Source organism: Leucoraja erinacea, chromosome 24, assembly GCF_028641065.1.
Source record: "Leucoraja erinacea ecotype New England chromosome 24, Leri_hhj_1, whole genome shotgun sequence".
NCBI classification, from domain to species: Eukaryota; Metazoa; Chordata; class Chondrichthyes; order Rajiformes; family Rajidae; genus Leucoraja; species Leucoraja erinaceus.
Window position 1 is genome coordinate 16,015,267 of NC_073400.1, and position 53,232 is coordinate 16,068,498.

The window sequence follows — 53,232 nt, forward strand, 5'->3', positions numbered from 1 at the left end:
GATGACAGGACGGAGGGCAGAACCTACGGACTGGTGCACACGCAACAACTTGTCACTAAACACCTCCAAGACCAAGGAGCTCTTCGTTGACTTCAGGAGGTCCCATAATCTGCCCCAATTCGGGGAAAGTGTGGAGAGAGTGTCCAGCTTTAAGTTTCTGGGCACCACATTTCTGAAGACCTCACACCACCAAACTCCACCAGCTAGGCCTCAGGCTCTTCCTGAGGACATTATGCGATGCTGGATCCTGCACCACAGAGAGCATATTGACGGAGCATCTCTGTGTGGTATCTCAGCTGCACGGAGGCAGAGCAGTGAGACTTCAGCGCGTCGTCCACACCCCCCAGAGGATCATTGGGATAGAGCTACCAGCCTTGGAGGGTCACCACACACGGTGCCTCAGCCGTCAGCATTTATTTTCATCACACCCCTGTTCGAACTTTCCGGCATCAAGGTCTACGCCCCGAACCTCCAGACTCAGAAACAGCTTTATTCCAAGAGCTATAGCGGCTCTGAACCGGCCCTGCTGAGTGCCCACCACCCCCCATGGACTGTCTCCCTCGGATGGTCACGACACACAGCTTATTTATTTTACTTTTCTTTTTCATCGGTTGGAGCTGCATACTAAATCTCGTTGCACTGACGTGCAATGACAATAAAATATATTATTATTATTATTCTTATTATTCTTATTATTCTTATTATTATCATATTGAATGATGGTGCTGGCTTGAAGGGCCAAATGGCCTACTCCTGCATCTATTTTCTATGTTTCCTCAGACTGGGTTTAGAGGGAAGATAGATACAAAAGCTGGAGTAACTCAGCGGGTCAGTTGGTTACTCTAGCTTGTGGTAGGAGGGAACTACAGATGCTGGATTAACTCAGCAGGTCAGACAGTTGGAGAGAAGAAATATGTGAAGTTTCGGGTCGAGACCCCTCTTCAGATTACTCCAGCTTTTTGTGTCTATTTTTGGTGTAAACCAGCATCTGCAATTCCTTCCTACACATTGGATTTAGAGGGATATGGGCCAATGGGATTAGTTTAGGAGGGAGGGAATGGGCAAGTTGGGCTGAAGGGTCTATTCAGTGACCACGTGACCCGGCACGGTCACATTGTCCCGACTCTTACACGTTCTGCACATGCGCGCTTGCGGAGAGGGAGGGGGTGGACGTCGGTCCGGCGCATGCGCCCTGGTCCGGGCCGGGTCGGCAGCGGGGAGGTGACGGGAGCAAGATGGAGGAGTACGCGCGGGAGCCGTGGTGAGCTGGAGCTGGGGCCGGGCCGGGCGATGTGACGGAGGCTCCGGCCGCCGGGAGTATCCGTGAGGTGGCGGCGGGGCCCGACCGGCGGGCGGGGGTGAAGGAGAGGGAGAGGGCGGGGGGTGAAGGTCAAGCGGAGGAGACCGGGCCCGGGGCTCATAATGGAGGTGTCTCCTCCACCTGCCCTCACTCCCTGGGGGCGTCCCTGTGGGAGGGAGACACGCCCAGAGACGCGTGGAGTCATGCAGCACGGGCACAGGCCCTTTGGCCCAACCTGCCCCTGCTGACCCATCTACACTAGTCCCACCTGCCCACCTTTGACCCATTTCCCTCTAAACCTTTCCTATCGGTGTACCAAGATACGCAATGAAGGATAATGTGTATGTCATAGAGTCATACAGCATGGAAACAGGCCCTTCGGCCTAACCTTCCCATTCTGCCAAACGCATCCCATCAACACTAGAAGGTACACAAAAATGTTGGAGAAACTCAGCGGGTGCAGCAGCATCTAGGGAGCGAAGGAGATAGGCAACGTTTCGGGCCGAAACCTTTCTTCAGACTGATCAACAGTAGATTAATCTGCCTGCGTTTGACCCATATCCCTCTAGCAAAAAACAGGACATTATGGATGTGTGTAGCAAAGGTACAACGCTATCGTGGGTGACTTCAATCTACTTATAGATTGGGCTAACCAAATTGGTAACTACACTGAGGAGGAGGATTTCCTGGATGGTTTTCAAGGCCAATATGTAAAAGAACCAACCAGAGGGCAGGCCATCCTAGACTGGGTATTGTGTAATGAGGAAGGGTTAGTTAGCAATCTTGTTGTGCAGGGTCATGATATGGTGCAGCAGTAACCATAATATGGTGGATTTTGCATTAAATTGGAGATTGTCACGGTTGATTCAGATACGAGATCCTGAACTTCAAAGGTAACTTTGATGGTATGATTTGGGAATTGGTGAGGATAGACTGGCAAATGATACTTAAAAGGTTGACGGTGGAGATGCAATGGCAAAGATTTATAGATGGCATGGATGAATTACAACAATTCGTCATCCCTGTCTGGCGTAAAAATAAAACGGGGAAGGCGGCTCAACCGTGGCTAACGAGGGAAATCAGGGATAGTGTTCAATTCAAGGAAGAGGCATATAAATTGTCCAGAGGAAGCAGCAAACCGGAGGACTGGAACAAATTTAGAACTCAATAGAAGAGGACAAAGGGGTTAGTTAAGAGGGTGAAAATAGAGCATGAAAGAAAGCTTGTGGAGAATATAAAAACTGACTGTAAAAGCTTCTTTAGATATGTGAAGAGGAAAAGATTAGTGAAGACAAATGCAGGTCCCTTACAGTCAGAAACAGGTGAATTTGTAATGGGAAACAAGGAAATGGCAGACCAGTTATACAAGTACTTTGGTTCTGTCTTCACTAAGGAATGAACTAAGGAAGACACAAACAATCTCCCAGAAATACTAAGGGACCGATGATCTAGTGGGAGGGAGGAACTGAAGGGAATTCACATTAGTCAGGAAATTATGTTAGTATAATGTGGATAAACGTGAGGTTATCCACTTTGGTGGCAATCACAAGAAGGCAGATTATTATCTGAATGGTGTCAGATTAGGAAAAGGGGAGGCACAATGAGACTTGGGTGTCCTTGTACATCAGTCACTTAAAGTAAGTATGCAGGTACAGCAGGCATTGAAGAAGGTAAATGGCATGTTGGCCTTCACAGCAAGAGGATTTGAGTATAGGAGCAAGGAGGTCCTACTGCAGTTGTACAGGGCCCTGGTGAGACCATACCTGGAGTATTGTGTGCATTTAAGGAAGGACATTCTTGCTATTGAGGGAGTACTGCGTAGGTTCACCATGTTAATTCCCGGGTTGGCGGGACTGACATATGATGAAAGAATGGATCGACTGGGCTTATATTAACTGGAATTTAGAAGGATGAGAGGGAATCATAGAAATATATATAACATTCTTAAGGGATTTTAAGACTTAAGAATTAAAGACTGGCTAGATGCAGGAAAAATGGTCCCGATGTTGGGGGAGTCCAGAACCAGGGGTTACAGTTTAAGAATAAGGGGTAGGCTATTTAGGACTCAGATGAGAAAGAACTTCTTCACCCAGAGAGTTGTCAACCTGTGGAATTCTCTGACACAGAAGGCAGTGGAGGCCAATTCACTGGATGTTTTCAACAGTTAGATATAGCTCTTTGGGTTAACGGAATCAAGGGATATGGGGAAAAAGTAGGAATGGGGTGCTGATTTTGGATGATCATATTGAATGGTGGTGCTAGCTCGAAGGGTCGAATGTCATACTCCTGCACCTGTTTTCTTTGTTTCCATGTAAACCCTTTCCTATCCATTAACCAAGATATGAATTTGTATGTTATAAAATCACACAACATGGAACCAGGCCTTTTGGCCGACCTGACAATGCCCCATCTACATTGAGTCTGAAAAAGGGTTCCGGCTCGAAATGTCACCTATTCCTTTTCTCTAGAGATGCAGCCAGACCCACTGATACTCCAATATTTTGTGTCTATCTTTAGTATAAACCAGCATCTGCAGTTACTTCCTACACACTACTCCCCATCTACACTAGTCCCACCTGCCTGTGTTTGACCCATAACCTTCAAAACCGTTCTTTTACAGGCTGTTATAGTACCTGTCTCAGCTACCCATGGCAGCTCGTTCTACATACCCAACATCCTCTTGAGTGAAAAAATTTCCCCTCAGGGTTCCTATTAAATCTTGCCCCTCTCACCTTAAACCTATATCCTGTAGTTTTTGATTCCCCTACTGCGTTAAAACTGCATTAATCTTATCTATTCCCCTCATGATTTTATACACCTCTATAAGATCACCCCTCAGCCGTATGCTCTCCAAGGAATAATCTGACCTCCCTATAGCTCAGGCTTTCAAGTCCAGGCAACTTCCTCGTAATTCAGTCTGAAAACGTCACCTAGCCATGTTTTCCAGGGAGGCTGCCTAGCCCGCTGAGTGACACCAGCACTTTATGTCCAGTTTGTTCTTGGGATGACATATTTGCTGTGTGAAGAGGCGTTGATTAGACTGGATCTATAGTCCCATAAGGTTTGGAGGAATGAAAGGTGATATTGAAACCTCCAAATGATAAGTAATGCGGCATGGTGGAAGGTGGATGTTTCCTGCTCGTCTGAGGTATCTGAAACCAGAGCCCCAGTTCCAGTAGTCGGACTGAGATGAGGAGAAAGTTCTTTAATCAGGTGGTTTATCTTTGGAATTCCATATCCTCAAAGTGCTGTGGAGCATCAGTCTTTGAATTCATTCAAAACAAAAATTGAATGGTGACATTGAATTAAGGGACAGAAGTTTAGGGGTAATATGATGGGGAACTTCTTTACTCAGAGAGTGGTAGCGGTGTGGAATGAGCTTCCAGTGGAAGTGGTGGAGGCAGGTTCATTGGTATCATTTAAAAATAAATTGGATAGGCATATGGATGAGAAGGGAATGGAGGGTTATGGTATGAGTGCAGGCAGGTGGGACTTAGGGGGAAAAAAAATTTGTTCGGCACGGACTTGTAGGGCCGAGATGGCCTGTTTCCGTGCTGTAATTGTTATATGGTTATATGATGGATATCTGGATATTAATGGAATTCAGCAACATGGGGGTGATGCAGGTTCAGAAGATAAGCCACAATCTTATTGAATGGTGGAGTAGGCTGAAACGGCGAGGTGGCATACTTCTGTTCTTATGGATTAGAGCAGACCTTTGTTTACACACAGTAACTAGAGCTGGTATAGAGAGAATCATATAAATGGTGAATCAGTTGGTCTTGTGTGGAATTGTTTGGAGTTTTACTACTTTAGATTTTTAGCACATTCTTTATGTTGACATATTAATGTTTTGTGTTATCTCCCTCCACCTCAGTGAAGCAGATACCACTGAAGTGCAATGTCTAAGTAATGTTTATCCTTTCTCGTTAGCCCTTGGAGGATTGTCGATGACTGTGGAGGAGCATATACAATGGGCGCCATAGGTGGCGGGATTTTTCAGTCTATTAAAGGCTTTAGAAATGCTCCAGTGGTAAGTCTTTTCACAACTCTGATGACAGATTTGATTTTTTTAAATAATGTTTAGCAAGGGTGTAAGTGAAAATGTTTAATTCCTTCATACACCAAACCACACCATCGATTCTCTAACATCTCACTAATTTTGTAAAAATAAGTTTTGAAAAGATTTTATATACGCTCTATGCAATTAAAATCTTACTTTTACTGTTGTAATGACAGGGTGATAATATTTACCACAAATTACTCCATGAAACTGGACAGGTATTACTGAAATTGTGGTTAAATTGATCAAATCTAGATGTGCCTGTTGTTGATGCCCTACTCCTTCACAGGGTGCCATGTAGAGTGGCGTTCCCAGCATTCGTGTATCAATATGAAGTTTAGAATCAGTCCAAAAACAGGGAAACAGGCTCTTTAGCACTGACTATCATTTATACTAAAAAAAGGCATAGTGCAGTGGTGTCAGAGTTTACGGGGAGAGTGGGGTTGACAGAAAAATATGCCAGACAGATACGGTCTTGGCATCACAGTCGGTGCAGACATTGTGGGCCGAAGGGTCTGTTCCTGTGCTGTATTGTTTTGTGTGCAGGTATCCTTCATACATGCACAAAGGTAACCCGGTCAACAGTTAATAGTATTGATTAAATACATATATTACGCAGCCCACCGAGTTGACTGTTGGTAATAGTATCGTCATTCCAGAATGCATTTAAATTATATTACGCAAGTTCCTTCTGTAATTTGAATTTGTGTTACATTGGCCAATCTCCTGCACTACATTTGAGCATTATTTAAACATTATTTTGTCTTCTCTTCAACTAGGGAATGAGTCATCGATTTCGGGGAAGCTTAACTGCAGTAAAGACCAGAGCTCCACAGTTAGGAGGTATGGTACTCGTATTTGCAAAGCAGTACGTTTGTTTATTTAGTGAAGAACTAAGAGCCTATCTTTTACTGTTTTTTTTAAAGTCTGTAGAAGGAACCCGACCTGGAATGTTGCCTATCCATTCCCTCTGCTGATTTACTCCAACACTTTGTGGTTTGTTCAAGATTCCAGCATTTGCTGTTCCTTGTGACACCATTTCAAAAAATGTTTGTTCTCCAAAGATAGGCATTTGGAAAACTAGCCATATTTGTGGCTGAATAGTAAGATATCCATAGGGACGCACAATGCTGGAATCTCTTGAGTGGAATACAAAATGCCTTGAAGGAGAACTACTTTGAAGTTCGACCCACTGAGTTACTCCAGTGGTTTGTGTTCGAACTCAGATATTCATACTGGAAATATCATTTTTATGTCTTGGAAATATGGGAATATTAAACCATAAAATGATTTTGTAAATTATACCAAGAATGCTGTCCTGTAATGGCTTAACCAAATATTATCACCAAAGTCTGGATGTTCTTGTTATACTGTTGCGTTTTGAGGAGAAAGTTTACTGTCAGATATGTTATCTGTTTGATATGAATTGAAATTAGACCCCATTTACCTGTTGAAGTGGGCCCAAACAGAGAATAATGTGTAATATTGAATTCCTTTTGGTCTTCTGGACAGCTGATATGAGCTGGCCATTTATTCATGTTATTTTGTGTTTGATGAAACATGCATCAGTGTGTTAAGTGGGAAAGCACTTTTGTTTGCATAATAACTTAAAACTGGGTTGATTGTGAAATATTTGCAGAGAACTGGTTCAGTCCAACTTCTGATTGATACATTGTGCATTTGTGAAATTCTTAGTGGAAGCCTTCAGCATGGTTTTTGCAATCGTGCTGATTCATTTTTATATTAATTTCAGAAATTTAAGTTTGTGTAAAATTAGTAGAAATACTCGGTTTTGTTGTGTGAATTATGCCGATAGCTTCATTTAGAATTTTCCTGAACTGGCAGTTTCAATAGGTGTTTGTGCAGCATAATTTTTCATAGATAGACACATTGCTGAAGTAGCTCAGCGGGTCAGGCAGCACCTCTGGAGAAAAATGATTATATTATTAGTCGGAAGAAGGGTCCCGACCTAAAACGCCACCCACCCTTTTTCTCCAGAGATGCTGCCTGACCCACTGAGTTACTCCAGCACTTTGTGTGTCACTTTGGCATAAACCAGCATCTGCAGTTCTTTGCTTCTACGTTTTCCATGTTTAATTAAGATTTCCAAGGGCAATTCCTCCACACAAAAAATGCTTTTACCATCCAGAGCTACTATCTATTTTATATGCTAATTGTATCATACTAAATATGAGCAGTGAGTGTTGCTTCTTTTAATCTGACGAGTAGAGCTGCTTTAATTGTATAATGTTGCTTTGAAACATGTGAATATTTGTATATACTTGTTAATCTCTGCCAAGCACTAGAAAAAGATTAGAAGGGGATTACATCAGAATGAAAGACTCTGTTTAAGAATTGCACACTTAATAATGTCTGAGGTTTAATAAATTTATATTTTTAGCTATCATGATTTATTAACATCCCATGGAGATCTGGCAATATTATAATCCGTAGGTGGACAAAAATTGAAACTATAATCAATAATTTTGTTCTATCCATATGACCACTGCTTTTGTTTTGATTTTGTGATTAATTAGTTTATTTAATAGACTGATAACTTAAAAGTATAAAATCAACAGTTAAAAATTAAATGTTATTAAAATAATGTTCACTGAACAATTTAGTGATCAGTACACTGCCATTACAAAAAATGTCCTGATTATATTTAAATAGTGTTGGTGCAGTATAGTTTTAATTAAGTGCTGGAGTAATTATACAGGTGCACATTTTTTTTTTCAGGTAGCTTTGCCATCTGGGGCGGTCTGTTTTCAATGATTGACTGTGGTTTAGTGAAGGTCAGAGGTAAAGAAGACCCATGGAATTCCATAACCAGTGGAGCTTTAACAGGAGCCATATTAGCTGCAAGAAGTAAGGGAAACTTTTTTATACCAGGTGACATGAATCCTATCATTGGGATGTAGTTACTGGGGAAATTGTGCATATGTTGTGCTGTTTAAGCAAGATGAGAAGCTAACCAGGCCAGTTAACCTGACATTCTGTTATGGAAAATTACTAGTCTATGCTTAGGCATGGAGGGACTGTGTTCCTTAAGCTTCTGGTTGATTGGAGAGATGAAGAATGTAATGTATACACAAATATAATTACATAAGGAACTGCAGATGCTGGAATCGTGAGTAAAACACAGTGCTCAGGTAACAATGGGTCAGGCAGCATCTGTGGAGAACATGGATTGTTCTTGATGAATCTGATTAAACTATTTGACACAAGGGGATGTAGGTATATCCATAAGTTTTATTCAAATTTACTTCTGGAAGTTATTGGACAAAGTATCTCATATGAAATTACTAAAGTTAAAACTTGTGCAGCTGAAGACAAATTCTTGGCTGTAATAATGATTAGGAGCATAGCTAAAGAGCAGAGTAAATAATAAACGGCATCCCACAATTGTTGCTAGCTTGTACTCTCTGGTCTCAGATTCTATTTTGCCCCTTTCCTTTAATTCAATACTGTGGTATTTTCCAAGTTTCCCTCCTGATATTTTATTCGTATGCACTCTATCCCTCAACTGCAAAATAAATGTTAACTATATTCCTTTTCTTTGAGAAATAAATGTATTTTAAAAGGTACAATTTGGTTCCTTGCTGCGTTCTAGAGCACTTGTTGTAATTCATACACTGCGGCTACTTTCATTTAGATGGTCCAATGGCAATGGTGGGATCTGCTGCTATGGGAGGAATACTGCTTGCCTTGATTGAAGGGGCTGGAATAATGCTTACTCGATTTGCTTCAACACAGTTTCCAACGGGTAAGTTATAACTGAAGAGATCAGCAACAGAATTGGAATTGGCAAGATTGTCCTCATCTTCCTGTGCAGAATATTGTATACTATGACCTACACAGCTTTCAGCTGGTGTTGAGCATTGACAGCTACTTTAATTAGGCTTATGTTTTATTTTAGATCAGTATATTTTAATTGTAACTTCACAAATCAATGCACATTTCCCCTATTTCCATGTTTGAATTCCAACAAATAAATATCCTCGCCTTTTAGAGAATCGGTCTCTTTTTAAAGCCAAACGGTACCCATGGTGAGTGTAACAAAGGTACTTTATCTCTGCTGAAGCTGCATTCAGCTTTTACCACAACACAATATTGCTCCAGGCAATCTTCTATCATGTTCATCTTCCATGTTTCAAATGTTGACATCGCTGTCAACATCCATCCTGAATTGGCTTCCACTGACAATAATTGAACAAAATTGTGCTGGATCTTAATATAGTGCTTAATATTAACCTGGAAAATACAACAAAAATAAGTGACCAGATTGTTCTATAATTAATGTGGATCAGGTGGGCTTTTTTGTTAAAGGAAGTATCTTCTCTTTCTAGGTCCACAGTTTGCAGATGATCCTAATCAACTACAAAATCAATCGTTTGGTGAATACAGACAATATCAGTGACATCCATTTGATTACTTTTAATTTTTCGGGTGTTGGCAAAGCAGATATCCTTTGAAGAACACTTACGTCTATGCTTAAATGCAGCCACGTTTAAGACAGTTTATATTGCAAGGTTGGTATTGTTAAAGGCCTTTGCAGAAAATTAAATGAATGCAATGATTTTCTGTGGCCTTGTAATATATGTACATATGGTATATGCCAGACATTACATTATGTAACGGAGATTATTTTTGTGCCTGAGTTTTATATGTTCTCTGGTGAATATATTGGTAAATCTATTGGCATTATACATTATCACTTCAAACCAAGCAAAATATAACAAAACTAATCGTGTTAGGTACTGTACACTTTCAGGCATTTCATTTAACTCAAAATATTATTTGGTCTTTGAGTTTAATGTATTCAAGGCTCATCTTGGAAAATCTCTGGATTTAATTTATTTACTGCTTTCAGCACAAGATCTAAACACTTGGTGTGACAAGTTGTTTTAATATGGCCCTAGTCTTAGAACTGGTGTGAAATTTGTCACTATGAATTTGAAATTGGATAGGGGCGAGAATATATTATTTTACTATATCAAGGTAGGAGTTTAGGCAAACATGTTTAAAACAATATTTCTTCCCCATTCTCATATTGTAAACTTACAAGGTAGTGGGAGACAGTGACATTTGTATTCAATTATAATTGTATACTCCACTTAAGCTTCCATTAAGAGTTAAATTCTGTCTATAGTAGTACAGTGAAAATACTAACAGAATTAGATCTTATTGTTTTGCTGCTCAATGTTGTTCTGGCAAAAAGACGAACTGTGTCAATAAATGAAGTTAGTGTCATTACAATGATTTTGTTTCCACTTTCACATGGATACAATAAGTTATTTAATTGAAGTGTTCCCTGTGTAATTAATAAGTTGGTACAATGGGTTATTTACAATTCAATGAACAATTTACTTTAGACCAGGGGTCGGCAACCTTGTTCTGCATAGGAGCCAGGACACATCTGGCCACGTGTACACACGGATCCCGCCCGTTCAAGGGTCCATTGGCCCCTAGTTATGGGCGCTCACGAACATGGCGCACCTATGGACCATTGCCTTGGCTCGGTCGTGAAGGCAGTGGCTCAAATACTCACACTCACTCATCCCAGGCCTATTGACAACCCCCATCCTGACAGTGAAGCCCAGACACAGAAGGTGCGCGGCCGTGCAATGCGGTACAGCCAGCACTTGGCGGCTTCGCTATTGTGGCCTCCTTGCGGCCCAGGAGGTACTGAAGGTCTGCAGTCCGGATGATTTTGGGTTACGGACCGCATTGGGGCCGTAGATTGCCAACCCCTGCTTTAGAGATTCAGTATGGAAGCAGGCCTTTCACCCCACCAAGTCCACGACGAGCACCCTGCCTACTCACTGGAGACAATTTACAGAAGCCAATTAACCTACAAACCTGTGGGAGGAAACCGGACAAAACCCATGCGATCTCAGAGAACGTACAAAGTCCGTCCAGACTGTACCCATACTCAGGAAGTTACTCTGGTGCTGTAAGGCAGCAATTCTACTACCGCGCCACACCCAAAATAGTTTAGTGTACAACTATTGAATTTCAGCAATGCTTTTTAACAGCTAAATATACTACTAATTTATAATTTTTTTTGCGAATCAGGATTTTATAACTGAAAACCCAGGTCCGTGCATCCAATATTAAGGAGGTGGTGTTGGAGTTAACAAAACAAAGGTGGGGGATAGACTCAACTAGCAGATTCACGATCCCTAGCTTATCCGGCTTTCATTCCTGTTCAATGTCAGAATAGTATGGTCAAAGAATATTAAAAGCAAAACATGTTAATAATATCTTGCTGCCAATCCTGTCCATTTAAAGGAATTGTTCGTTTGAGGAGCCTGCCTGCAGAATGGCCGTGTTAATGCCACACTGCTGGAGGAATGCTACTTGAGAACACAATTGGGAAGATTACTGGTCAAGAAGCTCACAACCAGGCATTCCTACTCCAATTGTGAATTACAGTCAAACTCTTATTGCCTCCTCATTTCAGGTTTTGGGGTAACAGTTCTGTTGATTATGTTTCCTTGTCAAGTATCAACAATGACCCAAACAAACCAAGGGCTGGGGAGAGAAATTACAGTCTGTTTTTATGGCAATTGGAACATTACGGTAATTCCTGTTGATCTGCCATCACATAGGATGCAATACACTAATGGAAGAAAAATAATTCCACCATTAGCTTTAGTTAATTAAATCAACCTTAATAGCTGAAGTGTCCAGTTTATGTTTAAGAAAGAACTGCAGATGCTGGAAAAATCAACGGTACACAAAAATGCTGGAGAAACTCAGTGGTTGTAGAGAAGATAAATTAAATTGAAAACACCTTTATTCTTTGTACTGATTCCAGGTTTGTTTCTGTGAACAGCAAGTTAATCATTGAGTGCATACAATCAAAACATGTTCTGTGATTATATACTGGCCTCACTTTACAGTAAAACTTAATATAAACATTTCCAAAGATTTAGAAGTAATAGAAATACACCAAGTAGATGAGGCACAGAACATTAATTAGTCCTCAGATCAGAATATTTATGCTTCTGTAAAAAAACATTTGTAATTCAAAGGTATTGCAAGATATACATACAATCAGATTTGAACTCCATTTATTTTGGAATCTGCCCAAGAAAGAACACTAACACAAATCATATGACAGTTGCGAAAGTACTGATTGATTTAAATCTGAAAGACAAGTTTACCGAGATATAAACAGAGCATAATATTCAAAAATCAGCTGGAAACAATTAGCTCTTAAATTTCCCTCTTAAGAATCTATGTTTGGAACAAAGATTTTCTTCACAAAACGTTGCACGTTTTGGTGGAGTTGGTTCCCTGTAGTTGCAAAAATCTCCTGTGCCAGTTTGCGTGTTCCCTCGGTTTCTGTCCACATGGCTCGATAAAGAGGAACTGTGTACTTCTGTTTACCCTGTGACAGGAGAGAAAGAGGCATTACTGTAATTTACTACAAGCAAAAGAGTTTAATTTAAAGAGAGCATGAAAGCAGGCCCTTTGGTCCACATCGATCAGCCGAGTTCTGTTTCCCACTTTCTCATCCATTCCCCACACCAGGGACAATTTATAGAGGACGATTAACGTACAAATCCGCACGTCTTTGGGGTGACGGAGGAAGAGCCAGATCACCATGCAGTCACAGAGAGAACATGCAAATTCCACACAGACAGCACCCGAGGTCAGGATCAAACCCGGGCCTCTGGAGCTTGCTCTGCCACTGTGTCCGCCCCCTCCTCTCTTTTCCAGTTTTTTGCTCCCTTCTGACATCGGTCTAAGACAGTAAAACTATCACCAATGTTTTCAGGGTCCAATGTTCAGAGCAAGCTGTAGGACAATGGCATTTTAACAATTTTGCCCATGTTAAAGCATTCTACACAAGCATATCTCGATGAAGTTACATTTTATGACTGAACATTCATTTTATGGAACAAATAGACCATCAGCTTACATATAATTACTTATGTACCTGACTTTGCAGAAAGTCTCGGAGTTCATCAAATGCATCTTCATAGTTATTTCTCACAATAATCTGTACCCAGCGAAAACGCAGTTCTGCGTTCTTGGATTTGGAGATACTTGGGTACATCTCAGCGAGCTTCTCAGTATTTCCTAATGAAAATGGCATTTCATATTTTATTCCTTTTGGTCATTGCTTCTTGTGTTATAATATTTACAGCAAAAAGTTTATCCTGGGCGTTTTAATAATGAAGAGCAATCGTATAGAATATCATCGAGTTTGGCAGAAATATAGATATCTGGAATTGAAAATATCTATGATATCTGAATTTAAGGGCATATTTATAATAAATAGAACGTTACTTCACTTGGACAAATGTAGTAAAAATCATTTGTATCTGTCTTAAAATGAATTTGCACTATTCAGTAGGAGGTTATGCAGAGCTGCCAAGTAGTATGGAATTTCCGTATATTTTGTACGGAAATGCGATTAAAATACAGATGTATGATTTTGTGTTATTTATTACGGAGTTCAGTTTAGCCTGAAGGGTCTCGACCAGAAACGTCACCCATTCCTTCTCTCCAGAGTCGCTGCCTGTCCCGTTCCAGGTTTAAACAAAGCGCTGTCAGTTTAACACGTGGGAATTTAAACGAAGAGCTGTCGGCTACAGCGCTATGGGTCACAGACTAAAATAGCGCTATTAACTGGAGCGCTATGGGTCACAGACTGTTCAGGAAAATTCTCGTATAACAATGAGTCTTTGGAATTCTCTACCTCAGCGGTAGTAGAGCCTTTGATTATTTTTCAGGCAGTGGTAGAATTCTGGACAATCCTAGTGGTGAAAGGTTACCAGTGGGATTGCAATGACATTGGGATTGGCCTCGATTTTACAAAACGGTGGGTGGGCTCAAGGGGGAGAGAGGGAGAAAAAAAGGGAGAGGGAGGAAGGGAATAAGGGAGAAAAAAAAGGAGAGAGAGGGAAATGGGTAAAGAGGGAGGGACAGAGGAAAGAGGGAGCAAGGAAGGGAGAAGGAGGCTTCCAAAATGGCTTCCACGTCATCCTCAGGCATCTAAAAGCAGGAAGCAGCCGTTCAAACAGCAGTATTCAAAGTGATGGCAATGAATGCAGTCAGGTAAGGTGCGTAAAAGACAAGTCAATTGGTAGCAAAGTTATGCATTCTTGTACTCTTACATGGGTAGGACTGCACATTTTTAAAAAAAACACTTTTTTCAGCAAATTGGCACTGTAAAAATACTGATTTCCTCAGCAAAATACTGATTTTCAGGTACTAGAATACCGAAATGCTCTGACAAAACTTGACAGCTCTGGTTATGGGGTATGGAAATAGGCCCTTCAGCCCGACTTGTCAATTCCGACCGAGGTTAATCATCTATGTCAGTTCCACCTGCCACGTATGGCCCATATCGCTCTAAACATTTCCTATCCATGTATCTGCCCAAATGTCTATTAAATGTTGTTACAGTACTTGCCTTAACTACCTCTCTGCGAGGTCATTTCATATACCCACCACCCTGTGGGTAAATGTTGCCCCTCAGGTTCCTAATAATTATCCCCTCTTACCTTGAACCGAGTCGCTCTGTTTTTCTTCCCCTACTCTGGATAAAAGACTGCATTCAACCTATCTATTCCCATTAGGATGTTATATGCCTCTATAAGATCACCCCTCAATCTCTTGCGCTCCAAGGAATAAAGTCCTAGCCCGCCCAACCTCCCAATAGCTCAGGCCCGAGTCCTGGCAACATAGTCGTGGGTCTGCGCCCTTCCAGCTTAACGACATCCTATAGCGGATGATAAGAATTTAATATTTGTTTGTAAACTTTGTCACTAATCATGGAATACCTGGAGGCAAGGGGGACTTTTCCAGTAGTTTATCAAGGAAGTAGACAATCTGGTAGGTTTTCCATGAGCACAGATCAACTGCTTTGATTGCATCTATGTTCAGCTCAGCAGCAAACCACAACAATGCCAAGCTCTCTGCTGGTTTCGTGAGAGTATCGCCAGAAGAAAGGTCTGGCAGATACGGCGGCCATCCAGGAGTATTCAACCAGTTGTCAAATTCAAATCCTTAAAAATAAAATTTAGACAGTTCAGTTGTTATTGCTATTGTACCGAAGATAGACACAAAATGAGGGAGTATCTCAGCAGGTCAGGCAGCATTTCTGGAGAAAATGTATAGGTAACGTTTCGGGTCAGAACCCTTCTTCAGAAACAGGAGTCTAAAGAGTTCGGACCCAAAACGTCACCTATTCCTTTCCTCCAGTGGTGCTGTCTGACCCGCTGAGTTTCTCCAGCATTTTGTGTCTATCTTTGAGGCAAGGTTGGAGAATGTATATTAATTAAGAATCATAGGATAAAGTAAACAAAGAACTTCAGAGACTTAATCATGAGCAAAACACATGAGAAATTGTACCATCACACAGTGGATTGGGAATAGATTCTAGCTGTGGAAGCAAAACATTGAACCAACTGGATTTGTTTTTTAGTTAAATTAGTGAGTCATCACTCCCCCCTTCAGTGAAAGGGATGATGAGGTGGAATAAAAAGAATTAAACATTCTTCAATAAAATAGCATTACCTGGTCTTTTTTCAACATCTTGTTTCTTGAGTTCTGGGAAATAGTCTAGGTAAAAGTTTAAAGTATCTTCTGCCACGATACTTTTGAATTTGAACTTGTCCACATAAGCCTGGAGTAAACAATTTGGAGACAAGTTAAAGTTGTACACTGGGCAGCGTACAAATTATCCGATGTGAACTATGTTTACATATTCTGTTGTGCTGCTGCAAGTAAAAATGTATTTGTCCTATCTGGGACATATGACCACAAAACACTTGATTTGACTCTTGACCCCGTTTCCAGCAAGGAACTGCAGTGATTTTAAACAGCTTCAGTCAAGAGTGTCATATGTCCCTAAACGGAGCAATGAAATTCATTCTTGCAGTAGCATAACAGATTTGCAAACATTGTACTTTAAACACCACCATAAAAAAGCTCAGTATAAAAAACAAACAATAAGAGTGCAAAGGCAAAGACAATGCTACCAAGTCTATGTTGCTCAGAGCTTAGTTGGAAGTTGTAGTGTTTAATAGCCCAATAGTTGTTGGGAAGCTGCTCCTGAACGTGGATGTTGCAGTGTACAGGCTCCTATACTTCCCAATGGCAGGAGTAAAATGCGCGTGTGGCCAGGGTAGTCTGAAGAAGGGTCCCGATGGAGGCAAAGAGAGATAAATTATTGAATAGACTTGATGGGCCTAATTCTGCTCCTATTACTTATGAACTGAAACTATCCATTTGCTCCAGAGATGCCGCCTGACCCGCTGTCTTTTCTAGAAATGATTTAGTTTCTTTAAAACTGACTAACAATGGGTTAGATATGCAACACAGTATCTACCAGTTGTTTATAAAAATAAAATTTGCGCTTGCAATAAACTTCACAAATTCTTACCCGAAGGAAAGCATCAAATTTGTTCTGATCACCCACAAGGTGAGCTAAATATGATACAAAGCAGTAGCCTTTTTCATAGGGAGTTTCATTATAGGTCTCATCCGGATCGATCCCTAAAATGGAATAAATGATAAATGCATTCTTGGTTGATTTTTTCAGACCAAATGCTAAGTTTGACATAACAACAAATAATTACACCATACATAATTGTCAGAGAGTGGTGAATCTGTGGAATTATTTGCCACAGACGGCTGTGGAGGCCACCTCAATGGAATTTTTAAGGCGGAGATTGACAGATCCTTGATTAGTAAAGGTGTCGATGTTATGGAGTGAAGGCACGAGAGTGGGGTTGAGGGAAAGACAGCGCAGCCATGAATAAATGGCAGGGTAGACTTGATGGGCTGAATGGCTGCTCTTAGAACTTATGAAAGCATGGGGAAGTTGAGAAGTTAGAGAGAATGGTTACTGGGAAAATTATTGGCGATTAGATATGCTCTGCGAGCCAGTGTCGACAATATGGACTGAAATGGTCCCCTTCTACTTTGTTAGGAAACATGGCAAACATCTGTAGTTAACATCAGCTTATCTTGCTGTGGTAACCTTGCTGAGGAACTGAACAGCTCTGTCATCGAACAGAAAAAGGGAACTGGATGAAGAGGCTTGGTGGACATGTTGGTGGTCAACAGGGGCCACCCTGAGCTAACAATTGCCTGGCCTGCAAGTCACTGTCCCACTTCCACTGTGACCAGTGCGGCCTTCACTGCTCCAACAGGGTCTCACCTTCCATCAAGGCACTTGGGGCAGTGGTAGAGTTGCTGCCTTATAGCGCCAGAGACCTGGGTTAGATCCTGACTACGGGTGTTGTATGCATGGAGATTACGTTCTCCCTGTGACCACGTGGGTTTTCCTCGGGTGCTCCGCTTTACTCCCATACTCCAAAGACATATAGGTTTGTAGGTTCATTGGCTTTGGTAAAAATTGTAAATTGTCCCTGGCAAGTAGGATAGAGCTCGTGTATGGGGATCACTGGTTGGCTGGGCCGAAGGGCCAGTTTCCGGGCTGTCTCTCTAAACTAAACATAATTTTAAACTCAATATCAATTTCAATAATTTCACATAACTTGCTTTTTTCATTTGCAATAGAAAAATGATTTTGAAGCAGCAATTTTAATCAGGATTCCAAACTAATTTCTATAGATTATATACATTCATATATAGACCCAGATTGTGAGCACTCACCGTGTTCAATTTTGACCTTGAGCTTGTTGAGGGGATGGTTCTCCCCGGTGTTATCCATGTGTTTACGGAGGAGGGCTCTCCCTGTGGCAGCTTCAAGGCACGTGTACGCCGCACCTAAGGTACAAACTTTACGAGTAAATGCACAGAACATGTACCCTGATGATACGCTTATTAGTGTCACCCAACCACAAAACTACACATGGTAAGACTTGTCTGTAATGGGTCAGTAATTTGGGAGTGCAGTGCACCTCGACGCAGTGGGCTGTGAGAGGCCCGGCAGAGCCTGGAACTCGGATGGATCGGGCGCATCTCCAAAAGGTCAAGCACGTGGACCGGACATGGCCTACAGCTATACATTTGTACTGTATCTGAGATGCTTATCTATGATGTATCTAATAGTGATACTTGTACTTAACTGTTTACATAAATGAATGTCACTGTACTTTGGGACATTGAGCCATTGATTTGTAAGATGCAGTCTTTTCAGCAAAATGGCACGAGTAAATTTAACAGCAAAAGAATGAAGAAACTGACGCTGACACTTAGTTGCCTTTTGAACTAGACTGGATTTATCCTTTCCTATCTGTTGAATGCAATGCTGCAACGATAATTTTTCATTAAATTTTCCCTTCTACATCAAAGTGTTCAAAAAAAGACAAATTGTTCGTATGTTTCTCCCCATCAATTGCTGAGAAGTAACCCTGGAACAACAGACTTCAAATCCGTACTAAAGTGGAGGAATCACTAATTGTTCTGATGAAAGGCCTTTGACCTGAAAGGTAAACTAGTTTCCTTTACCACAGATGCGGCATAATCAGCTGAGTTCTTCCAGCATTTCTGTTTTTGTTCCAAATTGCAACATCTGTCGTATTACTTTCTATTTTAAATTACCAATTGTTAGTCGGTGTCTGCCTATCTTTGCCACGATCAAAACTGAACCTGTACAGATCTCCGCAACAGATGTTGCAAATACACCTAATACACCATACACCATAAACAAAGAACTTCCTTAACAGAAAACCAAAACCATACAAAATGAAATTAACAGGCCAGAATCTTAAACCAATTAAGGTTTTTTTTGGCGATGCTGCAGCATACTAAAAACCATTAAAAAAATGTAAAAGTTAGATTTTAATTAAAAATTTTAGTTTTATTGCAAAAAAACCCCCAACATTTATTAATTAAAGTAGGTGGTCAGGCCCATAAATAGCTTAGAGGTGGTCAACGCAGTGGAATAGTCAAACAACACGGGCAGGCCTGGTAATTTATTTGTGAACAAAAAGGTGCCAGTATGAATATCAATTAAAAATTAAGCAATATTTATCAACATTTTTTTCCATTAATATACCCCTCTTCTGTTTTAATTTTGTTGACAATCTACTAATTTAATATCCTAATAACTAAAAACGTAAAATCAACAATTCTAAACATTTGAAAATCTAGTTTTAGACTTTAGATGTGGTACACATACAAAGTGGCACCGCTTGCAGAGCCTCGGCCTCACAGTGCCAGAGACCTGGGTTCCATCCTGACCATGGGCATTGTCGCAGCGCACAAGGGCATCCGGTGGCACAACTGGTAGAGCTGCTGCCTCTCAGCACCAGAGACCCAGGTTTGATCCTGACCTTGGGTGCTGATTGTGTGGAATTTGCATGCTCTCCTTGTAATTGCGTGGGTTTCCTCCAGGTACTCATTTCCTCCCACATCCCAAAGATGTACGGGTTTGTGTATAAAATTGTGTATAAAATTGCCCCTTGGGTGTAGGGAGTGGATGATGCAAAAGTGGGATAACAGAACTGGGTGAATGGGTGATTGATGGGCCTGTTTCCATGCTGCGCCTCTGCTTTAAACTAAAAAAAGCACCGAGCAGAGCTTTAAACTAAGGTACACAAAATTGCTGGAGAAACTCAGCGGGTGCAGCAGCATCTATGGAGCGAAGGAAATAGGCAACGTTTCGGGCCGAAACCCTTCTTCAACTAGAGCTTTAAACTAAACTGTTCCAGAACGTCTCGATGGAGACTCCCGAGTCGCGTGACTTTCCCCAATTAACCATTTGCTCCAACAGTGTGCAAAAAAGTAAATCAAAAACACTGCAGTCTCTGAATAAACTCCAGCAGTGAACTGAGGTGAGAGATTATCATTGCAATTAAGAGGCAATTTTTTGTGCTGAAATTGAAACAAAAACTGTTAAATACAAGTTGGACATTATGTGCTAAAATGAGGAGCAGTATTTACATTTCATATCAATTACCTTTAATTGTAATTGTATCTCGTTCCTCAGAAATAATCTGAATATTTCCAGCAGTTGCAGTGTTTATTTCAGATATGCAGCATCTGTTGTATATTACATTTACTTTCACTTGTGCTATTGTGGTGTGATCTTTATATTTTAATACACAAATTAAATGACTCAAAAAGCCACAGTAGCTTCAAATCTTCAAAAAAGAGGGTATGAATGCTTTGGGGAATATGTTTCAATGGGATGCGCTCAAAAAGATTAAGATCTAAATCCACATTCAAAGATGACAAACCGGGTTTTTTTTCCGACCACCACAACATACGTACCGTAAATCTCGGTGGAAATTCTCCGCTGGGCGTACATTGTAAATCCCTCGTTTAGCCAGAAGTCTCCCCAGTTGGCGTTTGTGACCAGGTTACCAAACCAGCTGTGAGAGATCTCATGGATGATGACGTCAGCCAATGACCGGTCCCCAGCCAACAGACATGGAGTGACGAATGTAAGACAAGGATTCTCCATCCCCCCAAATGGGAACGACGGCGGCATGAAGAGCAGGTCATACCTATGGGTGTTACAAGACATATAGGGTCAAGTTTTAAAATGCAAATAAAAAACTATTCCATTCCGAATTAAGGACACAAAGTGCTGGAGTAACTCAGCAGGTCAGGCAGCATCTCTGAAGCTTAGTTTAGTTACGTTTAGAGATAGTTTAGAAACAGGCTCTTCAGCCCACTGAGATTGTGTAGACCTGTGATCCCTGTACACTAGGGACAATTTATAATTTTTCCTGAAGCCAATCAATCTACAGATCTGTACGACCCGAGCGTGGGAGGAAACCGGAGAAAACCCACACGGTCACGGGGAGAACGTACAAACTCCACACAGACAGCACCCGTAGTCGGGATTGAACCCGAGTGTCTGGCACTGTTAAGCAGCAATTCTACCGTTGCACCACCATGCCACCCCTTTAAAGTGGAGGTTGACAGATTATTGATTATTAAAGGTGTCGAAGGTTATGAGAAGGCCAGAGAATGGGGTTGAGAGGGAAAGATAGATTAGACATGATTGAACTGTGGAGTAGAGTCAATGGCTTAATTACGAACATGGATAGGTGAGGTTTCAGGTCGGGATCGTTCTTGACACTGATTGTGGGGAGGGAGAAAGCTGGAAGATAAGAGGTAGAACTAAGCTTTTCACTGTACCTTGGAACACATGACAATAATACACCTAAACTTAAAGCAAAACCTAAATATTTAAATCTTCAATTGAATTGGTCTACGTTAGATGAGATATAAAGAAGGATTCTCCAGAGACGCTGCCAGACCCGCTGAGTTACTCCAGCACTTAGTGTCCTTTTGTTCCTGCCCAACAGCATCTGCAAGTCATGATTCTCTCCAATTAACCATTTGTTCTAGCATAGTGCACAAAGTAAAACAAAAAATACTGCCGTTTCTGAATAAACTCCAGCAGTGAACTGAGGTGAGGTCATTATCATTGCAATTGAGAGAGACTCCCTGTTTATTTTTTGTGCTTAAACTAAAACAGAAACTGCTGAAAACTGCTTGGACAATATATGTTGAGAGAAGCAGTATTTACATGACAAATCAATGACCTTTTATTGTAATTGATTCTTTGTTCTTAGAAACAACCCAATATAATTCCAGCAGTTTCGGTTTTTATTTCAGACTAATGGCATCTGCTGTATTTTATTTTCATTTTCTTTGTTGTAAAGGAGTGTCACCTTTATTGTCTGCAACACATCTTCCCCTTCCCTACCAACTCTGTTTTTTAAAAGAACAAAGTTTAAAAATATATGCTTACCGGTTAGCCCTGTCAGGCAAGAACAATTCCTGCAAATACACTCAACAAAGAACTTACTTAACAAAAAAACAAAACTACACAATACAAAAACCACAAACTAGGAAAATAAAGGCAGGTTACTACAGAAGAATATTAAACCTTCTGAGTGGCTCTTTTTAAATGCACAGTATCCTGTTGCAAAAAAGCTTTACATTCTCCTAAATGTCCTTCATACATTGAGATCAAGTACATTGCAAAGATACTGCTCTAGAGGAAAATGGTGGCGCGCACAGTCGCAGCGGCTCGAAGCTCTCCCTTTCGGTGCTTTTTTTGTGCGTTTTTGTTTGTATGTCTGTTTGACAATGTTACGTTTTGTCGTGCAAATCTCACCTTCAGCCGACAGGATCTTCTGATTATCGGATTACAGTGTAAACAGGCAGTTAAGAGTGTTTTTCTGCATTCACGCAACATACCGGAGGAGATAGCCAGGACACCGGGCTCTCCGTGGATTGTTGTCGGCCCCAGCAAACGCCGGAGACGGAGGAGGCACAGGAAACAAAAGCGTGGTCGCCGGTCCGGGCTACTCGCTAGGCTAAGGCAACAACCACATAAACCAACGAGAGAGCAACCAACAAGAGAGCAGGCTATTCTAGACTGGGTATTGAGAAATGAGGAAGGGTTAGTTAGCAGTCTTGTTGTGCGTGGCCCCTTGGGCAAGAGTGACCATAATATGGTTGAGTTCTTCATTAGGATGGAGAGTGACATCGTTAATTCAGAAACAAGGGTCCTGAACTTAAAGAAAGGTAACTTTGAGGGTATGAGACGCGAATTGGCCAAGATAGACTGGCGATTGATTCTTAATGGGTTGACGGTGGATATGCAATGGAAGGCATTTAAAGACTGTATGGATGAACTACAACAATTGTTCATCCCAGTTTGGCAAAAAAAAAATCAGGGAAGGTAGTGCATCCGTGGATAACAAGGGAAATCAGGGATAGTATCAAAACAAAAGATGAAGCGTATAAATTAGCCAGAAAAAGCAGCCTACCAGAGGACTGGGAGAAATTCAGAGACCAGCAGAGGAGGACAAAGGGCTTAATTAGGAAAGGGGAAAATAGATTATGAAAGAAAACTGGCAGGGAACATAAAAACTGGCTGCAAAAGCTTTTATAGATATGTGAAGAGAAAAAGATTAGTTAAAACAAATGTAGGTCCCTTGCAGTCAGAAACAGGTGAATTGATCATGGGGAACAAGGACATGGCAGACCGATTGAATAACTACTTTGGTTCCGTCTTCACTAAGGAAGACATAAATAATCTGCCGGAAATAGCAGGGGACCGGGGATCAAATGAGATGGAGGAACTGAGTGAAATCCAGGTTAGCTGGGAAGTGGTGGGTTAGGATCAATTGAATGGATTAAAGACCGATAAATCCCCAGGGCTATATAGGCTGCATCCCAGAGTACTTAACGAAGTAGCCCCAGAAATAGTGGATGCATTAGTGATAATTTTTCAAAACTCTTTAGATTCTGGAGTAGTTCCTGAAGATTGGAGGGTAGCTAATGTAACACCACTTTTTAAAAAGGGAGGGAGAAAACGGGGAATTACAGACCAGTTAGTCTAACGTCAGTAGTGGGGAAACTGCTAGAATCAGTTATTAAAGATGGGATAGCAGCACATTTGGAAAGTGGTGAAATCATTGGACAAAGTCAGCATGGATTTATGAAGGGTAAATCATGTCTGACGAATCTTATAGAATTTTTCGAGGATGTAACTAGTAGAGTGGATAAGGGAGAACCAGTGGATGTGTTATATCTGGACTTTCAGAAGGCTTTCGACAAGGTCCCACATAAGAGATTAGTATACAAACTTAAAACACACTGTATTGGGGGTTCAGTATTGATGTGGATAGAGAACTGGCTGGCAGACAGGAAGCAAAGAGTAGGAGTAAACGGGTCCTTTTCACAATGGCAGGCAGTGACTAGTGGGGTACCGCAAGGCTCAGTTCTGGGACCCCAGCTATTTACGATATATATTAATGATTTGGACGAGGGAATTGAATACAACATCTCCAAGTTTGCGGATGACACGAAGCTGGGGGGCAGTGTTAGCTGTGAGGTGGATGCTAGGAGGCTGCAAGGTGATTTGGATAGGCTGGGTGAGTGGGCAAATGCATGGCAGATGCAGTATAATGTGGATAAATGTGAGGTTATCCACTTTGGTGGCAAAAACAGGAAAGTAGATTATTATCTGAATGGTGGCCGATTAGGAAAGGGGGAGATGCAACGAGACCTGGGTGTCATGGTACACCAGTCATTAAAAGTAGGCATGCAGGTGCAGCAGGCAGTGAAGAAGGCGAATGGTATGTTAGCATTCATAGCAAAAGGATTTGAGTATAGGAGCAGGGAGGTTCTACTGCAGTTGTACATGGTCTTGGTGAGACCACACCTGGAGTATTGCGTACAGTTTTGGTCTCCTAATCTGAGGAAAGACATTCTTGCCATAGAGGGAGTACAGAGAAGGTTCACCCGACTGATTCCTGGGATGTCAGGACTTCATATGAAGAAAGACTGGATAGATTTGGTTTGTAGTCGCTAGAATTTAGAAGATTGAGGGGGGATCTTATAGAAACTTACAAAATTCTTAAGGGGTTGGACAGGCTAGATGCAGGAAGATTGTTCCCGATGTTGGGGAAGTCCAGAACAAGGGGTCACAGTTTAAGGATAAGGGGGAAATCTTTTAAGACCGAGATGAGGAAAACTTTTTTCACACAGAGAGTGGTGAATCTCTGGAATTCTCTCCCGCAGAAGGTAGTTGAGGCCAGTTCATTGGCTATATTTAAGAGGGAGTTAGATGTGGCCCTTGTGGCTAAAGGGATCAGGGAGTATGGAGAGAAGGCAGGTACAGGATACTGAGTTGGATGATCAGCCATGATCATATTGAATGGCGGTGCAGGCTCGAAGGGCCGAATGGCCTACTCCTGCACCTATTTTCTATGTTTCTATGTTAAACCACCGCTACCCAGCATCATTCTCACCAATGCCAGATCCACCAACAAAATGGACGAACTAAGACTACATGTCGCCGCAAACAAATTAATCGCGGACAGTTGCATTCTGCTAATAACAGAGACGTGGCTACACGCACTTGTACCAGACGGAGCCATTGAGCTAGCAGGCCGCACAGCATTTCTCTGGGATAGAAACAAAGACTCCGGTAAGAGCAAAGGAGGGGGGTTATGCATCTACGTTCACAACAACTGGTGCACAATACCACAATCATAGACAGACACTGTTCTGCTGATTTGGAGTACCTGATAGTTAGATGCAGGCCTTCCACGTGAGTTTACCGTGGTCATAGTTACAGCTGTGTATATCCCACTGGATGCTAATGCTAGCATAGCCCTAGGCTACCTCCATAGCGCTATCAGCAAACAGAACACCTACCCCAAAGCAGCCCATATCATAGCTGGTGATTTCAATCACGCAGACTTAAAATCAGTTCTCCCCAAGTTTGAACAACACATCAAATGTGCCACCAGGGGAGAAAATAGATTAGACAAGGCCTACTCAAACATCAAGAAGAGGTTTAGAGCCAAACCACTACCACACTTAGGCCAGTCGGATCACCTATCCATTCACTTAGCACCAGCATACACCCACCTCAGGAGAAAAGCTCAACCCACCACCAGGACTGTTAAAACGTGGCCTGAAGGAGCTTCCTCACAGCTACAGGACTGCTTTGAAAGGACAAACTAGGACATTTTTGGAAATCAGGACTTGGAGTACACACTGTACAGCGCTGCTAGAGCCAACCTGAAGAAAGGCATCAGGGATGCCAAAGCGGCCCACAAGAGGAAGATAGAGGACCACTTTAACAACAACGATCCACAGCGGGTGTGGCAGGGCATCCAGCACATCACCAACTACAAACCCAGCAACAGCACGACGGCCGATGGCGACGCCTCACTGGCAGAGGAGCTGAACTGCTTCTTTGCTCGCTTCGAGGCAGAACCAGAAGAGCTCGTCACCATTCTCCCACCAGCCCCCAACAACAACAACTACACCCTCACTGTGCAGGAGCATGAAGTGAGGCGGGTGCTCAGGGCGGTGAACCCGAGGAAGGCTGCTGGCCCGGATGGCGTGACAGGAAGGGTTCTGAAGGAATGTGCAGACCAGCTCTCCGAGGTCTTCACGAAAATCTTCAACCTGTCCCTGTCCAAATCCATCATCCCACCGTGCCTGAAGTCTGCCACAATCATCCCACTACCAAAAAAGCCTGTTATCAGCGGCCTTAACTACTACCAACCGGTCGCTCTCACACCAGTCATCATGAAGTGTTTCAAGAGACTGGTCCAGCAGCACATCAAAGCCAGCCTCCCGCCCACCTTCGATCCACGCCAGTTTGCCTACAGAGCAAATAGGTCCACTGAGGATGCCATCGCCACTGCTCTTCACACTGCACTGACCCACCTCAAACACCAGGGGAGCTATGTGAAGATGCTTTTCATTGACTTTAGCTCCGCCTTCAATACCATCATCCCCAGCAGACTGGTCACCAAACTCATGGATTTAGGACTCTCCCAACCCATCTGCCTCTGGATCAAGGACTTTCTGTCTAACCGCCCCCAGACCGTCAGACTGGGCCATCACCTCTCCACCCCCATCACACTCAGCACCGGCTCCCCACAGGGTTGTGTGTTGAGCCCCCTCCTCTACGCCCTCTACACCCACGATTGTGCCCCCGCCCACTCCACCAACACCATCGTCAAGTTTGCGGACGACACGACTGTGGTTGGACGTATCTCAGGAGGAGATGAGACAGCCTACAGGGAGGAAGTCCAAAGTCTGGCAGCGTGGTGTTCAGACAACAACCTCATCCTAAACACCACAAAAACAAAATAAATTACTTCCGTAAGAACAGTGCAGCCCCCAAACCCCTATTCACCAATGGGTACTGTGTGGAAAAGGTCTCAGGCTTCAGATTCCTGGGCACACAAATTACGGAGGATCTCTCCTGGACTACGAACACTACCACAGCAGTCAAGAAGGCCCAGCAGCGACTCTACTTTCTGAGGATCCTCAGGAAAAACAACCTGGAGGAGAAGCTGCTGGTGTCCTTCTACCACTGCTCCATCGAGAGTGTGCTGGCGTACTGTATAACCACATGGTATGCCAGCTGCTCTGCAGCGGACAGGAGAGCCCTTCAAAGGGTCATCGCACAAAAAAATCATTGGCTGCCCACTGCCCTCCCTGAAGGACATCTTCAGCTCTCGCTGCCTTGGCAGAGCAGCCAACATCCTGAAGGACCCTTCCCACCCTGGACACAACCTGTTCCACCTGCTGCCCTCTGGCAGACGGTACAGGTCTTTCAAAACTCGCACAAACAGACTCAGAGACAGCTTCTGCCCCATAGCCATACGTGAACTTAACAATGCAAAATAAGAAATATCACTCATTGAACTGAATGGTTCTTACTCACAAGCACCTTAAAAACATCCTGAATGTACTTAACCATTTGCACTACTATATAACTGTACAACACCGAATACCTCATAATGGCAAATTAGTGGCAAAAATTATCTGTAATTTTTTTATATGTATATATTTTTACCTTTTCTTATATATTTAAAATTGTTCTTGTGAATCGCACCGTTGGATTGACTTTTAAATTTTGTTGTACCATGTGCAATGACAATAAAGAGATTCATTCATCATTATATTAAGAGGACATTAAGAGGAGTTATATTAAGAGGACATGACTTCAGAATTAAGGGACAGAAGTTTAGGGGTAACATGAGGGGGGAACTTCTTTACTCAGAGAGTGGTAGCAGTGTGGAATGAGCTTACAGTGGAAGTGGTGGAGGCAGGTTCGTTGGTATCATTTAAAAATAAATTGGATAGGCATATGGATGAGAAGGGAATGGAGGGTTATGGTATGAGTGCAGGCAGATGGGACTAAGGGAAAAAAGTTGTTCGGCACGGACCTGTAGGGCCGAGATGGCCTGTTTCCTTGCTGTAATTGTTATATGGCTATTTCATTTGTCAACTATAAGGTGTCGTTTCGAATATTAAAAATAATGCTACATTTGCCAATATATTTTGCTATTATTAGATCCTCTGATTCTGTTTGGATCTTGTTAAAAATAAATTTCTGATTTGATACACTAATAACAAAGTATAAAATGATCCCATTAAAAATTAAACATTTTTAACAATTGATAGTTTGTGATCTGGCTTCTTTTGCTGTTAATTTCACCAATACTAACTGAAGGATAAATTATAATTAACTCCAGATTTGAGAAAAAAGCCATTGTTTTTATAATTAAAAAGCTTGCACTTTATCCTATCATTGAAATTTGCTGAAAATATTGCAATCGATAAACTTTGACAAGTAATGATTGATTGATTGAAAGACTAGTTTAGTTTATTTTCACGTGTATCGAGATAGTGAAAAGCTTTTTTTTTTGCATGCTTTCCAGTCAGCGGAAAGACTATACATGATTACAATTGATCAACATACACAATTTCCTTTGTGTTCTGTACTTCATGCTTGTGTACGTGCTTTTTAAACATTTACCATAACTTGCAAATTGAGCCTCCGCTTATCACCTCATCAGTGAACTGCACCTCAATGGCACTGCAACTTTCCAAAGTGATCAACTGAAGTGACAGCCCGGGCTTGGATTCATAAACAAATTTAAATCTGCTTTGATTGCTACCATGTCAGCCACATTGATTCTGGGTCACTATTTTACAGATGCTTTTAAGAACATGGATCAGGTATATTAATAAACCCAGGATCTTATAAAACCACAATGACCTCACGTGGAGAAACAAAGAACTGCAGATGCCGGTTTATTAAAAAAAACACAACAAAGTGCTGGAGTAACTCAGCGGGTCTGGCAGCATCTCTGGAAGACATGCTAGGTGACATTTTAAGTCAGGACCCTTCTTCTGTCCAAACCCAAAACGTTGCATATCCAAGTTCTCCAGAGTTACTGCCTGACCCTCTGAGTTACTCCAACAGTATCTTTTTTTCTCTCTGATGATTTCCTTTCCTTTGTTTTCAACACCTTCACTTAATTTAGTTTATTTAGCTACAGCGATTGAAATCCTAGTGTATTAGCTACACAATTAGAGTGTGCAATTGTGCAATAGGTTTATCATTTGATGAGTTATACATTGTTTACCTGGTGCAAGTGGTACAAAAGCTGAACGTACGTTGACTTCACAGAAATAATGAATGACTTTATAGTCTAATTTAATACACACACTCCTCCCATCACCATTTATTGCAGTAAACTCAAATTCTAATATAACAAAATATAAACTATTAATTAAACAATGACTTAGAAAAAAATGTGGCACACGATTAAAACTCTAATCTAATCTTCAAATGTTATAATGGCCACTGGCCCCATCTATACCAGCACTCCAGATAATAATATTGTTAACGTGTCAATTTTTAAAAATCAATTATTCACATGTGGAAATATCATCATAAATTTTAGCATAAACAATTTAATTGTTAACTGTGGACATTAATCAATTACCAAATATCTTGATTATCCAAAGCAAAGTTCTTAGGCAGTGAAAACGCAGGCAGGTAGGACTAGTGCAGATGGGGCATCATGTTCAACGTGGACAAAGTTGGACTCTATGACTTTAGTTGTGGGCGAAACAAAGATTTTTAATAATACATCAAAAAGGCAGATTTACCTTCCCCATACATATTTTCCGAACAACTTCTCACCGACCGTCAAGAACTCTTCAATTATACCATTAAATTCTTCCTTGGCAGCATCTAACAGGCTAGGTTCAGTCCAGACTCGGCTCCTGTACCAGAAATAGAAATCTCTTAATACACAAGTTACAAGGCAATGAAAAAAAAATCCTACTCAGTGGCAAACATCCTTTAAAACCTATTTAGACATTTCACATGGGCATAAAGATGAGGCAACCAGATACCACCCTTTATACCTCTTTATCTGCACACTGAGACAGCAAGTTAAAACTGTACTTTGCAATAGCATGTCAAACCTGGTTGCGATTCATCCATCAGATGTACAGGTCAAACTGGCAGCCACAGTCAAACTGATTTAAATATTAACTGGATAGAGGACCATTAATGCCATAAAGTGCTCTAGAATTGTTAGGTTAAGATAGCCTCCTGTCCTTTGTACCTTAGTGGAGAAGAATACAAAAGCTTTGAGCCCGCTTGATTAATGTTACACAACATTTAAGAGGTCAATGTTTCATGAATATAGGGTAATTCTTCTTCCTTTGAGCAAATGTAGAATATTAATCAAGATTTTGGTTTAGTTTATTATTATTGTCACATGCATCAAGATAAGTGAAAACATTTTATTTTTGCGTGCTATCCAGTCAGTCATTTAGTGTGGAAACAGGCGCTTCAGCCCAACTTGCCCACACCAACCTACATGTCCCAACTACACTGGTCCCGCAAGCCTGTGTTTAACCCTGTCCTATCCATGTACCTGTCCAAATGTCTTAAACGTTGCGATTGTACCCACCTCAACTACCTCCCCTGGCACCTCATTACAGACATCCACATGATTACACTTAAGCCGTCCACAGTATACAATCTTTGTTACTTCTGGTAAGCAGCCAGATGAGAGGATGTTAGTGAATGTAGTACTATCATTCAGGAAAGGCAACAAGCATAAGTCCAACACTAAAGTGCACAGCTATAAGGTGAGAGGAGGAAAATATAATGGAGATGTGTGGGCCAAGTTTTTGTATATACAGATGCCTGGAATGCATTGGCGGGTGTGATGGTGAAGGCAGATACAATAGTGGCATTTAACAAGCTTTTAGATAGGCACATGGATTTTGCATTAGGGTTATGGATCATAGATACATAGACAATAGGTGCAGGAGCTTCGAGCCAGCACTGCCATTCAATGTGATCATGGCAGATCATCCACAATCAGTACCCCGTTCCTGCCTTCTCCACATACCCCTTGATTCCACTAGCCCGAAGAGCTCTATCTAACTATCTTTTGAATGCATCCAATGAATCGGCCTCCATTGCCTTCTAAGGCAGAGAATTCCACAAATTCACAACTCTCCGTGTGAAAAACATTTTCCTCATCTCAGTTCTAAATGGCATACCCCGTATTCTTAAACTGTGGCCCCTGGTTCTGGACTCCCACAACATCGGGAACATGTTGTATGGTTTAGGAGGGATATGGATCACTAGCAAGCAGTTGAGATGAGATCAGCTGGGCAACTTGTTTGGCACAGATATTGTGGGCCGAAGGGCCTGGTCCTGTGCTGTACTGCTCTAAGTTCTATAACTTCCATTCTGTAGTCAAATGGAATTAATGCGTGTGGTGGCAAAAGCAGAACAACCTTCACTCACTTCGCAACAATCCTGACATTATCATCAAACCCGTCGACAAGGGAGGTGGTGTTGTAGGGTGGAGGGCTAACCTCTACCGTGCCGAGGCCAGACGCCAGCTCTCAGACACCTCCTCTTACCTAATTTTAAAATCTTTGTTTCTACAAAAAAATAGCTGGAGTATGTTTATATTCTAGCCCACAAAGAAGCATCAAGGAGGGGACTAACCTTGGACCAACCTCAGCAGACACAATGTCACCAACGGCCAAAGCGATGAGATATGCAGGAATTGGGTGTCGCATTTTGAAGTTGAATACATTTTCCTTCTCGTCATGCTCCCAGTCAGTTGCACTCATTACAGCTGTAAAACCTTCAGGAACCTGAAACACAATTACACAATTCACCTGAGAAACTGTCTAAAAACAGGTAGAATCACCTGGAGACAGGAAGAACTGCAGATGCGGGAATCGAGAAAAACACACAAAGTGCTGGAAGAACTCAGCGGGTCCGACAACATCAATGGAGGGAATGGAAAGGCAATGGTCTCGGGTCAGGATCCCTCATCAGTTTCAAGAAGGGTCTCGGTCGAAAATGTCAATGGTTAGGAGGAGAAGGCAGGGAATTGAGGCGGAGAGGGTAACATAAATCAGCCTTGATCAAATGGCAGAGCATTCTCAATGGGCCCAATGGCCTGGTTCGGCTCCTACGTCTTATGTCACCTGACCATTCCCTTTACAGATAGTGCCTGACCCCCCCCCCCCCCCCCCCCCAAATTGACAGATAAATATTTAGTAATATTCACAAAAGGAAACTGAAAATAACGGGAAAATAAACAGGTCAGGCAGCATCAGGCAGTCAAGAGAAATCGAGCTACCCTTTCAGATTTAGTCACACTCCTCCTTAAGGATCTGAGCTTTAGACTATTTGCAGTTTTGTCATAAAATTGCAGCACCTGCAGTATTTTGGTTTTAGTTTCTAATCCAACACACCACGGAAAGTATCATTACTTTTCGAGGTAAAGATCTTAAAGGATTCCTTAAAGTATACCTCTGGCCAGTGGATTTATAGCATTGATATTAGGAACAAAGAAAAGCAGAGACATTATAAATAAGAGACACAAGGAACTGCAGATGCCGGAATCTTAAGCAAAAAAACAAGTGCTGGAGGAACTCAGCGAGTCAGGCAACATTTGGGGAGGGAATGGACAGATGACTTTCAGGTCAGGACCCTTCTTCAGGCTGATATGTTGTACGTAAGTCTTTGAAAACAATAAGGGGCTTGTAATAATTTAAACAGACACATATTTAAGTTAAAAGGAATTAGCCATATGCATTTGCATGGTGAGATTGCTCAATATATTCTTCTTTTGATAAATAGTTTCAGGCAAAAACTGTCCAGCCACACTTCACTTGCCCATTCATTATAAATCTAACATAATCGAGTTAGCTTTGAAAACTTACCTTAATAGAGGCAGAGTAAGTACTTTTAACAGCTGGAGTATCAAAACAAGGGAAGAAAGATCTGTTTAAGACAGCTTGACCTTGGGTGAAGAGATATGGCTTTACTTTGCCTGCTGTCTGCTCTGGGTTCAGCCAAACAACCTGGTAAAAAAAAGAACACAGCAATGAGTTGTTATCATGCAGCATTGCTGTTGTGCTGCTGCAAGTAATAATTTCTTTGTTCCGTTTTGTGACATATGACAGTAAAACTTGATTCTTGATTTTAACTCACTGAAGCTGAGTATTTGCTCTTGACGCATGGAAGAAGGCAACAAAAGTCCTACTTGGTACAAAATAGAAAGAAGTACAGAGGAAAAGTTGGCTGAACTGGACGGTGTGAATATCTAGAGCAGTAGAATTCCAAATAATTATTTCTACACAAGCAAAAAAGAGAAAATAGCTTGCACGGTAAAATAAATGACAGACAGGAAGTTTAGTTGGAAACAAGGGCCATGTTGCATCTTCCAACATCAATGTCCAGACTCTGAGCATCATACTTGCCACCATCAGGCATTGCCATAATGTATGACAGTCACACGGGATCAGTCGTGTTCTGGAACTAGAGCGGTCACGGTGGCGCAGTGGTAGAGTTGCTGCCTTGCAGCGAATGCAGCACCGGACACCCGGGTGCAATCCCGACTACGGGTGCTGTCTGTACGGAGTTTGTACGTTCTCCCCGTGACCTGCGTGGATTTTCTCCGAGATCTTCTGTTTCTTCCCACTCCAAAGAGGCACAGGTGTGTAGGTTAATCGGCTTGGTGTAGGATAGTGTTAATGTGCGGGGATCTCTGGTCGGCGCGGATGGGCCTGTTTCCGTGCTGTATCTCTAAACTAAATACTCACGCAGCAGGTTAAGGCATGAAATTATTACGTTTTCCAGGCAACAGTTTTTAAGTGGTACAAGTTCCAATAAATTCAATGCAACAATGGGAATCTATTAATTAACGTGATTAAAAAGTACCAATTCTTGGATTCTGTGGTAATTTTCTCCGATCAGGCACATTTAAAAATAATATGTCAGCATCACATGCAAAGCATCTGATAACGGAAGTAAATCTGACGTGCATCCCAAAACCACAATGACTATGTTACACTGTACCATTGTACCTTCAAAAATCTTGCATTTATATTGTGCCTATTATGACCCCAAAATGCTTAACCATTGAGTTAATGACACCCCTCTAGTGCCCTCACAATCGTAACATCAGAACCTCACGCATAGTGAACACACTCAAAAAGCAATGAGCAGATTACTAGATCTGTTTTTTTTTCAGAAAGGAATGTAGATGTCAGGATAAAAGCAAGCCTGGATACCAATTATAACTCATTCTTCAAAATGTGTCGAAAGATCTTTCTTATCCACACAAGAACAGATGGGAGGAATAAATCAGGCACAGAGTCCCTTGCCCAGAGTGGGCGGATTGAGGACATAGGTTTAGGTGAGGGAGGAAAGATTTAATAGGAATCTGAGGGGTAAATTTTTAATCAAAGGGTGGTGGGTATATGGAACAAGCTGCCATTTAGATAGGACAGGTGAGAATAGTGTTGATGGGACATGTTGACCAGTGTGGGCAAGTTGGGTCAGAGGGCCCGTTTCCACACTGTAATACTATGACTCCAACATAGATTTGGCATGATAAGGCATAGGTCAATGGAACTGCTATCCTATAATGCTGAGAACTGTCTTTTGCGTTCTGTATCTCCCCTTCGCTCTAATTGTTTGCTCTAACTTCATTGTATTAACGTACAGTATTATCTGATCTGTTTGGATTGCATGCAAAACAAAGCTTTTCATTGTTCTTTAGTCCATGTTTAGCTGAGGGATACCACACGGAAACTGTGCATTCGGCCCGATTTCCCCATCCTGACCAAGATGCCTCTGAAGAAGGGTCTCGACCCAAAACATCACCCATTCCTTCTCTCCAGAGATGCTGCCTGACCTGCTGAGTTACTCCAGCATTTTGTGTCTACCTGCCTCATCTACACCTGTCCCACCTGCCGGTGTTTGTACTATATACCTCTGAACCTTTCCTATTCAAAAGTATCTGTCAAATTTTATATTAAATGTTGTCATTATACTGCCATAATTACCTCATTTGGCAACTTATTCCACCCTCTATGTGAAAAGGTTGCCTCTTAGGTTACAATTACATTTTCCACCCCACCACCTTAAACCCATGTTGTCTGGTTCTTGATATCTTACTCACGCTATCTATTCCCCTTACGAGTTATATACCTCTACAACATCAGCCCCCAGCCTTCTGTACTCCAACGAATAAAGTCCTAGCCAGCCCAACATCTCTCCATAGCACAGGCTCAATCCGAGCAACATCCTCAAAACATACGTTTTTCTCTGCACTCTCCAGCTTAATAACATAAGCGGGCCAAATTTCAACACAATACTCCAACTAACCATAGAAAGACACAACTGTCACATAACATCCCAACTTCAGATTCAGATTCAATTTTATATTTCTTCGATCTTCGATCCTCAATACCCCGACTGATGTAGCAAAAGCCTTCCTGACCACTCTATCTACCCGTGATGCCAATTAAGGAACTGAAGTTCTGTGTACAGTTGACAGGTAACCAACTAGTCAGTGTGGACACAAGGAACTGTAAATGCTGGTTTACAAACAAAGACACAAACTGCTGGAGTAACTCAGCGGGTCAAGAACAATCGCTGGAGAACATGGATAGCTGACGTTTTGGGTCGGGATTGTGGGGGGCTGGTTGAAAGTTGGATGAGGGGCAGAGTGCTGTAAAATGTCTGGCAAAGTGGTACATGAAAGAAGGACCCAAAATGCTGTAGTAACTCAGAGGTTCAGACAGCATCTCTGGAGAAAAGGAACAGGCGATGATTTGGGCAAGACCCTTCTTCAGACAAAGAGTCAGGGGAGAGGTAAACTGGTGGTATGAGGCGGTACAACACAAAAGGATGAAATGACTTTGAAGTGATAGTTGGATATTGATGAGAAGGGATTGCAAGGAAGATGGCTGGATCAAGGCTAGAAATGAAAAGACAAAAGATGTGAGATAAGGAGCGATGAGGCATGAAGCATGGATAGGTGACATTTTAGGTTGGGACCCTTCTTCAGACTGATTGCAGTAGGGATTTACATTCTAGCTTTCACTTTAAAGTCTCCCTTCATAGGAGCAGAATTAAACCATTGAGCCCATTAAGTCCACTGCACCATTCAATCATGGTTGATCTATCTTTCCCCATTCTTTAAGTATCCTAACCATGTTCCCCAGAGATGTTGCCTGACACGTTGAGTTACTCCAGCATTCTGTCTTTGTCTTCTTTCAAAGTTCCTTGTGACCATAATGACCTGTCCATTACACACAGAACTTCAGCTGTGATCAGCCATGATCACAATGAATGGCAGTGCTGGCTCGAAGGGCCGAATGGCCTCCTCCTGCACCTATTTTTTATGTTTCTAAGATAGACAGATGCTGGAGTAACTCGGCGAGTCAGGCAGCATCTCCGGAGAAAAGGAATGGCTCACGTTTCTGTTCGGGACATTGCCTCACACCTCTTGGGGGTAAACCAGTTCCTTCCTACACATTTCAGCTGTTTGGAGTGGCGTTGCCAGCACAGAGAGTGTGGGCCGAAAGGCCATCGGCTGGACTCACCCCAGGGCCGTCGCCGGTCGTGTACTCGATGGTCACCTCCAGCGGCTCCGCTGGGTCGCAGGGTCCGGGCAGGGTGAGCTCCAGCACCGAGCCGTAGGTGGTGAAGGGGCGGGTGCGGTGCTCCAGGGTCTGGGCCGGGGTCCCGGAGCCGTAGCGGGCCCGGACCACCTCCACGCTCAGGCTGGGGTGGGTGTCGAGCCGCAGCAGCTGCTGCCCGGGCCGCAGGCAGCCGAGCTGGAGCACGGCGCGACCCGTCAGCTGGCGGCGGTCGAACTCCACCCGCAGCTCCAGGTGCAGGTGGCGTAGGTTGAAATCACCGTAACTGGAGGCCGTGGCGGCGTCTGTCCCCGAACCTTCCTCCGCCATCGCTGCTGCCGGGGGAACTGAGGTGGCAGAGGGAGTGCGGGCCGAATGGTCGCTCGCTTGCTCCGCCCACCGACATCATCGTCCCGTGATTCGGCGCACACACCCTCTCCACGTGACCAAACTGCCCCCCGTCGCGTGGCTTCGCCCATTGCTCGCAGCCCCTTGCACGTGACCAGGCCCCCGCCCATGTTAATAATAATAATAATAATAAACTTTATTACGGACTCAAGGTCCAGGCAAGGGGCAACATTACATTAAAATTCAATTCAATTCAATTCAATTCAACTTTAATGTCATCGCACAAATACAAGTATCAGTACAACGAAATACAGTTTTGCGTCAGTCCGTAGTAGTTGTACATAAAGAGAAAAAACAAGAAAAAAATAGAAAGAGAGAAGATACAGAATAATCAGGAAATACAGAATGATTAAACAAAGGGGGACGGAGGGACCAGAGAAATCTATTGTCGGGACTCCGAGTTCAGCAGTGTGATTGTGTTGTTATAGAAGCTTTTCCTCATCCTGCTGGTACGTGACCTGAGGCTCCTGTACCGCCTCCCTGATGGGAGGAGGGCAAACAGTCCATGGTTGGGGTGTGAGGGGTCTTTGATGATCTTCCCAGCCCGTCTCAGACACCGTTTTCGGTGGAGGGCATCCATGGCAGGGAGCGGGGCACCGATGATGTGCTGCGCGGTTTTCACCACCCGTTGTAGTGCTTTCCTGTCCGCAGCAGTGCAGCTGCTGTACCATACCGTGAAGCAGGTGGTCAGGATACTCTCTATGGTACAGCGGTAAAAGTTGGTCAGGATCTGGGGGGACAGGTGGGCTTTCTTGAGCCTCCTAAGGAAGTAAAGGCGCTGCTGTGCCTTTTTGATCAGCTTGGAGGTGTTGAGGGACCAGGACAAGTCCTCCGAGATATGCACTCCGAGGAATTTATAGCTGGAGACGCGCTCCACCTCAGTCCCGTTGATATGGATGGCGGTATGACTGCCTCCTCTGGTCTGCCTGAAGTCGACAATAAATGCATTGCATATTAAATATCATAAATATATATAAAATCTTGGTATATCACATAAAAACATCATAATTTATATATTTTTAAAAACACAATACATAAGTTAAAAATCCAGATTAAAAGAATGATCAATGTTCACATGCCTCGGACGCATTTGACCAAAGATCATAGAGCGCTATAATCTTTGCATTTGACCCCCATTTATTATTTTGGAATCTGTCAGAGAAAGAAAACTAACAAAAATTGTACGACAGTTTTGAAAGTACTGATTGATTTACCCGATTTAAATCTGAAAGCCAAGTACTAGATGTAAACTGAGCATAATATTCAAAAATCAGCTGGAAGCAAATAGCTCTATTAAATTTCCCTATTAAGAATCTTTGTTTGAAACAAAGATTTTCTTCACAAAACGTTGCACATTTTGGTGGAGTTGGTTCCCTGTAGTTGCAAAAATCTCCTGTGCCAGTTTGCGTATTCCCTCGGTTTCTGTCCACATGGCTCATAAAGAGGAACTGGGTACTTCTGTAATACCCTGTGACAGAAGAGAAAGAGACATTACTGTACGTTGAAACAGAGTAGGCTTTGAAATTTACTGCATTTACAAGCAGATTACAAGCAAAAGAGTTTCATTTAAAGAGGCAGCATGAAAGCAGGCCCTATGGTCCACATCGATCATCTGTTCATAGCAGTTCTGTTTCCCACTTTCTCATCCATTCCCCACACACCAGGGACAATTTACAGAGGCCAATTAACGTACAAATCCGCACGTCTTTGGGATGACAGAGCAAGCCAGAACACCCGGAGGAAACCCAGGCAGTCACAGATAGAACGTGCAAATTCCACACAGACAGTACCCGAAGTCGGGATCAAACCCGTGCCTCTTGGGCTTGCTCTGCCAGCTGCACCACTGTGCCCGCCCCCTCACCTGAATGCACCTATCATTTGTCTTAGAAACATAGAAACATAGAAATTAGGTGCAGGAGTAGGCCATTCGGCCCTTCGAGCCTGCACCGCCATTCAATATGATCATGGCTGATCATCCAACTCAGTATCCCGTACCTGCCTTCTCTCCATACCCCCTGATCCCCTTAGCCACAAGGGCCACATCTAACTCCCTCTTAAATATAGCCAATGAACTGGCCTCAACTACCCTCTGTGGCAGAGAGTTCCAGAGATTCACCACTCTCTGTGTGAAAAAAAGTTCTTCTCATCTCGGTTTTAAAGGATTTCCCCTTTATCCTTAAGCTGTGACCCCTTGTCCTGGACTTCCCTAACATCGGGAACAATCTTCCTGCATCTAGCCTGTCCAACCCCTTAAGAATTTTGTAAGTTTCTATAAGATCCCCTCTCAATCTTCTAAATTCTAGAGAGTATAAACCAAGTCTATCCAGTCTTTCTTCATAAGACAGTCCTGACATCCCAGGAATCAGTCTGGTGTCTCTGCACTCCCTCTATGGCAATAATGTCCTTAATGTCTTGCCCCCACCTATCTTTTCCAGTTTTCTGTGCCCTTCTACCATCGGTCTAATGTAGGCATGATGATCAAGTATAGTCTTCGAAGACAGTAAAACCATCACCAAAAAAAATATTTTCAGAGTCCAATGTTCAGAGCAAGCTATAGGACAGTAGCATTTTAACAATTTTGCTCATGTTAAAGCATTCTACACAAGCATATCTTAATGAAGTTACATTTTATGACTGAACATTCATTTTGTGGAACAGACCATCAGCTTACTTATAATTATTTATGTACCTGACTTTGCAGAAAGTCTCGGAGTTCATCAAATGAATCTTCATAGTTATTTCTCCCAATAATTTGTGCCCAGCGAAAACGCAGTTCTACGTTCTTGGATTTGGAGATACTTGGGTACATCTTCTCAGTATTTCCAAAAGAAAATAAGATTTCTTGTTTTATTCCTTTTTGTCATTGCTTCTTGAGTTATAACATTTACAACTAAAACTTTATCCTGGACGTTTTAATAATGAAGAGCAATTGTATAGAATATCATCGAGTTTGGCAGAAATTAGATCTTTAGAATTGAAAATATCAATGATATCTGAATTTAAGTGCACAGTCATAATAAATAGAACATTACTTCACTTGGACAGATGGAGTAAAAATCATTTATATGTGTCTTAAAATGAATTTGCACTATTCAGTAGTAGACTGCAGGAGGTTATGGGGTATGGAAACAGGTCCTTCATCCTGACATCAATACTGACCAAGATTAATCATCTACACCAGTTCCACCTGCCACGTATGGCTCATATCCCTCTAAACATTTTCTATCCATGTATCTGCCCAAATGTCTATTAAATGTTGTTACAGTACTTGCCTTAACTACCTCTCTGGGAGGTCATTTCATATACCCACCGCCCTGTGTGTAAATGTTGCCCCTCAGGTTCCTAATACTTCTTTCCCCTCTCACCTTAAACCTAGTCGCTCTTTTTTTCTTCCCCTACTCTGGATAAAAGACTGCATTCACCCTATCTATTCCAATTAGGATTTTATATGCCTCTATAAGATCATCCCTCAATCTCTTGCGCTCCAAGGAATAAAGTCCTAGCTCGCCCAACCTCCCAATAGCTCAGGCCCGAGTCCTGGCAACATAGTCGTGGGTCTCTGTGCCCTTTCCAGCTTAACGATATCCTATAGCAGGTGATAAAAATTTAGTATTTGTTTGTCACTAATCATGGAATACCTGGAGGCAACTTTTCCAGTAGTTTATCAAGGAAGTAGACAATCTGGTAGGTTTTCCATGAGCACAGATCAACTGCTTTGATTGCATCTATGTTCAGCTCAGCAGCAAACCACGGTGATGCCAAGCTCTCTGCTGGTTTCGTGAGATTATCGCCAGAGGAAAGGTCTGGCAGATACGGCGGCCATAGACGATAGACAATAGGTGCAGAAGTAGACTATTTGGCCCTTCGAGCCAGCACCGCCATGCAATGTGATCATGGCTGATCATCCCCAATCAGTACCCCGTTCCTGCCTTCTCCCCATATCCCCTGACTCCGCTATTTTCAAGAGACCTATCTAGCTCTCTCTTGAAAGCATACAGAGAACCTGCCTTCACCACCATCCAGGAGTATTCAACCAGTAGTCAAATTCAAATCCTTAAAAACTGTTTAGTTGTTATTGCTATTGTCCTGCTTCTCACCAAACTGACGATATATGGTTGGAAGAAACTGCAGATGCTGGTTGTACTGAAGGTGGACACAAAATGATGGAGTATCTCAGCGGGTCAAGCAGGTCTGGAGAAAATGGATAGGTGACTTTTCGGGTCGGAACCTTTCTTTGGACTTCTTCAGAAGCAAGAGTCAGAGTTCTGACCAAAATAGTCACGTATTCCTTTCCTCCAGTGGTGCTGTGTGACCCACTGAGTTTCTCCAGCATTTTGTGTCTAACTTTGAGGCAAGGTTGGAGAATGTATATTAATTAAGAATCATAGTGTAAAGTAAACAAAGAACTTCAGAGACTTAATCATGAGCAAAACGTATAATAAATTCTACCATCACTCAGTGGATTGGGAATTGATTCTCGTTGTGGAAGCAAAACATTTGAACCAACTGGATTTGTTTTAGTTAAGTTAAATTAGTGAGTCATCACTCCCCCCTTCAGTGAAAGGGATGATGAGGTGGGAATTAAAAGAATGAAACATTCTTCAATAAAATAGCATTACCTGGTCTTTTTTCAACATCTTGTTTCTTGAGTTCTGGAAAATAGTCTAGGTAAAAATTTAAAGTACCTACAAATGACCCTATGTAAACTAGGTTTACATATTTGAACTGTTGCAAGTAAGAATTTATTTGTCCTATCTGGGAGGACTCTCTCCAACGTCTACAGGTGCACAGTAGAGAGCATGCTGACCGGTTGCATCGTGACTTGGTTCGGCAACTTGAGCACCCTGGAGAGGAAAAGACTACAAAAAGTAGTAAACACTGCCCAATCCATCATCGGCTCTGACCTCCCTTCCATCGAGGGGATGTATCGCAGTCGCTGCCTCAAAAAGGCTGGCAATATCATCAAGGACCCACACCATCCTGGCCACACACTCATCTCCCTGCTACCTTCAGGTAGAAGGTACAGGAGCCTGAAGACTGCAATGACCAGGTTCAGGAATAGCTACTTCCCCACAGCAATCAGGCTATTAAACTTGGCTGGGACAAAACTCTGAACATTAATAGCCCCATTATCTGTTATTTGCAGTTTATCAGTTTATTTATTCATGTGTGTATTTATGTATATAATGGTATATGGACACACTGATCTGTTTTGTGGTCAATGTCTACTATGTTCCGTTGTGCTGAAGCAAAGCAAGGATTTCATTGTCCTATCAGGGACACATGACAATAAACTTTCTTGACTTGACTTGACTTGACATATCACATCAAAACACTTGATTTGTCGACCCTGTTTCCAGCAAGGAACTGCATTGATTTTAAACAGCTTCAGAGTTAAGAGTATCATATTGTCATATGTCCTGAAACGGAGCAATGAAATTCATTCTTGCAGTAGCACAATAGATTTTCAAACATTGTACTGTAAAACCACCATTAAAAAGTTCAGTATAAAAAACAAACAATAAGAGTGCAAAGGCAAAGACAATGATCCCAAGTCTATGTTGCTCGGAGCTTAGTTGGAGGTTGTAGTGTTTAATAGCCCGATAGTTGTTGGGAAGCTGCTCCTGAACCTGGATGTTGCAGTGTACAGGCTTCTATACTTCCCAATGGCAGGAGTGAAATACGAGTGTGGCCAGGGTGGTCTGAAGAAGGGTCCCGACAGAGGCAAAGATAGATAAATTATTGAATAGACTTGATGGACCGAATGACTCCTATTACTTATGAACTGAAATGTCATCTATCCATTTTCTCCAGAAATGCTACCTAACCTGCTGTCTCTTCTAGAACTGATTTAGTTTATTTAAAACTGACTAACAATGGGTTGGATATGCAATACAGTATCTACCAGTTGTTCATTAAAAAACATTTGCACTTCACAAAATCTAACCCAAAGGAAAGCATCAAATTTTTTCTGATCACCCACAAGGTGAGCTAAATATGATACAAAGCAGCAGTACTCTGCACCTGAGGTACAACCCTTACAAGTAAATGTACAGAACAAGTACCCTGATGATTCGAGTATTAGTGTCACCCAACCACAAAGCTACGCATGGTAAGACTTATTTGTAATGGGCCAGTAATTTGGGAGTGCAGTGCACCTCGACGGAGTAGGCCGTGAGAGGCCCGGCAGAGCCTGGAATTCGGCTGGATCGGGCACATCTCCAAAATGTCGAGCGCGTGGATCGGACATGGAGCACTTAACAACTAAGACTTGAAAATAATTCCAAATCTGACGACTCTGCATACTGTCTCAGTCTACTACTGCTATACATTTGTACTGTATCTGAGATGCTTATCGATAATGTATCTAAATGTTTATGTATAGTGATACTTGTACTGAACTGTTTACAATAAATGGATTTCACTGTACTTTGGGACATGTGACAAAGTATCATTGAATTTAAGTACCATTGATTGATTTTAAAGATGCAGTCTGTTCAGCAATATGGCACGAATAGATTTAAAAGCAAAAATTGAAGAAGCAGACACTTTCAATTAGTTTGTTCAAGAAGGAACTGCAGATGCTGGAAGATCGAAGGTACACAAAAATGTTGGAGAAACTCAGCAGGTGCAGCAGCATCTATGGAGCGAAGGAAATAGGTGACGCTTCGGGCCGATAAGCATCTCAGATACAGTACAAATGTATGAAGAAGGGTTTCGACCCGAAACGTCACCTATTCCCTTCGCTCCATACATGCTGCTGCACCCGCTGAGTTTCCCCAGCATTTTTGTGTACTTTCAATTAGTTGCCTGTTGAACTAGTCTGGATTTACCCTTCCCTATCTGTTGAAGGCAATGGTGTAACAAAATTGAAACAGAAACTGTTAAATACAAGTTGGACAGTATGTGCTAAGAGAGGAGCAATATTTACATTTCAGATCAAATACCTTTTATTGTAATTGTATCTCATTCCTCAGAAACAATCAGAATATTTCCAGCAGTTTCAGTGTTTATTTCAGACTTGTAGTACCTGTTGTATATTACATTCACTTTCACTTGTGCTATTGTGGTGTGATCTTTATATTTCAATACACTGTTTCCCATTCTCTATCAACTCTTGATTTTTACATTCAATTCAATTTACGATCAATGCTTGTATTATGCAAATTTAATGACTAAAAAAGCCACGGCATCTTTAAATCTTCAAAAAAGTAAGAGGGTATGAATGCTTTGAGGAATATGTTTCAATGGGATGCGCTCAAAAATATTAAGATCTAAATCCACATTCAAAGATGACAAACGGGGTTTTTTTTCCGACCACCGCAATATACGTACCGTAAATCTCGGTGGAAAATCTCGCTGGGCGTACATTGTAAATCCCTCGTTTAGCCAGAAGTCTCCCCAGTTGGCGTTTGTGACCAGGTTGCCAAACCAGCTGTGAGAGATCTCATGGATGATGACGTCAGCCAATGACCGGTCCCCAGACAACAGACATGGAGTGACGAATGTAATACAAGGATTCTCCATCCCACCAAATGGGAACGACGGCGGCATGAAGAGCAGGTCATACCTATGGGTGTTACAAGACATATAGGGTCAAATTTTAAAATGTAAAATAAAAAACTATTCCATTCCCAATTAAGGACACAAAGTGCTGGAGTAACTCAGCGGGTCAGGCAGCATCTCTGGAGAACATTAAGCTTAGTTTAGTTTAGAGATACAGCGTGGAAACAGGCTCTTCAGCCCACCAAGACTGCGTGGACCAGTGATCCCCGTACACTAGCAATATCCTACACACTAGGGACAATTTATAATTTTTACCGAAGCCAATTAATCTACAAATCTGTACGACCTGAGTGTGGGAGGATACTGGAGTGTCTGGGTGTCTGGCACTGTTAAGCAGCAATTTTACCGTTGTACCACCATGCTGCCCCTTTAAAGTGGAAATTGACAGATTCTTGATTATTAAAGGTGTCAAAGGTTATGAGGATGCCAGAGAATGGGGTTGAGAGGGAAAGATAGATCAGAAAAGATTGAAGAGTGGATTCAATGGCCTAATTCTGCTCCTACGACCTATGAACTTTTGAACATGGATAGGTGACATTTCAGGTCGGAATCGTTCTTGGCAGTGATTGTGGTGGGGAGGGAGAAAGCTGGAAGATACAGTGCATTCAGAAAGTATTCAGACCCCTTCACTTTTTGCACATTTTGTTACGTTACAGCTTTATTTTAAAATTGATTACATTTTTCCCCCATCATCAATCTACACACAATACCACTGAATGAAGATTCAGATTCAGATTCAGATTCAGATTCAGATTCAATTTTAATTGTCATTGTCAGTGTACAGTACAGAGACAACAAAATGCATTTAGCATCTCCCTGGAAGAGCGATATAGCAAATTATTTGAATAAATAATAATAAGTGTCCGGTGGGGGTGGTGATTGGCAGTCACCGAGGTACGTTGTTGAGTAGAGTGACAGCCGCTGGGAAGAAGCTGTTCCTCGACCTGCTGGTTCGACAACGGAGAGACCTGTAGCGCCTCCCGGATGGTAGGAGGGTAAACAGTCCATGGTTGGGGTGAGAGCAGTCCTTGGCGATGCTGAGCACCCTCCGCAGACAACGCTTGCTTTGGACAGACTCAATGGAGGGGAGCGAGGAACCGGTGATGCGTTGGGCAATTTTCACCACCCTCTGCAATGCCTTCCGGTCGGAGACAGCGCAGTTGCCATACCATACTGTGATGCAGTTGGTAAGGATGCTCTCGATGGTGCAGCGGTAGAAGTTCACCAGGATCTGAGGAGACAGATGGACCTTCTTCAGTCTCCTCAGGAAGAAGAGACGCTGGTGAGCCTTCTTGACCAGAGTTGAGGTATTGTGGGTCCAAGAGAGGTTATCGGAGATGTTGACTCCCAGGAACCTGAAGCTAGAAACACGTTCCACCTCCGTCCCGTTAATGTGGATGGGGGTGTGCGTGCCACCTCTGGACTTCCTGAAGTCTACAATGAGCTCCTTGGTCTTCTTGGAGTTAAGGGCGAGGTTGTTGTCAGCGCACCATGCTGCTAAGTGCTGGACCTCCTCCCTGTAGGCCAACTCATCGTTGTTGCTGATGAGGCCAATCACCGTTGTATCATCTGCATACTGCATACAGCGAAAACAGGTGTTTAGAATTTTTTACAAAGTAATTAAAAAGAAATAACTGAAATATCACATTTACATAAATATTCAGACCCTTTACTATGACACTCAAAATTGTTCATTTTGATCAAAACAGGTTCATCCTGTTTCCATTGATAATCCATGAGATGTTTCAACAACTTGATTGGAGTCCACCAGTAGTAAATTTAATTGATTGGACATGATTTGGAAAGGCACACACCTGTCTATATAAGGTCCCACAGTTGACAGTGCATGTCAGAGCAAAAACCAAGCCAAGAAGGCGAAGGAATTGTCTGTAGACCTCCAAGACAGGATTGTGTCGAGACGCAGATCAGGGGAAGGGTATAAAAACAATATCTGCAGCATTGCAGGTCTTGAAGAGTACAGTGGCCTCCGTCATTCTTAAATGGAACCACCAGGACTCTTCATAGAGCTGGCAGCCCGGCCAAACTGAGCAATCGGGGGAAAAGGGCTTTGGTCAGGAAGGTGACCAAGAACCCAATGGTCACTCTGACAGAGCTCCAGAGTTCCTCTGCAGAGATGGGAGAACATTCCAGAAGAACAACTATATCTGCAGCATTCCACCAATCAAATCTTCATGATGGGGTGGCCAGACGTAAGCCACTCCTCAGTAAAAGGCACATGACAGCCAGCTTGGAGTTTGCCAAAAGGCATGAGAAACAAGATTCTCTGGTCTGATGAAACCAACATTGAACTCTTTGGCCTGAATGCCAAGCGTCATGTCTGGAGGAAACCAAGCACCGCTCATCACCTGGCCAATACCATACCCTCAGTGAAGTATAGTGGTGGCAGCATCATGCTGTGGGGATGTTTTTCAATGGCAGGAACTGGGAGACTAGTCGGGATCGAGGGAAAGATGAAGGGAGCAAAGTACAGAGAGATCATTGATGAAAACCTGCTCCAGAACATTCGGGACCTCAGACTGGGGCGATGGTTTATTTTCCAACAGGACAACGACCCTAAGCACACAGCCAAGACAACGCAGGAGTGGCTTCGTGACAAGTCTGTGAATGTCCTTGAATGGCCCAGCCAGAGCCCGGACTTGAACCCGTCGAACATCTCTGGAGGGACCTGAAGAAAGCTATGCATCGACACTTCCCATCCAACCTGACAGAGCTTGAGAGGATCTGCAGAGGAGAATGGGAGAACTTACCCAAATACAGGAGTGCCAAGCTTGCAGCGTCATACCCAAGAAGACTTGAGGATGTAATCGCTGCCAAAGGTGCCTCAACAAAGTACTGAGTAAAGGGTCTGAATACTTATGTAAATGTGATATTTCAGTTATTTCATTTTAATTACTATGCAAACATTTCTAAACACCTGTTTTTGCTTTTTCATTGTGCGGTATTGTGTGTAGAATGTTCGCCCGACGCCGATGATCCAGCTTCGCGGCTGAGGGCCTGAGAACATCGAGTTGGCTGAGGAGGCCACATATAGACCCCGACCTCGGGTGGACTATGAGGGGGGAGAACTGGATATTTTTAGTGCCTTCCCTCACAGTGAATTCTGCTGTGGGGGGACGTTTCATGTTGATTTCTATAGTGTACTGTTCTGTGTCTTTTTTATTTTTTCTCTTTTTTGTTTTGTATGGATTTATTGACATTTGATCTGTTCAATTAATTTAATCTCTGTAAAGCACTTTGGTTCAAATACTGGTTTTGTTGAAAAGTGCTATATAAATAAAGATTATTATTATTATTATTATTAGATTGATGATAAAAAAAAATGAATGTGATCAATTTTAGAATAAGGCTGTTACGTAACTAAATGTGGAAAAAGTGAAGGGGTCTGAATACTTTCTGAATGCACTGTAAGAGGGGCAGAACTCAGCTTTTCACTGTACCTTGGCACACGTGACAATAATATACCTAAACTTAAAGCAAAACCTAAATGTTTAAATCTTCAATAGAATTGGTCTGCGTTAGATGAGATATAAAGAAGGATTCTCCAGAGACGCTGCCAGACCCGCTGAGTTACTCCAGCACTTTGTGTCCTTTTGTTCTTGCCCGACAGCATCTGCAGGTCATGACTCTCTCCAATTAACCATTTGTTCTAGCATAGTGCACAAAGTAAAATTACAAATACTGCAGTTTCTGAATAAACTCCAGCAGTGAACTGAGGTGAGGTCATTATCATTGCAATTGAGAGACACTCCATGTTTAATTTTTGTGCTTAAATTAAAACAGAAACTGCTGAAAACTGCTTGGACAATATGTGCTGGTAGAAGCAGTATTTACATTACAGATCAATGACCTTTTATTGTAATTGATTCTTTGTTCTTGGAAACAACCCAAATATTTCCAGCATTTTCGGTTTTTATTTCAGATTATGGCGTCAGTTGTATTTTATTTTCATTTTCTTTGTTGTAAAGGAGTGTCACCTTCATGGTCTGGAACACATCTTCCCCTTCCCTATCAACTCTTTGTTTTTAAAAGAACAAAGTTACAAAATATATGCTTACCGGTTAGCCCTGTCGGGCAAGAACAATTCCCGTAAGTACACTCAACAAAGAACTTTCTTAACAGAAAAACAAAACTACACAATATAAAAATCAAAAAGGGAAAATAAAGTCAGGTTACGATAGAAGAATATTAAACCTTCTGAGTGGCTTTTTTAAATGCACGGTAATCTGTTGTAAAAAAGTTTTACGTTCACCTATATGTCCTTCTATCTTTCATACATTGAGGCCAAGCACATTGCAAAGAAAGTGCTTATTTGTAAGCGATAAGGAATTGGTAATCATATTAAAAATAATGCAACATTTAGAATATTTTTTGCTATTATTATACCCTTTGATACACTAATAACTAAAAGTATAAAATTACCACATTAAAAATCAAACATTTTTAACAATTGTTTAAGAAGGGACTGCAGATGCTGGAAAATCGAAGGTAGACAAAAATGCTGGAGAAACTCAGTGGGTGAGGCAGCATCTATGGAGCGAAGGAAATAAGCAATGTTTCGGGCCAAAACCCTTCTTCAGACTGGTGTTGGGGGGGGGGGGGGGGAAGAAGAAAGGAAGAGGAGGAGCCAGTGGGCTGAGGGAGAGCTGAGAAGGGGAGGAGAAAGTAAGGACTGCCAGAAATTAGAGAAGCCAATGTTCATACCGCTGGGGTGCAAACTACCCAAGCAAAATATGAGGTGCTGCGCCTCCAATTTATGGTGGTCCTCACTCTGCCCATGGAGGAGGCCGAGGACAGAAAGGTCGGATTCGGAATGGGAGGGGGAGTTGAAGTGCTGAGCCACCAGGAGATCAGTTTAGTTATTGCGAACCGAGCAGCGGTGTTCGGCGAAGCGATCGCCAAGCCTACGCTTGGTCTCGCTGAGCAGCTGACATCTAGAGCAGCGGATGCAATAGATGAGGTTGGAGGAGGTGAACATCTGCCGCACCTGGAAAGACTGCTTGGGCCCTTGAATGGAGTCAAGGGGGGGGAGGTAAAGCGACAAGTGTAGCATATCTTGTGGTTGCAAGGGAAAGTGCCTGGAGAGGGGGTGGTTCGGGTGGGAAGGGACGAATTGACCAGGGAGTTACGGAGGGAGCGGTCTCTGCAGAAAGAAGACAGGGGAGGAGATGGGATAGGTGGCGAGTGGTGAGGTCACGTTGGAGGTGGCAAAAATGACGGAGGATTATTTATTGTACGTGGCGGCTGGTACGGTGGTAGTTGAGGACATGGGGGATTCTGCCCTTGTTACGAGTGGGGGGATGGGGAGTGAGAGTTAAGACTAAAACTGTGAAAGATATTGTCCCCACTCACACTAGTTTTACGTCCTCACATTCTCATCCACTGATGTTGGACCATTTACCCTTCCAGTGGGTTTGGAAGATTTTGCAGAAAAAATAGCCGTGACTCTTTCCAGTGCCTTAAGATATTAGTGGTAGTCAAGGTCCAGGAAACAATAGAAGAAGGCAGAGAACACTGCGAAGAGGTGACAGCAACACTGCGCTGCTGCATCGAATGTGCTGGTCAATGTCATCAATGCTGCCCCCCTTTGATGAAAGGTGGCTGTCAAGACATGTAGTGATCCAGTGTTTTCATAGGGTCTCGCCCAGTGCCTTTATTGTCCGAGGGTAGATTGGTTAAGGACTTCGTCCTGCTGCTATTGAGTGTAATCCCCATCTTCTTGGCCTGGATGCATTGGATGTGGAGATGAGGTTTCCACTAGTGGGAGAGTCTAGGACCAGAGGTCATAGTTTCACAATAAAAGGATGTTCCTTTAGGAAGGAGATGATGATGAATTTATTTAGTTAGACGGTGGTGAATCTGTGGATTCATTGCCACGGAAGGCTGTGGAGGCCAAGTCGGTGGATATTTTTAAGGCAGAGATAGATAGATTTGTGATTAGTACGGGTGTCAGGGGTTACGGGGAGAAATCAGGATAATAGGGTTGAGACGGGAAGATAGATCAGCCATGATAGAATGGTGGAGTAGACTTGATGGGCCAAATAGCCTAATTCTGCTCCTATCACATGAACTTTTACAGAAACACTAATTCTCATCTGAATAAGTTCAGTGAGTGGTGAATCTCTGGAATTCTCTGCCACAGAAGGAGGTTGAGGACAGTTCATTGGCTATATTTAAGAGGGAGCTGGATGTGGCCTTTGTGGCTAAAGGGATCAGGGGGTATGGAGAGAAGGCAGGTATGGGATACTGAGTTGGATGATCAGCCATGATCATATTGAATGGCGGTGCAGGCTCGAAGGGCCAAATGGCCTACTCCTGCACCTATTTTCTATGTTTCTATGTAGTTGGCTAAACAAAAAAATGGAGTAAAAGATTGGGGAAACAAAAGTGGGGGACAAAATCAGCGGGTCAGGCAGCGTCTCTGGAGAGCATGGTAGGTGACGTTTCGGGTCAGGACACTTCTTCAGACTGATTGTGGGGGGGGGGGGGGGGGGCAAGAAAAAGCCTGGCGAGTGATAGGTGGATACAGGCTTCAGGGGTTTTTGATTGGCAGATGATTGGACAATGGCTAGAGAAAAATGTACTATATGTGTGAGATAAGGAGAGAAGAAGCATGAAATGTGAAGCCAGAGGAAGGGGGGTGGGGGGTTGGGTGAGGGAACATGCTGAAGCTCAGCTACTGAGGTCTGGGTGATCTTACTTCTGGAATGTATTCATTATTAGTTAACAATTTAAAATTACATTGTCAACATGGTCTCGACCCGAAACGTCGCCTATTTCCTTCGCTCCATAAATGCTGCATCACCCGCTATAACTATTGTTACAATTATTCGCCCAATGGAATCTAATGCAGAAAAATGCATTTTGGGAAGTCTAACATGGGCAGGACCTATCCAGTGAATGGTCGGGCTCTGGGGAGTGTTGTAGGTCAGCGGGATCCAGGAGTGCAAGTACATAGTTCCCTGAAGGTGGAGTCGCAGGTAGATCGGGTGATCAAAAAGTCTTTTGACACATTGGCCAGCCTTCATCAGCCAAAGTATTGAATATAGAAGTTGGGAGGTTATGTTGCAGTTGTATAAGACGTTGGTGAGACCGCATTTAGAGTATTGTGTTCAGTTCTGGGCCCCCGTGTTATAGGAAAGATATTGTCAAAAAGGGTACAGCAAAGATTTAAGAGGATGTTGCCAGGACTAGAGGGTGTGAGCTATAAGGAGAGCTTGTGTAGGCAGAAACTCTATTCCTTGGAGAGCAGGAGGATGAGGGGTAATCTTATAAAGGTATATAAGATCATGAGGAAAATAGTCAGGTAGATGCCCAAAGTAGGTGAATCGAGGACCAGAGGACATAGGTTTAAGGTGAAGGGGAAATAATTTAACAGGATTCTGAGGGGTAACATTTTCACCCAAAGGGTGGTGGATGCATGGAACAAGCTGCCAGAGGAGGTAGTTGAGGCAGAGACTATCCCAACATTTAAGAAGCAGTTAGACGGATACATGGATAGGACAGATTTGGAGGGCTATGGATCAAATGCTGGCAGGTGGGATTAGTGTAGCTGAGATATGTTGGCCGGTGTGGGCAAGTTGGGCCAAAGTGCCTGTTTCCGCGCTGTATCACTTTATGACTCTATGTATCACAACTATGACATTCGCTCCCACTCCGAGGACGTTGAATTGAATTGCAAGATACAGAATTGAAACGCGCCCTTCAGTCCACCGAGTCAACGCCGACCATTTCTATGTTATCCCACGTTCCACATCCACCCCCTACACACTAGGGGCAATTTTATATAGGGTTGGTTAACCTACAAAGCCACACATCTTTAGGATGTGGGAGGTAGCTGGAGCACCCGGAGGAAACCCAAGCAGTCCTAGGGCTAACATGTAAACTCCACACAGGCTGTGGATCTTAGTAACTGAAGCATTTCACTGCCAGATTCTGGGCCTTAAGTGGAAATATTTTCATTTAAGGTGAACCATGGCCTATTGCCATGCCTTGTCCCACCCGCCTCCCTGCCTATTTTCCATCTCTCCCCCCCACCCATCCCGCCTGCAATAAATCTGAAGATGTGACCTGCTGCCTGACCCACAGCGTTACTCCAATTTGTGTCTTTGCTTGTACTTGTACTTGACACTAGGTGGTGCTGTTAGCTACATATAACAAACAAAGGATCGCCTCCAGGAGATGCCGTTGATGGTGGGGAGGTCACTATCTGGCCACGACACTGAACCTTAAAGGATCGTTAGACTTGTTCACCACCGTCTCCCTGTTCCTCCATATTCCTTGGGACCCATCCATTCATTGTAATCTCATTAATCTTCAGAAAACCAGACTGAAGAAAGGTCCCGACCCAGAACGTCACATATCCATGTTCTCCAGAGAGGCTGCCTGACATGGTGAGGTTGTTCAGTGAAGTCTATTGAAAGGAAGATTCAGTCTCCTCACTGGTCAATTCAAAGCCTCAGCTAACCGTACATTGGTTCACCATTGCGAACTACCATTAGTCCCACTAATGGTGGGAGCGTTTACTGTACATGAATTCAGCTGGTGAATTACCTGTTCAGCCTGTTCTGTTGCCATGAAGTTCAATGTCTGTCAGCTTGCAGGGCGATGTGGTACTTAGAACATCCTTCGGTGCTTGATTTCCTCCCATCATACC

The 53,232-nt window shown here is 42.6% G+C and overlaps 2 protein-coding genes across 2 annotated transcripts; one reads left to right on the top strand and one right to left on the bottom strand.

The window, feature by feature from the left end:
- Window positions 1-1,115: 1,115 nt before the first annotated feature.
- On the top strand, window positions 1,116-10,625 carry timm17a (translocase of inner mitochondrial membrane 17 homolog A (yeast)). Its single transcript, XM_055654602.1, has 6 exons — window positions 1,116-1,261; window positions 5,234-5,333; window positions 6,143-6,206; window positions 8,103-8,231; window positions 9,019-9,129; window positions 9,713-10,625. Exons 1-6 carry the CDS (start codon window positions 1,236-1,238, stop codon window positions 9,781-9,783), a joined length of 501 nt encoding a protein of 166 aa, XP_055510577.1. The 5' UTR covers window positions 1,116-1,235; the 3' UTR covers window positions 9,784-10,625.
- Window positions 10,626-12,147: 1,522 nt separating this feature from the next.
- rnpep (arginyl aminopeptidase (aminopeptidase B)) lies at window positions 12,148-36,962 on the bottom strand. The gene is made up of 11 exons (XM_055654600.1): window positions 36,549-36,962; window positions 32,874-33,014; window positions 31,642-31,793; window positions 29,769-29,885; window positions 20,574-20,809; window positions 18,009-18,122; window positions 16,771-16,883; window positions 15,903-16,011; window positions 15,167-15,391; window positions 13,315-13,457; window positions 12,148-12,762 (listed from the first exon to the last, which is right to left on the bottom strand). The coding sequence occupies exons 1-11, from the start codon at window positions 36,912-36,914 to the stop codon at window positions 12,601-12,603; spliced, it is 1,878 nt and encodes a 625-aa protein (XP_055510575.1). The 5' UTR covers window positions 36,915-36,962; the 3' UTR covers window positions 12,148-12,600.
- Window positions 36,963-53,232: the final 16,270 nt, after the last annotated feature.

Bases quoted from the DNA above. Each gene is read 5' to 3' on its own strand.
- timm17a (XM_055654602.1), top strand. From the start codon at position 1,236: ATGGAGGAGTACGCGCGGGAGCCGTG. The intron at 6,207-8,102 runs GTATGGTACTCG...TTTTTTTTTCAG, and splicing joins CAGAGCTCCACAGTTAGGAG to GTAGCTTTGCCATCTGGGGC. The intron at 9,130-9,712 runs GTAAGTTATAAC...TTCTCTTTCTAG, and splicing joins TTCAACACAGTTTCCAACGG to GTCCACAGTTTGCAGATGAT.
- rnpep (XM_055654600.1), bottom strand. From the start codon at position 36,914: ATGGCGGAGGAAGGTTCGGGGACAGACGCCGCCACGGCCTCCAGTTAC. The intron at 20,810-29,768 runs GTAAATCTGCCT...TAACACCCATAG, and splicing joins GGAAAATATGTATGGGGAAG to GTATGACCTGCTCTTCATGC. The intron at 15,392-15,902 runs GTAATGCTATTT...TTTATTTTTAAG, and splicing joins AGATGTTGAAAAAAGACCAG to GATTTGAATTTGACAACTGG.